General features: G+C 32.1%; 4 protein-coding genes and 1 long non-coding RNA gene across 5 annotated transcripts; 4 read left to right on the top strand and 1 right to left on the bottom strand.

Moving 5' to 3' along the window:
- Window positions 1-587: 587 nt before the first annotated feature.
- LOC131639688 (transcription factor MYB52-like) lies at window positions 588-2,816 on the top strand. The gene is made up of 3 exons (XM_058910161.1): window positions 588-1,023; window positions 1,690-2,064; window positions 2,142-2,816. Exons 1-3 carry the CDS (start codon window positions 909-911, stop codon window positions 2,312-2,314), a joined length of 663 nt encoding a protein of 220 aa, XP_058766144.1. The 5' UTR covers window positions 588-908; the 3' UTR covers window positions 2,315-2,816.
- A 15,164-nt stretch (window positions 2,817-17,980) lies between these two features.
- Window positions 17,981-19,624, top strand: LOC131639690 (3-ketoacyl-CoA synthase 2-like). The gene is made up of 2 exons (XM_058910163.1): window positions 17,981-18,653; window positions 18,733-19,624. Exons 1-2 carry the CDS (start codon window positions 18,012-18,014, stop codon window positions 19,492-19,494), a joined length of 1,404 nt encoding a protein of 467 aa, XP_058766146.1. The 5' UTR covers window positions 17,981-18,011; the 3' UTR covers window positions 19,495-19,624.
- LOC131639693 (uncharacterized) lies at window positions 18,262-26,081 on the bottom strand. The gene is made up of 4 exons (XR_009295020.1): window positions 25,875-26,081; window positions 25,723-25,787; window positions 19,722-20,118; window positions 18,262-18,398 (listed from the first exon to the last, which is right to left on the bottom strand). It is a non-coding gene; the product is annotated as an uncharacterized LOC131639693 (long non-coding RNA).
- LOC131639691 (3-ketoacyl-CoA synthase 2-like) lies at window positions 22,820-24,467 on the top strand. The gene is made up of 2 exons (XM_058910165.1): window positions 22,820-23,494; window positions 23,575-24,467. Exons 1-2 carry the CDS (start codon window positions 22,886-22,888, stop codon window positions 24,340-24,342), a joined length of 1,377 nt encoding a protein of 458 aa, XP_058766148.1. The 5' UTR covers window positions 22,820-22,885; the 3' UTR covers window positions 24,343-24,467.
- A 23,278-nt stretch (window positions 26,082-49,359) lies between the features above and the next one.
- Window positions 49,360-54,721, top strand: LOC131639699 (cytochrome P450 716A67-like). Its single transcript, XM_058910171.1, has 6 exons — window positions 49,360-49,433; window positions 49,517-49,771; window positions 52,205-52,419; window positions 53,236-53,480; window positions 53,566-53,947; window positions 54,086-54,721. The coding sequence occupies exons 1-6, from the start codon at window positions 49,361-49,363 to the stop codon at window positions 54,524-54,526; spliced, it is 1,611 nt and encodes a 536-aa protein (XP_058766154.1). The 5' UTR covers window position 49,360; the 3' UTR covers window positions 54,527-54,721.
- Window positions 54,722-60,948: the final 6,227 nt, after the last annotated feature.

Here is a 60,948-nt window from a genome sequence, read left to right as displayed (position 1 = left end):
CATTTTGTTTTCACATGCAAAATGACCCTGAAGTAAATACTATATGTCATGTGTTGAATTTTGTTTCAAAATATTGAAAATACGTGTGCACGTGAAATGAATTATTGTTTCTTAAAACATTGTTCATGTCAAATAATGTTTTATTTTAATATATTTATATATGCTAGCAAAGTATCTTACGTAATTCATAAATAGTTTAATGTAAAAATTGAATAGTAAACATATAAAATATGGAAAATATGCATGCTTGGTGGGTTATAAGTAGAAGTTGTAGGTTAGAAATTCGGAAAGACATTGAAAGCATAACCAAATTGGCTTCTCTAAGCAACCTTTTTTCTTTCACTCACATCTCATATATATATATATATATATATATATATATATATATATATATATATATATATATATATATATATATATATATATATATATATATATATATATATATATATATATATATATATATATATATATATATATAAACATTATATATTTATTTATATATATATATATATAAACATTATATATTTATTTATATTATATTATATTATAATATATTATATTATTATATCTAAATAAATATCTATATGTATATGTTTGTTAGCCAAAATGTTGGCATCAATCTTCCCACTTTCTAACGGAAAACTTCCCATCTTCCCCACCATATATTCTCTTCCCATGTCTCTTTCCACTTCTTGTCTTCAATATTGTTAGTTAATTTGTTCCCCTCACCACTTCTTATATATATACACCCCCTTTTCATCTTCCACTTTGCTTTGATATATATTCTTAATTTTCATATAGCTTTGAATATTGATCATATAGATCAAAGCAAGAGGGAGAAAAATTAGTTAGAATTATACTACTCTTGAATTAGGGTTTGAGTTTGAGAAGAGATAAGAGATAATATGTGTAGTAGAGGCCATTGGAGACCATCTGAGGATGAGAAGCTGAAGGAGTTGGTGGAAAGCTATGGACCTCATAATTGGAACGCCATAGCTGAAAATCTCAGAGGAAGATCAGGTAAAATTAACGATCATATATATAGTTAATTATTCTATTTGTTTCAATCAACTCAAAATAAAAAATTAATATTTCAACAACTATGGAATATGTATGTAGATGAAAAAGATAGCATATCAACCCACTTAACTCTTAGGTAAGATATTTGTAATAGTTTGGTAATATGTAATAATAACTTCATAGTAAAAAAATTCTATTGGAATTACACAGACACAATTAGGTGATGCTTTGAGGAAAAAATAAATTAATTGTGTAATATAATTATGTTTTTTTAAGAATAAATTACAGTGTAAAATAAGTTAATTATGTACCTTAGATGCAGTTTTGTATTGCTATAGAATTGAATATTTCACTATAATTTTCATTAATTTTTTTCTAGGGTTTGGTTCAAAGATCATGAAATATAATTTTTATTAGTACAACATCACCATAATTTTAAAATACTTTTTTTTTTCCACAAATTTTTGTTTGCGCTTATGGCTTCACTTACACAATTTAGTTTCTTTCTTTTATAGACGATTTTTATACACGATAAAGAAATTATGTAATTATCCAAGAGTATTAAAGGATATTCTAACCTATAATGATAGAAAATATCCAACCTAAAACATCATTTATGATATTTTAAGTTTATAAGCTAATTATTTTTGTCATGGGTTTTCTTAGGAAAAAGTTGTAGGTTGAGATGGTTCAATCAATTGGACCCAAGGATAAACAGAAATCCTTTCACTGAGGAAGAAGAAGAGCGTCTAATAACATCTCATCGGATTCATGGAAATCGATGGGCGGTAATTGCGAGACACTTCCCCGGCCGGACGGATAACGCTGTGAAGAATCATTGGCATGTGATGATGGCGAGGATTCGTCGCGAAAGGTACAAGATATATGCAAAAGGTCCTCTTGATCATCACATAATTTTCTCTCCAAATGATCATCAAACAAACTTTGAGACAAGAAATCACCCAAGTGTCTCATATAACCGTTTCCAATTTTCGAATTTTCGGTTTCAAGATCCAAGTTCTTGTTCCACAATGCTTCAAGGTACATCCATTTTCAAGTGTGATACTAATGGACATTGTTAATGAAAATGTTAATTTTGTTTGTTTGATATTGTATAGATAAAACTCAATCAATAGAGTTCTATGATTTTCTTCAAGTAGATTCCAATAAAAGTGAAGTTACTGATAATGCTAGAAGAGATGATGAGGAAGTGAATCAAGATGTTGTGGAGCTGCAGACCAAAGAAAAACATGTTCCATTCATTGATTTTTTGTCTACTTCAAGCTGCTAACGTAGTTGTAAAATTAAGTGATTCTCCCTCCAACCATTTGTATGAATTCAATTGAGCTTAATTAAGTAGAAAAATGTCTCAAACTATGAATATATGCACTAATCATACACATGTATTTAACGACGTATGTACACTTGTAACATGTAGAAAAATGAAAACTGCTTTATTGCAAAAATAGAAAAAATGTTGTATAGGATTATTATTTTTATTTGTTCTATAGCTAGGTTGCATGCATATATTATATTCTAGAGTGGAACAAAAAATCGATAGTAGGTGGGTGAACTTCATTGTAAAAGGTTTTTGACATGGTGGTGGAGGTTTCCAAATGAGTGTATCTACAGAATCAGCACTGTGTCCAAAGTTAGTGAAAATACATAGGAGGAACTTGCAAACTCTAGTTTGGTGAATCACACTTATTTAAAAACAGAAATGTTATTTATGTACGGACAATACTGTTCATGTATGGATAACATTATTCATGTACGGACGAATACTATTCATGTACGAGCGTTTATTTTTAATACTTAGACGTGCATTAACCAACTTCATTACTGTATTAATTAAGTTTTTATACTGTATTAGCCAAATTTGATAACTGCTAAAAATTATTTTTAATATCTAGATGTTGCATTAACCAAGTTTGGTGATTGCTAAAAATCATTTTTAATACCTGGATGTTGCATTAACCAACTTCATTAGTGCATTAAACAAGTTTTTATACTGCATTAATCAAATTTGGTGACTACTGTAAAGTACTGTTCATGAATAGTAACGTAAATAGTTCCATTCGTACATGAATAGTAGTCGTCTGTACATGAACAATATCGTCCGTACATATAGTATAAGTGTATGACTTGGTGTAAAAATAGTATTTCTGATTTAAAAAAGACGGATAGAATCACTCTCATGCAAAGAACCCTTGAAAGTTTTAATAGTTGAGATGAAGACAGTGTTTGACTTTAATATAGGACCCCTAGCAAAATAGTAAAAAGGATTTAAGATGTCACTCCTAAAATTATATCTAACATCCCCTATTTTTTTATACTTTAAAATATATCAAACAAAAATATTTCATACTATGATAAAAATTTCAGATACAATAACACTTTTGATAGATCATATGAATTTTTTGATACGTTACAAATTTTTTTCAAATTTTTCAAAATTTATTATTTTATATCAGAAATTTAATTATTTGAAATTTTCAAAATTTTTCAAAAAAATTTGAATTATCAAAAATTTTGAAATTTTTAGAAAATTCTGAAATTTTCAGTATTTTATTTAGTATTTTCAAAGAATATCTTATATGCTATTCAAATTTTCAATATCGCCCAAATTTTTTGAAAATTCCATTGAAAACGTGAATACATTTGGAGGTGTCAAATATAACTTCGGAGGTGTTGAAAATAAGTGTTGATGATAGAAAAATTAAGAAAACGCGTTCAAGGTCTTGATAGAAAGGTGGATATTGTAATGGACTCAATTATTTCAACTAACCAATCAACTTTTATCTATGGGTGGGTAGTGGTTCATGAGGTTGTAGATATCACAAAGAATAAAAAGATTGCCAATTATTTAAATTAAAATTTTGAAAAGGCACGACTTGGAAAAGACTTGATTTGTTACCTAGAAATTCAAAAAATATGAAAAAGCATCAATATATTTTCGTTGCATATTTTAATTACAGATAGGTGCTCCTATTCATATTATAAAGCAGAGTTGGTCTAAAGGGTAGACTATTTAAAAAGAATATTAGGTTTTAAAATATTGAACTAAAAAAATTAAAAATAAAATTTAGGTATAAATGTATTATATGATAAATTTATTTTAAATAATTCTTTATTTGAATTGGTAAAAGGGAGGACTTCATGTTTTTTTTTAATATAGGTTTGATTTGACTTCAACAAAAATTTATTTTTATTTTATTTTTAAAAATTGTCACTATAAAAAAAAAAGTGACTTCTAACATGAGGACCCTAGCATATGTCTTATGGACCACAATAAATAACAATTAAAAACCGTTAAGATTAATCAACCTCATTTATCTTATTATGTAATGTATACACTATATCACACTTTAGCATTTTAGGTATTGCTCCTTCCAAAAAAAAAAAAACTATATACTCTAAAGTTTTTATACAGAATTTGTGTTCATCCTTCACACTCAAAACTACATCTTTCTCATTCTTTTTTAATTCTGCAAATTGTTGTTTGATATATGTTCGGCGGTAACCTATAAAAACCGTGAGTTTACTATGTGTTGGTGTGAATGTGATCTTAATTATTTTTTCTTTTTTTCTAATCCTAATTTTAATTGGGTTGCCAAAATCTATGATAATAAACATGTTTCTTGCTAAGTTAAAATATTTGATTTAGAAAAATACTGAAGATAAAAAATAGCCCAAAAAAATTGTTACCATGAATAGAAAATCTAGTAAAACAATATCGCAATTAACTCCTATGAAGTAAAAACAAAAACACATTAAGGCAAGCACAAGAAATATTGACAATGGGGATAGGCAATGAACAAAAATACCACCCTACGAAAAAGATAATGATAACAATTAAAACAATGGTTAATAGTGATTTATTCCCTATAATATAAACGTGTTTTGATTTGTCCCCTTTAAAACAAAAATTTAAATTTCCCCTATAGTTTTTGGGTATTCTCCTAAGGGTGTGTTTGGTTCGAGGTAGATGTAGGGGAGGGGAGGAAATATTTCTAATTAAATGTGTTTGGTTCAAATTTTATGAGGGAAGGGGAGGGGAGGGGAGGGGAGCAAAATCCCTCCAAAACACACTTTTTGCGTCCCCCCAAATCCGGGGGATTTGGAGGGGATGGGAGGTAATCTGAACATTGATATTTTAAAATTTATTATAATTACTATAATATCCTCAATTTTATTTTAATATTTCAAAATTATTTATTTTCTTTTATATTACTGCTCTCTTCTGTAATTTTTTCCGATTGCTTCTATCAACTTATTATAATTATTCCCCACCTTCAAATTATTTAAAAAAATTTGTCCTTAATATAAATCATAATCATTGTAATTTTTTTATTTTTTTATAACTCTTTTATATTTATTTATATTTTTTTTCTAATTTTGTTATGTATCATATTTTTTTATTTATTTTATTAATAAAAATCATATCATATTTTCTTTTATATCAAACTTTAAATCTTTTATTTTAATTTTTTTATTTATTTTATTAAAACATTTAAACCATTTATATTTAATAATAAATTATTTTATGTATATAATGTGTTGAATAATTCGTTAAGATTTAAAAGTTGTTATAAACATATATTTAATTTGTTTTTGAATATTTTATTCGAATTAAGTGAAATTAAATTTTTAATATTATGTAGTAGATTATAACTTTTTAGTCACTCAATATTAGAATTTTTACTAACAAAAAAATATGTATACATTTTTCACATTTGAATATCATATTGTATCATTTATATAAGATAATAAGGATAAAAATGTAAATTATTAATAAAACTCCTCCCCTCCCCTCCTGAACCAAACATATTTTTAATTAAAATCCCTCCCTTCCCCTCCCCTCCCCTCGTTTGAACCAAACACCTATCTAATTAAAAAAATCCCCTCACCTCCCCTCCCCTTCCCTCCCCCTCCATTAAAATCCCTCCCTCCTCTCCCCCTCATTTTAACCAAACAGGGCGTATAAAAACCAGGGTAGTAAATAAAAAAAACTTTTACATGAGATAATTTTTGCCATTTGGAGAACAAAAGGCTTAGAATTTTAATATTTTTTAATTTTTCTTTTAAATGAGGGTAAATCAAAACGCATCTATATTACAGTGGATAAATGACTATTAACCCTTAAAATAAAAAGTAATTAAATGGATAAATTGGGATGTCATCACTGTAAGTTAGGAAACAAATAAAAGAGAGATTGAAGGGAAGAAAGATGAAAAAAAAACAAAGTATTGCATACATTATTATAAGATCAGGTGGAATTGTTTATCCAAGGGTGTTCAATGATGGTTCACTGTGAAACACTTAATAGGTGGTTCATGCTAGACTTCACCATAAAAAAATATTCATTAATAAATAATAATATAAAATAAAGCATAAAGAATCAGTAAAATACAAGAAAGAAAATCACAAAGTATAAGAAGTGTCAAAAGACAACTAAAGAGTAAAAAGATACAATATACGAGAAAAAAAAACAATTCAACCAATGCTATTAACCAAAGGTTCCTATAAATAAAGACACATGCTATTAAAAATTATTAAAAATTGAATGCCACAACCTACCTCAGAACCATGACAAACACTTGATCTGCTATAGATGTGGATAGATGAAAGATTTTTGAAGCCATTGAATGTGCAAGAGATCACCCCCTAATCTTCCAGAAACCATTTTCAAACAAAAATACTCTTTTCTCCCACCTATTTCACTGATTTTGAGAATCCCTTAAATTTGACATCATTGTGGCTTTCCAATTAAACTAGACTACATCATGTCAAATAAAAAACATAAACATTGTTTTATACTTTTAAATATGTTGTATTTAGTAAAAAAAATGTTGGATCTACCTTAGTAAAAAAAACAAAGGAATTATTCGACATGATTCAAGCAAAAAATAGTCTTCTCCTTCACCTCTTTTGCTAATTTTGTAAATCCCTTAAAAATGACATTATTTCGGACTTTTCAAATGGATTAGACTACAGCGTGCCGAATCATAAACATAGACATTATTTTATGCTTTTTGTAATAAACAAAAGAAGTTGTAATAAAAGCAAGGACGAGTACTTAACTCATATACACAAAGGAAAACATGTTCCAAGCGAACCTACAATCAAGCCAACCTAACCTCTTAACTTAGCTTAAGCAAGATAAAGGACTCATGAGCCAAACATTCCAATCAATACTTACTGGCCCTTGGGTCTTGCACTGAACCATTGCCACGACAAAGATTTAGATAAAGATACAATTTCTTGGGCTCCTTTATGACTTCTTTTGAATAGAACATCGTTCTTTACTAGCCAAATCGATTAAGTAGTAGCAAGTCATAACAAAGCATCATCTCCTTCTTGATCGTCCCTTTCGAAAGAACTTCAAGAGCTAACAAATTTTCCACCAACAATCCACATGGGGTTGTCCAACTCAAACCTAACCAGCCAAGGATTCCCTGCCAAACACTTACGCCAAATGGATACAAAAGAAAGAGGTGAAGATGTGCTTCCTCAGGCCCAAAGCAAAGAGGACACACAAGATTGTGTCACTACTAGAAAAAACACATCTAACGTCGGACGTGAAATGCGTTTGACCTCGACTACGGAAGCGAGGTAACAAAGGGCGTCATGAAAAATTTCCACTTAACACCTCAGTGATTAAAAAACTCAGGGGTATAGTTATATGCACATGAGTTCGAATCCCATCAGCTACACTTTTATTATTTTCAAAACTAGCGTATCTTTTATCTCAATTTATTCAAAAAAACTAAGGCATGTGATTGAAATTCTGGCGTAAGTCAGACTTCAGATGTCACATAGAATGTTAAGACATCTTGATCTAACATTTTGTTTGGCAAGGTATAAACATAACAATCAGAAAAATAATAAACAACACAAGAAATTGTTAACCCTGTTCGGTGAAATCACACCTACTCTGGGGGCATACCAAGCCAGGAAGAAGATCTACTATCAGTAGTACTATTTTATGTAAACAACCTCTAGTTTACAGATAAACAACCTCCAGTTTACCTAGTTCCTACCCAGTGCAACATTTATCTTAGAAACCCCATCTAAGACATGAGAACCCCAGCCCACTCCCAACCAACGCCAGTGGTGTTGTACAATTTCCAATCCCAGGAACTGTATCAACGACCTAATATCCTTCTCCTTATTCTATTGTTTCTATTCTTCAGATTCCTAACTTAAAGTTGCTTCAAAGCTTCCTTCAAGAACAATACTCCTTTTACCTACAGGCTTCGAGGATCACAATGGTAACCTTCCCACAGTCCGGGAGGTTTACCCAACCTAGCCCTAATGATTACATCGTCTCTATTCTCGGTTGGTCTATTTTTCTTAGGTTACAATGCTTCTATTTATAACCTATACCCAACTGGATTTGGGCTTCTAATTGCAGCATAATTGTTGTTATAAATCAGTAACAACTACTGCTAAAAAATAGGTCTTCAATCAAATCTTTCTAAATTGCATCCAATTATAGAAAGTCTTTTATTCTTCAATATTCTTCTTGATTCTTTCGACCTTTAAATTTATACCTTTCAAAGATTGCATAATATTCTCTGAATATTCTGCATTATTCAAAACAGACTGAATCTTCCAACTCAGCAGGCATGATGTCTTGCGCTTCTTCAAACGACATGGTGTTCCAGATGTTGAAGGCCTTCAACTCAACATGTTATGACATCTTGTAGGATATCTTCAGTACCTGTTCAATAGCAAATATGTCCTAACTTTTCTTTCAATATTATTTGTTTTACAAAAATCTGCCAATCATAAAATACAGAGCTAATAGTGATTATTATTATTTTTTTTAAGTTGTTACATTGTTAACCCAAAATATTACATTGTTTACCCGATATTACATTGTTTACACATAATATTAAAATAAAAATAAAAGTCAAATTCCCTAGAGTTCAAGATAAAAATCAAATTCCCTTGGGATAATCTAGATAAAAATCAAATTCCCTTAAGATTTAGACTTTTGATCTTCGAATTATCGAATTTTGGGGAAGATCTCCTGTTGGATCTTACATGCAATTGTTTTTGATGAAAAAAATTAATATAAAAAATCAAATTTTTTTCGGTTGGAATAAATATTTAAGTAAACAAACCTTGAATTCAGAAAATTTTCTGCTCTTAAAAACCATCATAGAGAACTTTTTCAAGCGTTCTTAGGTTTCAAGCGCTTCATATGTTTCATTTAGGTTAGATTTTCAATATTCAACATGCTTTTAAAATGGACGTCTCTTAGGTTTCACGCAGATCATTAATGGTGAATTCTTGAGTGTTGATAACCTTTAAATGGACGACAAAATTTTGTTTAAGGTTGTAGATTGAAAATAGTGAAAAAACAGTTACCTACCATCTCGATTTTTAAAACAAATGAGGGGTTTAGAATTTGTTTTTACAAAAATAGTTACATTGTTTACTCAGAATATTAGAAATACATTGTATGCAACAAATCTTCGCAGGATATCAAGATTGTTTACCTAGAATATTAAAAGTATAGCATGAGCAGGACCCATACAATATTTGATGCATTCAACGTATTTTTAATAGGGTTAAATATGTTTTTGGTCCTTCTAAATATAGTGGTTTTCAACTTTAGTCCTTCTAAATATTTTCTTCAAAGAATGGTCCTCCTAAAAATTTTAATTTTTGCTTTTGGTCCCTCATGGCAAAATCGTAGTTAAAATGGTCGCTAATTCCGTCGATAAATTAAAAACCGTCGCTAAAACCGTCACTAAAACTGTCACTAAATTGAAAAAACCGTCGCTAAATTGCAGGAGGGACCAAAAGTTAAAATTAAAATTTTTAGGAGGACCATTCTTTGAAGAAAATATTTTGAGGGACTAAAGTTGAAAACCGCTATATTTAGAGGGACCAAAAACTTATTTAACCCTTTTTAATATTATGGGTAAACAATATAACCATATTTGTAAAAAAAATTATTTTACTCTAACCTCTCGGTTTTAAAAAAAAAAACTAGAGGCTAGAGTATTTTTTTAAATGGTTTTATTATTTATCCAGAATATAAAAAATACATTGTATACAACAAATCTTCACAGAATATCAAAATTGTTTATCCAGGATATTAAAAATACATCATGAGTAGGTCTCATACAATATTTGTTGCATACAATGTATTTTTAATATTCTGGATAAACAGTGTAACTATTTTTATAAAAAAAATATTTTACACTAACCCCTTGATTTTACAAAAAAACTGAGGGGTTAGAGTATTTTTTATTTAAAAATGATTACATTGTTTACCCAAAATAGCAAAAATACATTGTATGCAACAAATCTTCACAGAATATCAAGATTGTTTACCCTAAATATTGAAAATACAGCATGTCCAGGTCCCATACAAGATGCTAGAGATTCGCACTTGAATGTCAGACATGCTTTCACCAAGATTGATTGTTGATGCTATCATTATCACTGCTTTCACTAACGTATATAATTTGCATGCTTTGAATGCATCCAACTTCTAATCAGGTGTTTGTTCCAAAAATTGGAATATGTTTTTTCAGCACTAGCAATCCATCAGTAAAGACTTTTAGGAATAAATCATAGTTCTTCAAAACCTTCAACAACAACAACAACAACAACAACAAAAAGATCAAGACCATTGTTTGAGATGGATTGCAAGCAGAAGAAAAAAAGAGAAAAGAAAAGTTTTGAAAAAAAAAAGAAATTGATGAAAAAGAAGAAAGAAAAAAATGAAGAGAAAAAGAGAATAAAGCACTTACCTGGAGGAGGATTTAGTGTGAAAAAAATGCAAAAGAAAGCTCAAAGAAACACTTGAGTAGAAGCTAAAATCCTCATAAGAATGATGTCCAATGATCTTGATTTGAACAATACAAACATCACAATAATGAAAATGACAACACTGACTCTGAGCCAAAAACCCATTATTTTTCCCTTTTGTTTGCTTATCCCACCTTGTCTCTAAGCCCTATTACAACCGAAAAAGTCCTCAAAAAGTGTGTGTGATGTGCATATGAGATGAAGATAAATGTTATTCAAACATATGAGTTGACTTGGTATGCTTTAATTATTGAGTGTAAACACTTTAACCCTGAAAGATATGGTGAGAGTGTGAAAAGTTGACAGGTGAAGAAGTACCTTAACGTGGAAGTGTGGCAGAATTTCAAAAGTCGGGGAAGAAGGAAACGTCAAAAAGAAAATGGAAAGAAAGTCGCAAAAGATCTCAACGGTATTGTGGTAAGATGATTTTGATTAATTCGGGGGTGACATATCTATTGTCTCGAGCATCACTTGAGGACAAGCAATGAGATATGTTTGGGGTTGTGATTAGTCACCAATTCTACTAGTTTTTGTCATCTATTTGGCATAAATTTGCAAAAATCATTAACATTTTATCTTGTCTCTTGATTGTTTTCAAGTTATTATTTCTTTTCGTATTTCAATTTGCATATTATAGTTGTGAAATGGTTAATCTCTTTTTGTCACATTTCATGCGTTTCTGTGGTAGTTCTATATGTTTTCAGGTCCAGCCAAAATCCCGAAGGATTTAGGCCAGAAAAATCAAAGTCTGGAGTTTCCTAGAACTGAATTTTGAGCATCACAGAGGCCTGGCACGGGTACTCGTGTCACCTGACACGGCCCGTGTTATGAGAAGATCAGAAGAGGAGCTTTGAAGGCTTGGCAAAGGGCTGGCACGGGTGCCCGTGTCAGCAAGCCTGAGACAGGAAAATTAATTTCCATATCCAGGGGGCCAACACGGCCAACCGTGTTGCCTGACACGGCCCGTGCTGGACAATCGCTGTTTTGTGCTGATTTTCTTGAAGAGCTTGATTTGTGATCTCGGAGGGCATTTTTGGTATTTGCTATAGCTGTTGTGTGATATGTGACTATTTAGGCTACTTTTGGAGAGGAGAAAAGATACTTTTGATCGTACGAAAGAAGTTCCAAGAGAGAATAGGGTTTTCAAGGGTTTTGGAGAACACAGGTTTTCAGGAGCAATCACAATTGAATATCAAAGTTATCCCCTTTCCTTATAATGTATAACACTCTTATTGTAATTTATTTGAATATTATAAGAGGCTAACCCCCTCCCCAATGCTAGGGGGTGTCCCTAAATTGCGATTGTTATGAACCTAATTTCATTTATTCAATGAATTCAGTGTTTATTTGAATCTATCTTATTGTGCAAAGTTCTTAACGCTTTTTCTATCGGATAAATAGATTTTGATTCCCAGTTAAGATTTAGGTCGGACAAACCACCTTATCTCTTTTTGAACAATAATGCTATGGTAGAAATTGCTTAAGAGTGAGGATTCACCACAGTAGCCGTAACAATCTTGTTAAAATTATATATTGCTTGATATCATCTTGAATAGCCTAGGAATTAGGATACAAGATGAATATCAAAGATTTTCTACTGAGGAATTAGGGAAAATTATTACTCTTGAGATTCGGTAATAGTTCACTATAACTAACGTTTTGTAAATAAGGATTAAAGGTTGATGCAAGACAATTCATACACCTTGCCCTAGCATGCTTTCTCATATCATTTAAAAGAAATATTGTACTCTTTTGCTTTACTTTCTCATTATTCCTTATTATTTACAAACAAACACCAAACCCCAATGTTATTTTGTTTAATTGAATCACTATAAGAATTTATATTTCCTACGCAGTCCTCGAGATCGATACTAGGATAAACCCCTATTATTACTAGACCGGTGAGAATAGTACACTTGCTAATTTTTCGACCAACGCACGCTACATATCACAACGGTTATGCTTATCAACAGTTGGAAACCCAGCAGCAGCAATTTCTTTGGAATATAAATAACATTTCATCATGGTTACAATAGATAACTGTTGTGGAAAGTACCCATAGTTTACTATATAATATGTAGATTATTTGTTTTTTGATACATATTACTAAAGAAATACAACCATTCAAATTGATGAAGAAGTATATAACCTTAAAATGAAACTATTCTTGAAAAACAACTTAAACAAATCATTGTTTTTTGAAGTGCATGCATGTCACAACATATATCTTGTTCTTAATATTTAGAATATGTTTCAATGGTATAAGTCCTTCATGGCATCGATTCCTTCGTTTCAAATTTAATTTGAATAACATCAATTTATTCTAGAGTCTACCTCATCACCGTCACTTATCATGATTATTATGAAGATGACTTATCATCATAACAATCATGATGATAAGTGATGACAATGAGGCAGACTTGAAAAATAAATTTATGTTATTCAAGTTAAACTATATGAGATTATATCGATGTAATGAAAGAATCTGGTCATTGAATCACATTCTATATGTTAAAGAGCGTGATATAAATTGTGAGAAGGGTGCAATTTGAAAAATATTGATTGATATAAGTTGTTTTTCAAATACAACTTAATTTTCAAATTATAAGTTTCTATGTCAATTGAAATAAATGTATTTTCAGTGAAGGGTTAGTGAAACAACAATCTACATACAATATAATAAACTCAACTTGATCTTCTGTCAATCTGCATAAGAATTTAAAGAACAAAACATTGCTAAGTCATTAGAAAACCTCTTTCTTGTGACTTAGCAGTGTTTCGTTCTTGTTCTGAGAATATTAATCAACAACAATAACATACATCAACATTTATCAGCAACACTACAATAACATTAAAAACATATATTTTATAATAAACAAAACATTGACAACATACAACATCATACAACAACACAAGATATAATAAAATATTTCAAGAATGCACCTTTTATTGAAAATAATTGTGGAACTGGAATCAGTGATGAAGTTCATCTAGTTTATGATGCTATGAAAAATAAATACAATGTGGATGAAGTTTACATAATAGCTTCATACCTCTTGTATTGTTTTTTCATAGAAACACAAACCATATGTACCATAGTAAAAGTATGTGTGTTGGTAAGGTGGTATTCTTCATTCACTTTTCCTATAAGTAAAAAAAAAAACACCATGGTATTAACAGCATTACATGGAACATTCACCCGATGAAAAAATGAGAAATCATTTTTAACAAGAAACGTAAACGAAATCGAAGTATAAGTTTAATGAACGAACCTGAAGGTAGCGATTGGTGAAGACGAATCTAAAGGTTGCAGTATGTGTGATGAGTAACATGGATATTAGGGTTTTCTTTAGAGAGAGAAAAGTGAAATGTGTTAGGGTTTTCTTTTGAGAGAAATGATTCTTATGTACTGAGCGAGAGATACTTTCGCTTATGTACTAAAAAATATTAATTTTTGTCACGGTTGACACGATGAACCGTGATGAAATGGTTGGACTTTACACTATGGTTTAATAAATTAACTGTGATGATATACAAGGACATTACCTTTTTGTGACGATAAAATGGGATGTTGAAGGAGCTGGGATTCAAACCCAGTAACTCCTGTTATATTTTGTTACGTATTTTAACATTAACCATAATGAAATATCTTTTAGTAAAAACCAGAGAAAAAAAGCGCTCAAAAACAAGATTCCACCACAGTTAACGAAAAGTAATTATAATATTCTTTGACGAAAGATGTTTTCTATAGTAGTGATAAGATCCTCTAATTATTTGAAAAACTTACACATAAACTCTATTTTTACTAACACTCGTTATCAATTATGGAATGGTATAAAACCAACATTTCATATTTACTTCAATTTGATTGCACATGTTTTATCTTAAACACTAAGAATTAACTTAACAAATTTGATTCCAAGTCATTTAAGTGTATCTTATTAGAATACTTCTCTACTATATAAAACATACAAATTGTATTATAAATAACATTTGTGGGCAACGCATTTGGTAGAGATATTTTTCAACATTAGCCAAATCAAAATCACATACAATTTTAGTAACTGAGCAATGTTTGTCTTTCTCGAAAATAGAATGCATGTGATGATCTAAAGAAGGATATGGCAGTCCATGGACATAGGTCTTGCAATGATAGGGTTCTGCGCCAGAGGTCATAAATTAACTCAAACACACCGCCTTGGTCGCTGTCAAAACCAACGATCTTGGATGCAACGGTGCCCTCGAAGGTTAATCCGACAAGATCATCAAAATCAGCCAAAGATAAAGATAGGGGTACGACATAACTCAAAAGCCATAATCTCGTCCTTACATATCAAATTTATGTAAAATATTTTAACTAGATGAGAATAAATATTTTCTGGTTGATTGCTCTAAATATGGTTAGATTTGACGAATTCAAAAAATGTAATCAATTATGCTATTTTAACAATCAATTATAAGGTTAAAAATCAACATTTTGTCATTTTTGGGCTTTATTAAGAGTATTGGGCCCAATTTTTAATCATTTTTTTCTTTGAAAGAATATTTGCATATACTAGTTAACATACTTGGCAAGAAAATTAGTAACGTATTGCTCAACCTCATCGGCATTGTGAAGAATATATAAATGTGTTTTCTTCCATTGAATTGAAATAGTCACCAACTTACTTTCCTTGTTGTTTTTCCTAAGTGGCGTGACGCTAGAAACCATATAGGTCAACATCCGAGAGATATTGAGTAACTCAACAATTTCTTCAACTATAAATCTTTCAAAATACAACCCTTTTGCTGACCTCGATTTTTCACATACAATATATTTATGTAATTAGGGATGTGCAAAATATCCGATTGTTATACATAAATTCATAACCAAATTTAAATCACTTTTAAATATCTGAATATAATTGAATGGTTATTAATCGGTTTAATTATTAATGGTTTGGTTATTCATTCATATAATCCAGATATAATTAAATGGTTATTAACCGGAGAAGTTATTTTGGATTCGGTTATAATTCAAATCCAAATATTTTAATTCTCAAAATAAATATTTTTTAAGTAGTTCTTGTTTAAGTACTTTTTAACTTAGGTGATTATAATTTTTATTGTGAACATAGATATAACTTAGACCATGTCAAATAAAGAGGGAGAAATTAAAAACAGGTTAAAAGAGGATGGTGTATCTAGTAAGGAAGATGGTGTTTGCCGCTACTTAATTCGATCGCCTCTTCATCATTGTTGCAATTTTTTTGAGTTTGTATCATGAAATGAGTATATGTTCGTGAAGCAAAGGGTTTAGAAGAAAGCACCATAGATTTTCAGTGACTATAGCGCTTTTTATTTTAAACAATATATTGTTGAATTTTGTGTCTCACGGTTGTCATCGGATTCTTTTTCTAATACAACTTTTAATAGTGTTTTTTAAAATGTATATGTGGTTCTTTTTATAAAAAAAAAATTGTAAACCTCTAAGAAATATTCATAAATTATTATTTTTATTTATATATCAATAAAAATTTTTCATAAAAAAATGGTTATTGATTCTTCCTTGTATTTTTAATAATGCTTTTAAAAGAAAAGTAATATTAAAAGAATGTTGTTAAAGATTAAATAGTGGCGTAATGCACTCATATTACTAGTGTGATCTTTTTATGGATTTCCTCTAGTGTGTTTCTTTTTTAAGATCCAACTTTTGTTGGTAATGTAATATTTTAATAGGAAGAAGTTAAGAAGATTTGGTTGAAATATTAAATGGGTTAGATGATGAGTTGAGTTGGAGTCTTTTTATATTTTGGAAATATACTCTTATAATAGAATAATTGGTTAGATGATGAGTTGTGGAGGGATCTTTAAATCTTTTGGGAGTGTATCTTAATAGAGTAATGGGTTAGCTGACGATTTTGCGAAGGAGTCATTAAATAATTTTGGGAATATCTGTACTAATATATGTACATTTTAACTAATATTTCACTTTAGGTATTGCAACTTTGCAAATGAGACGAGGCTAATTGTTTCTATTATTGATGATAGAGACATATTATTAATCACTTTTAATATTTCACTTTTAAAAACGGAATTAAAAATATTTTTTATTTTAATAATATTTCAATTTTAAGTTTTTTTTATTACTTTTATGGCATTTGAAATTTATAATTAATTTATATTTTATTAAAAATTCAAAAGTTTTGTCAATAAATTTTATAGTGTTTTAATCATGCGTAAAAAAATAACATTTTAAAAATTAAAGTTTGAGGCAACTTTGATAAAATAGGAAAGATCATTTATGTAGATAGAAATATTTTAGAGGATTAAAAACTACAGTATTTTAATTGAAACGAAAAATATTTAAAATTTTATAGGGAAAAATGTATTTAACAAAAAAAGAAAATGATTTTGATTGAAAGAGAATTGAAATTTTATTAATTAATTTTACGCATGATTATCAAATATCCTCTACGTGTAACTGCTGTAAAATTTTGTCTATTATGATCATCTTATTAATCTTTTTTCGATAGAAATCAAATATTCTCTACGCGCAACTGCTGTAATTAATTTCTCGAGTCGAGAAAACCATAATAGACGACAAACCTCTTTCTCACAGATAATTTAACATTAACCAAACATTTGGACTCCAGTGGTAAAGAACCTTCCGCTAAGGACGCAATCCGGAAATACCGGGTTTGATTCCTAGGTGGGAACAATGCTTGACCAGTGCCCATACCTCTCGGCACAAGCTCTGGATTACAAGGGCCCCTTTCCCCTAGGAACCAAAGTGTCAAAGCCAAAAAAAAAGAAAAAAGAATTTAACATTGTTGTGTATCGATGACAAAATTCAGATCCAGGAGAACCTCTAATTAAGCTGAAAGGGATCTCTTTCCACCTCATCCAAGTGTCTAAGTGCTCTTGGATTTTATTATTATTATTATTATTATTATTATTATTATTATTATTATTATTATTATTATTATTATTATTATTATCAATTATAAATACAAAATAATAATATAATAATATGAGTGTTATGTTTACAGTATTAATTAAATGGTTTAATTAAGTAAATAATCAATAAAACACCTATACAAATTGAAAGTAACAGTTTAAGTCTTATAAATAGGAAGCCTCTTACACTGAAACATAGCATCTCCAGCAGCATCATGAGTATGTCTTCAATATTATTCTTTTTATTAGCTCAATCTAAATCTTCTTTACTCTCTATCATTACAGCCTATCTAAATATTCAAATATTTTTCAAGTCTAATCACATTTTCTCACCCTTCCTATGGTGTTGCTTAATAGCATCAATATCAACCTTTTACTTAAAGAAATGCTCAAAAAAAGTATACCTAGTAGATTTTGCATGTCATAAACCTTTACCTTGCTGTCTTTGTAGTAAGGAACTGTTTATACATAACTTAAAAGCTTCTGGAGTTTTTAAAGATGAGAGCATAAGTTTCCAAAGAAAAATTGTCGATAGATCTGGATTTAGTGACAAGACTTATGTGCCAGAGGACTCACTGAAAATCCCACCTATTATTTGCACTCTTAATGCAGAAAAGAAAGAAACAGAATCAGTGATTTATGCTGCAATTGATGAGCTTTTGTTGAAGACAAAAATGAAGGTTGACGATATTGATATTCTTATAACAAATTGTTGTATTTTCAGTCCGACGCCTTCTCTTAGTGCCATGGTTGTTAACCATTACAAACTTAAGGATCAAGTTCTGTGCTATAATTTAAGTGGTATGGGTTGTAGTGCTGGACTCATAGCTATTGACCTTGCTAAACATCTCTTACAGGTAAGTGTCCAAATTTTTTTTAAGTCTATATTAGATACTGAAGCTTATTTATCTTGATTTAATATTTTTATATGCCTAGGTACATCAAAACTCATATGCATTAGTAGTGAGCACAGAAAATCTCAACAGTGGTGGGTACAAAGGAAACAACAAATCAATGCTTATTACGAACTGTCTATTTCGTTTAGGCGGTGCAGCGATCTTACTCTCAAACATTTCTTCTGATTCTCGCCGTTCAAAGTATCTTCTTAAACACACGGTTCGTACACACACAGGTTCACAAGACAGTTGCTACAATTCAGTCATTCAAAGAGAAGATGAAACAAACAAAATCAGAGGCATAGCACTTTCCAAAGACTTAATGAGTTCTGCTGGTTTAGCACTTAAGGAAAACATCACAACACTTGGAAAATATGTTTTGCCTTTATCAGAAAAATTAAAGTTTGCTACATCTTTTGTAGTTAAAAGGTACTTTAACAAGAATATGAAGGTTTATACACCTAATTTTAAGTTGTGTTTTGAGCACTTTTGTATTCATACCGGTGGAAAAGCTGTTCAAGATGAGATGCAAAAGGTACTTGGATTAAGTGATTGGCAAATTGAGCCTTCAAGGATGACACTTTATAGATTTGGTAATACGTCTAGTAGTTCTGTTTGGTATGCTTTGGCTTATTGTGAAGCTAAGGGAAGAATAAGAAAAGGTGACAGGATTTGGCAACTTGCATTTGGTTCTGGATTTAAGTGTAATACTGCTGTTTGGTGTGCATTGAGGAATGTTGATCCAATTGATGAGATTAATGCTTGGAGTGATGAGGTTCATGAGTTTCCTGTTGATGTTTGAAGTTGAAGTGGAGATTTTGTATAATGTAAGTTGGTGTTCCTTATTATATATCTTTCTGTCAAATCAAATTTGTCCAACTTTGTATGTTATATCACAATATAAATAATGAATATATATGTATGTGTGTTTATCCCCTTACCGATTAGATCTTAGCTATCCTATACTAATGTTTTTTTTAAATCGGCTAAATAAATATATAAAATTCTAAATTCGAGCATAAGACATACCCGGATCGGCAAATCTGTCTACAGCAGGCCCCAATGGAAATGCATAAACCATCCAAACTTTGACAGCAAAGGCACACAAACTAACAAAAAGCCAGGTTGAAAACCAAAACACGAGAGTGAAACAGCAAAACCAGAGCTTGATGGCAGAAACATAGCAGGCCACAGAAAAAACACCCCCGGCCCTACCTCTCCTGACCCAACAGAAGACCCTGCTGGCCGCTATTAAAAACAAAGCAGTCACAGAACCCAGCGGAAACATTTGAGGCTCTAGAACTGTACGAGAGAAAAATTGAAGAACAATCCGCCTAGGCCACTTGAGCCGCGACTGCATAAAAGCCAGCTAAGGTGGAAAATCTGCTACTTTCCTCCCCAACTGACAAAGTAAACCAGAACCCACCTGCAAATATGGTTAACTATTAGTCTATTATCTACTAAAATGCATTATCTTTAACCTGACACTAAAGCATTCAACTCAGAACAAATAAAAGGTTTCATAAAGACATAAATTGCCAACAAAATGGGGGTGAAGAAACCAAATGATAAAAAAATATTTTATTCATTAAACTCATCAATTCCATTGATAATAGACAAAAAAAATAGACAACAGAATCATTTGAATAGTATAAAATTCTATAGTGTAGACAAACAAGTATGTTATAGATTATCACTACGATTGATGAACAAGAACACCAATATTTTTGGGTGAAGAAAGCAAATCCCCTTCAGCAGTGATACCGACATATTCATCAGAGAAATATCTTTTTGATTGTTGTCTAGCTCTTGTTGATCTTATTCGAGATTCTTGTTCTTTTTAGTATAGAATTGTGTACTATGATGGTTTTTGACATCTTAGATTGAATGTCAAGGATTGTATGATCTTCATAGAATACCACATCTTTGCTTTGAACAATCTTCTTTTTTGCAGGATCCCACAGTCAGAACCCAAGATCACCTTTTGGTGAACCAAAGTAAGCCAAAGCATATGCACACTTTTGACTTAGCATCAAGCTTTAATCTTTCATCTTTTGGAATAAGTACTTTCTCATGTATAATTTCATGGATCTTTCAATAATCCTCAAATTGACCTATTGTACTACCCACCATTATCAGTTCTCAAACACTTCAGCTTTTTTCCATATGCTTGTTCAACAGAAGCAAAGAACAATTTGAAAACTTTAAGAATTCGATCTTCATCATCAATGGCTACACCCACAGCTATCTTGACTGGTCTTCGATGAAAGTTAAGAAGTACTTAGCGCCACCAAGGGACCTTTCAGATGTTGAGCACACATCTAAGTGAATAAAATCTAGAATTTGCTTTCTTCATCTTGCACTATCTGATTTTTGAAAAGACACTCTGTTTTTCTTGTCTGCTCGACAATCTTCACAAGGTTCAAGTGTTTGCTCTTTCACACAAGACATTATTTTTATTTTTTTTCAACCAATAGAACTAGTGTTGTATACTAGAATAAAATGAGTTCGTGAATATAGTGCACCAAGTAAGTTCCCACAAAAGAGAGGTGGATCAAAGAGACACACTTAAATACCAAGTATTTCCTTGGTCAGAATTTTCCTAGACATGCACAAACACATTAACACGCTTTATTTCCAGCAACAAGAATATTTCTTCTCATGTGGAAGATCAAATGTTGTTACAGCCATAGAGAATAAGAATACTAAGAACTTTTTCTCGTGAATATAACACCTTAGCATCCCAGCTCTGATACCAATGTTGGGAAATATTTGTTATTAGAAAGACAAGGAAAACATTTTTTATCTTATTCCATCACGTTCAAAATATCCAATGTTACAATTAACAGACAAAAAGTCAGAAAATAGACAACTCGTAACAACTAAAACTCATTACTGTAAAACTACAGGTTTTACATTACATAACAACTGACATGAAAATGCTCTATCGACTTAAAAGATCCCACGCTGAATCGGTATAGTTTAAATCACATTTGAAATTAGACATTGACTTTAAAGTCATTTAAAATCACTTTAAAAAGTCTATATATTAGTATTCATATTATGCATGTCATTTTTTCCATACGTTCCTTTCATTAAAGATAATCATAACCGAATCACAGTATAATATATAATGTAGACATTTTTCTTGACTAAAATTTGAACATTGAAACTAGGGTTGTTCATGGTAAAGTCCACTAAGAAAATCGAACCGAACAGAACCAAACCATGGTATAAGTTCACTCGAACTAAACCGAACTGTTTCAATTTACTCAGAACCAAACCAAACCAAACCAAAATTATTGATTTGGTATACTGTTTCAAAATTCCAAACCGTACCTAACTGTTAGAGGACTATTTTTTCCAAATCGAACCATTTGTTAAAGAACCGAACCGTTGAACAATTTTTCAATTTTTTTATAAAATTTAATTGTTTTTAGTATTTTTCATTTTCAATTTCGGTTCGTTTTGGCTTGGTTTACTTGTCATCTCGTTCGGTTCTAAAACTGTTTGTGTACAATATGGTTCAACTCACTAACCAAACATAACAATTTGGTTATTTTAACTTCAGTATCAGCTCGGTTCGATTCACAGTTTTTTTATTGAACAGTCCTAATTGATACATTATGTTATGTGAAACAAGTTTTTTTTTAGATCCAACTCTGTCGGTAATGAGATATTTTAATTGATGGAGCATATGTTTAATGGGTTAAATTTTATTTTGGTTGAAATATTAAATGGGTTAGATGATGAGTTGCGGAGGGTTCTTTTGATCATTTGGGAGTATGCACTTATAATAGAATGGTGGATTAGAGGATGATTTGAGGAGGGTTCTTTTGATCTTTTGGGAGTATGCACTTATAATGAATAATAACAAGACTATTTTTAATAAAATAATAGAATAATTCAGTTCAGGTAACTACCTTTGCAACTGAGACAAGGTTGCTTATATTTAAAGAAATGATAATAACACACTTTCTAGTACAAATACTATCTCATACTTTCTTTTACTGATTAAAGTTCATGCAAATCCAACTAAATTATGTGGAGTCCAGCTAGATATTTGTTTTTGCATATGTGACTTATTATGAAAGAGATGAATTAATTTTTATTTTCAATGTATCCTCTTGTTCATTTTTACAACTCTATAAATAGGAAAACTTTTAGACAAGAACCATGGCATATCCAACATCATGAGTATGTTTTCAATGTCATTCTTCTTCTTAGCTCCTTTCCTCTCCATCATTAGAGCCTTTCTAAATATTCAAATATTTTTCTCACCTTTTCAATGGTGTTTGTTAATGGCATCAATAGCAACCTTTTACCTAAAGAAATGCTCCAAAAAGATATATCTAGTAGATTTTGTATGCTATAAACCTTCCCCTAAAACCATGTGTAGTAAGGATTTTTTTATAGAAAAATCAAAATGTGGAGGACATTTTAAAGATGAGAGCATAGATTTTCAAAAGAAAATTACAGATAGGTCTGGATTTGGTGACAAGACTTATGTGCCAGAATCCTTAATGGTAGTTCCACCAAGAATTTGCACTATGGAAGCAATGAAAGAGACTGAATCAGTGATTTTTGGTGCTGTTGATGAGCTTCTGTTGAAGACAAAAATGAAGGTTGAAGATATAGACATACTCATAACAAATTGTTCTATTTTCAATCCTTCACCTTCTTTAAGTGCTATGGTTGTTAACCATTACAAACTTAAGGATCGAGTTTTGTGCTATAATTTAAGTGGTATGGGTTGTAGTGCTGGACTCATAGCCATCGACCTTGCCAAACAACTCCTGCAGGTTAGATAATAGTTTTCTTGATAATTGTTTTCTATTTTATCATCATTCTTTTGTTTTGGCTAATAGTTTTATATGCATAGGTACATCAAAATTCATATGCTTTAGTAGTGAGCACAGAAAATATCAACAGTGGATGGTATTTAGGAAACAACAGATCAATGCTTGTTTCAAATTGTCTATTTCGTGTAGGTGGTGCAGCAATCTTACTCTCAAACATTTCCTCTGATTCTCACCGTTCAAAGTATTGTCTTAAACACACTGTTTGTACACACATTGGTTCACAAGACAGTTGCTATAATTCAATCCTTCTAAGAGAAGATGAAACAAACAAAATCACAGGAATATCACTTTCAAAAGACTTAATGAGTTCAGCAGGTTTTGCACTTAAAGAAAACATCACAACACTTGGAAAACATGTTTTACCTTTATTAGAACAATTAAAGTTTGCTTCATCTTTTGTTGTTAAAAAGTTCTTTAACAAGAATATGAAGATTTATACACCTGATTTTAAATTGTGTTTTGAGCACTTTTGTATTCATACTGGTGGAAAAGCTGTTCAAGATGAGATGCAAAAGGTGCTTGGATTAAGTGATTGGCAAATTGAACCTTCAAGGATGACACTTTATAGATATGGCAATACTTCAAGTAGTTCTGTTTGGTATGTTTTGGCTTATTGTGAAGCTAAGGGAAGAATAAGAGAAGGCGATAGGATTTGGCAACTTGCATTTGGTTCTGGATTTAAGTGTAATACTGTTGTTTGGTATGCATTAAGGAACGTTGATCCAATTGAGGAGATTAATCCTTGGAGTGATGAGGTTCATGAGTTTCCTATTGATGTTTCAATTTGAAGTGGGGATTTTTATAATGAAAGTTGGTGTTCTGTATTACATATATAATTCTATCAAATCTAATTTGTCCAACTTTGTAAGTTACATTACAATATAAATAATGCATCATTGTTCTTTTCTCTTCATATCATACCTTCTCTTTTAATTACTCTTTTTTTCTAACTGTTTTCATTTATAAAGTATAAACATTCTTGGCCACTTTTACTCTTCGACTTGCAAAAGAATCTGAGTAATTAAAACATGTCCTTATGTGCAACTAAATATGTATGTGTTCCCCTTACCAATGAGTTCTTAACTATCCTATACTAATGAGATTCTAAATGCGAGCACAAGACATACCCAGATTAGCAAATCTCCCTACAGCAGGCCCCAAGGGTAATGCACAAACCACCCAAGCTTTGACAGAAAAAGCACACAAAAAACAACAAAAAGCCAGGATGAAAAAACAAAACACAAACAGCAAACAGAAGCTTGATGATGGCAACAAAGCAGGCCACACAAAAAACAGTGGCTACGGCCCTGCCCCTATACCCAACAGCATGCCCCGCCTCCAATGAAACACGAATACACTAAAATCTGTCAAATTGCATTAAAATATACAATAACAAACAACCAAGCCTTATCCCACTAAGTGGGGATGGCTACATGGATCAACTTCCGTCATAATGTTCTATCCGTGACCATATTTCTATCCAAATCATTAATCTCGAGATCTTTCTTAATAGCTTCTCTTATAGTTTTTCAAGGTCTTCCTCTACCTCTAGTTGTTTGACCTCTCTCCATCTTATCTACTCTCCTAATCAAATAATCTACAAGTCTTCTTGCTACATGTGCAAACCACTTAAGTCTATTTTTCACTATCTTTTCTACTATAGCCTATAGGTACTATCCTAACACTCTCTCTAATATTGTCATTTTTAATCTTAGTATGTTAGTCTTACCACACATCCAACGCAACATCCTCATCTCTGCTACTCGTGTCTTAACCGTTCAACATTTTGTCCCGTACAACATCATCGTAGGTCAAGGTCTTACCAGCGCCAGATACATTTTCCCTTTAGCTTGTGCATTAAAATATTTTTATGTCAGCCTATGACCACATAGACATTGTAAAATAAAAGTTTTCAGTTTTCATACAAGTAGAGAAATAAAATTATTGAATTTGTATTTCTCCAATATAATCACTAAGATCAACAAAGTTACAAAGATAACAAACAAGGCAAATCTCATGGCCAGAAATGCTAATATTCTAACCAATATTAATAAAGCTATTCACAGTCAAGAATTTTGGTAAAATATGAGATATAGTTAAAGAGTGAAGCGAGAAAGGAAGCACGTGAGAGTAAAAGCTAAAGTAGAAACAGAAGGAATGAATCTTACCGAATTGATTCTCCTTTGATTTGTTGCAATCAGAGCATAACTTGCAAGCATCATATGGGAAGTACCTGCAATTGACAATGTAGAGATAAATTGTGTGAGATGTATGAGTAAGGGTGAAAAAGGAGGAGGAGAATTTGGGAATTAGGGTTTACAGTGTGGACGAGTCTGAAGAAGGTTCTTGGCGGAATTGATGGTGAATACGAAAGAACATGCGGTAGAGAAGAGCGGAGAATGGTGAGGGTTACGTTACGTAGGAGAAAAGGAATGAGGTGTTCACAGCAGATTGAGGGAGAGAAACGAAGGGGTGTTACTTTACATGTGTTTGCTGCTTCTTATTATAAATTCGAAATGTGATGATGTAAAATATGAATTTTATTGTTATTTATTTAAGAGTAGTCTGCATGTCTCGTTGATAAGCCAAGCCATGTAGTCATGTATATATCTACACATTGTAGTTGCAAGACACGATACAAAAATCAAGCCATTGGTAAATACAATAGTGATGCAATCATTTTAATAAAAGGAATGAAATAATGTTATGCATGTCAAAATGAGTGTATGGTATCTCTATACGGGCTGACTCAAAAAAGATGGGCCTCAAAATTTGGGTTTATGAGCTTGGTAAATTATATAGTAAATATTATATATTAAATATTAAAGCAATAGGAGTAGCAACGACAATTTGTTGAGATTGATACTGTCTTTTTCTTCCTGTTGAGACAACGCTCACAGTTTCTTCTTTCTTTTTGATAAAGTTACTACTAAATTTCTTCATTCCACCACCAGAGGATGATGAAGTAGTTTCTTTGGATAAACGGCCCTCTCGGATGCCTTCTTGAAGTCGCATCCTCATGTTTACCATCTCAGTAAAATCATTGGACACACTTGCCACCATTCAATCATAGTAAAATGAACTCAAAGTCTTGAGAAAGACCTTAGTCATTTCATTTGTTTCCATCGGAGGGATGATTTGTGCAACTAGTTCACGTCATCTTTGCACGTACTCTTTGAATGATTCTTTTTCTTTCTGAGACATAGCATAGAGTGGATCTATGTCTGATGCCATATCAATGTTGTATTTGTATTATCTCATAAATGCTTCACCCAAGTCATGGAAGGTACGGATGTGCGTACTATCCATACCTATGTACCATTTCAAAGCAACCCCTGACATGTAATCTTGAAAGTAATGAATCATTAAGCGTTGATCTTCAGTATGCATAGACATCACTAAGCAGGTAATCCAAGTAATCCTCCTTTGGTAACCATGTTCTTCTCAATCTCACCCTTCCTTAAATTGATGAATTTGGCAATGTCTTTAGACTTGGGATCTTCTTCTAAACAAGTAAAGGGAATCCTTCCATTAATGGGTAACCCTATGATACTTGCATACTCTTCCAAGGTTGGTAAAAGTTGATAATCAGGGAAGGTGAAATAATGGTATAAAGGATCATAGAATTGGACCAATGTAAAGAGAATTTCTTCCTTCATCCTAGTCCTTAAGAGAGAGATAACATCATTCCATAACATTCTTAACTCTTCTATCTTTGGACTCTTGAAAGTGTACCTCTTGGTTTTTCTTCTTTCAGGTTCCATTCTCATAATGTTTACAAAAATAGTTTCTTTTAATTCCTTGAAAGAATTTTGGTTTTAAATGCATAATGCATGGATGGATGCAATGCAAACATAGTAAAAATACGGGGTTTGTAGGTTTAACGTCACGAGCATGGAGCCAGAGGTCTACCCATCCCAAAGGTATGTACTATGGTTATTTTTGTACCAGAATAACAAGGTTAAAGTTCCCATACTCAAGCGATTCAACTTAGGTATTATAAATGTTGCAATTTACTTGCTTGTTTGATAATATTCCAAGAGAACCTCATCTAAGTGTAGTATTGTGTAACAACCATTCTGGAATTAAATCCAAATACGGTTTCCACTCTACTTCCTAATGGCCAAGTTTGGTTAAAGGTGTTTCTAGATCCCTAGCTTCCCTGACTCTCAGGTTGAACATAACGATGTCTTTCCAATTAACTTGGTCAACAAAGATTACTTTCAAAGAGGCCTCCACTAAGTGATGGATCTCAAATTGACTTTCTTAGGATTACTCCATCGAGATCAAAATCCCTTTACCACCTCCTATCATAAGTGCATTCAAATCCAGGTTTAGGATTTATCTCACCAAGGGAGAATCAAACCATTTCCCAATACAACCCACAAAAGTAACAAGTATTCACATTGGCAGCTTATAATAACAGTTATAACAATAATAATAATATATAGGCAAAATACCCTTTTTTATCCCTTATGTTAACCTCAGAGTTCATTTTGCTCCCTTAACTTCAAAAAGTGTCATATTGGTCCCTTAACTCTTCAAAATGTGTCATTTTAGTCCTTTTGGTCACATTATTGACTGATTTAGTGACCGATTTTTGAGTTTTTCCGTCGCTAATGTGACAAAAAGGACTAAAATGACACCTTTTGAAGAGTTAAGGGACCAATATGACACTTTTTGAAGTTAAGGGACCAAAATGAACCCTGAGGTTAACATAAGGGACCAAAAAGAGTATTTTGCCTATTATATAACAAAAATAGGGTCAAGCCTCTTAGAGATAATGCACTATTCCCAGCAGAGTCGCCACTTTTCTGTAGTGGTGAAAATTTTAGACTAAATCTATTGATTGACTTAGCTCAGACATTTTAGTAGATTCTCCACCGCGCTTTATTGTTTCCAAAGGAAATGGGAAAAAGAGCGAAATAAAACCCAAAGAAGTTTTTAAAATCAAAACTAATAAAATAAACAGAGATCTTAGGTTCGTGAGTCGGTTATGGAAGGGGAAGGTATTAGCACCCCTTACATTTTATAGTACTCTACAAGGAACTCTTTGAAAATACAGTTTATTGTATTTTTTAAAAATAATATCATTGTTGTTATTATTATTGTAAAATATTTATGTGTTTTTGTTTAAATAGAGTGAGGTGGTGAGAAAAGAAATTTTTTAAAAGTTATCTCGGCAAGACATCACATCTTGTGTCTAAATACCCTTTTAACAATAGGGAATTCAGAGCATTTGTAGTTGCTCTTAAAAGGAAAATAAAAATCCAAGTGGCAAAATCTTTTTGGGTGTTGAGATTTACCAATACTTAACGATTTTTTAATTTTTTTTAAGCTTTAACAATATTTAACAAGTTTAAAATATGTCAAGCTTTAACAATACAAGGCAAGAATGATTTAAAAAAGTGGTGGTTGAGCTTTAACAATACAAAACCAAGTGTCATACCCCAAAATTTGTCCATCATATTTCAATATATCTTGACTCATATGATCTTCAGTTAATCAAGCATATGCAAGAATTGGGCACACTTACTTATCTCCAAAGCAATCAACCCACAACTAGGGTTTTGTTTCTCTCGAGATCAAATCAAGTTCTAAGACTTCAAATGGATCCCATGGCCTCTCATATGCTTCAAAGGGTCCTCATGCCATTTTTCAAGTTCTGATTCCAAGGATTGCTCAGTCAATTGTCCAAATGATCAATAATCGACTAGTTAACCTAAAAGTCAAACTATGGTCAAACCACAGTCAAAGCTCCTGATTTTTTATCAACATCAACATTTTGAAGTAACATTCATCATTTGATCAAAAGTTCATCACGATTCATCAAGGAAAGTTCAGAAATCAACAAAACCTAAAGTTTCTAAATTAGGGTTTTTTGACCTAAAGTCAATTGAACTTTGACCAGCCATAACTTTCACATGGAACATCAGAAATTTTCCATCCGAAGCTCATTTTGAAGAAAATTGAATTCTCTACAACTTTGTCTCTCACATGCCAAGGCTAAAAATGCTTCACTTGAAAGATATGGCCAAAAAGATTATAGGTCCTCCAAAAAGTCAACAAAAACACCTTTTGGGTCAAAGCTCATAACTTGAACATGGAATACTCAATTGATGTGAAACAAAAAGGGTCATTTAGAGGACACTCTAAGCTTTCTAAAGAGATCAAGAACACCTTTATTGGGTTAAAATTAAGAGAGATACACATGGTTGGAGTTGAGCAATTTTCAAGAAATGCATGAAACACCAATTGGCCAATTTTGGATTTCTAAGCTAATGGGCCTAGGTTTCATGACCCAAATAAGGACCTATAAAATCATTCTCATATTTTTGGAATTTTTATTTATATTCATTTGAAGTTTATTCATTTAAATAGCAAATAAATCAAGTAAAATACCAAGAATAATGAATTAAATCATGAGGCTTTATTTTGGATCATATAAAAGCCCAAGAAACACTTTGGGACCAAGGGATTTCGTTGGTACAAGGCTTGGATGTTTATTTTATTTATTTCTTGATTTTATTCAATTTAAATTAAGAAAAAATATAATAAATATCTAATTGGTGCATAATTTAATTTTTTTTCAATCAAATATCATCCTTGGGGCTCAAGTAAATAAAATATCTTGATTTAAAGGATATTGAATCAATTATAGTAAAGTTTCATGTTGATTTTTCAATAAAACCTTTCTCAAATTTTCTCTCACCAATCTCAGGACCTAAGACCATAATTCCAACCCTAATTCCTTCCTCTATATATTCTCAACTCAATGAAATAATTAGGGGACGAAAAAAAGCAGCCTAAGAACTAGGGTTCATAATACACAAAATAGCAAAGAAAGAGGGGAATTCGTGCACACCATCCCAACAAGTTTAAGGCCGTTCACTCATCCTATTCGGCTTCTAAGGTATCATAAGGTAAGGAGGGACCATTATTGAGGTCCTCTAACGTGCAAAACGTGTGCATCATGTTCATATCATTCCATGCACCTTTGATTTCTGTTCATCGTATTTTTGTGCTTTTCCTTTGAATTTAATGTTTTGTATAAGCTTCTAGTGTTGTTTGAGACAGATTAGAGCCCTTGGAATGAAGTCTTAACGCCAGAATCATAAATCACCATTGTTAGGGCTTCGAAGTGTTCTCACTCATATCCCACGCTACGAGGATTTTCAGGCCACGAGACCACCTTCATTGAACTTGCAAGGTCCTTTTTATAGGATCTGGGTTCTTCTTACGTTTTTTTTAGTTGCGTTTTGCAGGTTGGAAGATTCCATAATTCGCTACGGAACATCCATGAAGAAATCGTAGCAAAAGCGAAGCAGAATCGCAGCAAACAAATCTGGAAAAACGAAGAAGAAGATGAATAGGAGGGCTGACCGTTTGACCGCACGCTGTCACTCCCTCATTGGCCAGTCAAACTTCTAGTTCCTCTCTCCGCCAGTGATTGGTTGTAGCGAAATCCATGGGGCCCGTCTGACTTTTCTTTTTTGACTATTCCATTATTGTCATTGTTTTTTATATTTATTATTATTAAGTTAATATATTTACAGAAAGCATTTGCAGAACAATTGGCAAGAGAGAGAGGCTGGATTCCTTGAAGACCTGGGTTCGAATCCGACCTAGGCTATTTATTTTTAACAAATGTTTACCTGCAGATCCCATACACGCGCCTGCTTATCTATACGATGTTCCCTCACATCTCGTCGACTGGATCCAGCGACCAGCAAATCTGACGCATACAAACATGCAGGACCACCATGGACCCTCAAACACGCACCTCACTGAACCAAAAGCTAAGATTTCTAATTTTTTTTATTTAATTCATTGCATATTACTTATATTTTTTTTATCATTTGTTTTTAATACTTATAAATTATTATTAATTATTTTCTTTTCTAAAAATTATGTAAATAAATAAAAATCATATAATCATCATATTTAATCGAACGTTCGATTTTTTACAAATTAATTTTTAATTGTTATCTAAACACCAAAAATTAATCGTTTTTGCACATAATTTCAACCAACTATTTAATTAGGATTTAAGTAATTAATCAAGGTTCTGATAAATAGTTCTTTCCCGCACTAACCTTATTTTTCTGTTCTCGTTTCTTTTCAGATTTATCGAGACGTCGACTTTGGCTCAAGTTATTTGTGTAAATATTTTTATAAATATATTTGGGAATGTAATAGTTAATTAGTCTTTTTGATTTTCCGTATTTACTTTCCGCATACCCCCTACAGGTGTTTATTGTAAATCCCCCATCCCTAAAACTGTAATAGCTTAGGATTTTACTTTCCGCACTTTAATTCCTGCACAATATTTATTGCGTGGTTAGTAAATTAGGAAGTGACAAGACTAATTAACTGAACGATAGCTCACCTAAATCAAGATAACATAACGGAATCCAAACCACGTGATTACTACACACACCTACCTTTAGGGTAACTCCTCTCACTGTTGCCTTTCGATCAGAATAGTCAAGTCCCTTCGAGCGTAAGGACTCCTTGGCCTGTTGCCTTCGATAAAATCATCATAGTCCCTCGATATAAAGATCATAGTCCCTTCGAGTTGCCTACGATAAATATGATCTCGTCCCTCGATGTTGCCTCGATAAATGATGATCGTCCCTTCGAATGCTAAGGAGTCTTTACATGTTGCCTAAATGACTATTATATCCTTCCCTTAGACTACCTGCCCTCTTTATGGTAGGGACAGTCTTATGGCGAATGATACTCTCGATGACCCTTTCAAATCCAATGAAAGACTTCCTGCCCTCTCATGGTATGGATAGACCCTTTCGCCCGAAAGACTTAAAGAACATGAAAGACAAACTTAGGGTAGGTAGTTCTCAATTGCTTGCTCACACATTCAAACTTTCAAATTACTTTTCACACCTCTTTTTTAAATCAATCCAAAAGGCTACGCTTATTTACAAGCTAAAGTCCTTAACACATCTTTTTTCTATTCACACATTCAAACTTGAAAATTACTTTTCACACCTCTTTTTTAAATCAATCCAAAAGGCTACGCTTATTTACAAGCTAAAGTCCTTAACACATCTTTTTTCTATTCACACTATCAACACGGTTTTCAAACTTCGGCGAATCAAAAACGAAAAAAACTGTTTTTTAACATTTTTGAAAAACAACAAAGTGAAGTGAAAAAAATGCTTCGGATAGCAAGAGTCGCCACCGACTTTTATTTTATCCAATTAAGGAAAGGTTTATAAAAGAAACAGGAAAAGACCTTTGAGAGATTTTGGGTTCGGGGGGTAGGTTATACCAAGGGAAGGTGTTAGCACCCTTTGTATCCATGGTTATCCATGGACTCTTAATTGCTTAGCTCACTTTTTTGAATCGTTTGATTTGTTTGAAATGCTTGTATGTGGTTTTAAAACATTTTGTAAAAAGAATTTTAACTTTGTAGTGATCACTGTCGCGGATACATACGAAGTTGTTATCTTTGAAAGATGTTTTAATGGTTTGAAAAGGATTTTTAACTTTGTAATAATCCTTGTTTGGATATATACAAAGTATAGTCTTTTGAAAGTTTGTTTTGGGAAAACACTGATGTGTGAAACATTTGTTGTTTGTTTTGTTTGAGCAAGCAATTAGGAGGACTACCCTAAGTTCGCAAGATCCTTTCCTTATTCTTTTAGAAAAATTTTCTTTACTGGATATCAACAGGAAATTGAATTTGTGATCAGGTAATTTGAAAAGAGTGCCAAAGGGATTACCCTAAGAGGTGCAAGTGTGATTGTGTTCTGTTTTCAGATATTTTTGTCTTTGAGATTAGTGATCTAGCGCTTTAGTTTTATTCTTGTCATACACGCAGTTTTATATGTATAGGAATTAAAATGCGGAATGTAAAGTGCGAAAAGTAAATCTACGCTATTACATCGATTGTGCGAGAAATGTTGTAATACGGTGAACTGACTTTTTTATCGAAATGTCGCGGTTAAGCAAGAGTCGCCACCGACTTTTATTTTATCCAAACAAGTTAGAAAGGCTAAAAGAAACAGAAAAAAACCTTTTAGAGAAAACAGGGTTCGGGGGGTAATTTATGCAAAGGGAAGGTGTAAGGCACCCTTTGCATCCATGGTTTTCCATGGGCGCTTAATTGCTTAGCTCACTTTGTTTGAATTGTTTGAAAAGTTAGAAGTGTCGTGTGTGAATAGTAAAAAGATTTCGTTAAGGACTTTAGCTTGTAAATAAGCGTAGCCTTGTTTTGAAATTGTTTTGGAAAGAGGTGTGAAAAGTAATTTGATTTTGAATTGATTGTGAGCAAGCAACTAAGAACTACATACCCTAAGTTTGTCTTTCTTGTTCTTTAAGTCTTTCGTTTGAAAGGGTCTATCCATGCCATGAGAGGGCAGGAAGTCTTTCAATTGGATGTGCGGGTCATCGAAGGGTCATCGAGAACAATCGTTCGCCACAAGACTGTCCCTACCATAGAGAGGGCAGGTAGTCTCGGGGAAGGACATAATAGTCATTAGGCAACAGTAAGGATACCTTAGCATTCGAAGGGACTATCACCATTTAATCGAGGGACGAAATCATATTTATCGTAGGCAACTCGAAGAGACTATGATCTTTTACCGGAGGGACGTGGTGATTTTTGAATCGAGGACAACAAGCTAAGGCATCCCTACGCTCGAAGGGACTTGACTATTTGATCGAAATTGAAGGCAACATGCAACAAGAGGGGTACCCTAAAGGTGAGTGTGTGCACCAATCACGTGATTGTATTCAGATAATATTTATCTTATAATTATAGTTATTCTAAATTTGTTAAAGGCTTGCACTCCCTAAGATTACTAACCACGCAGTTAATATTGACAGAAAATAAAGGCAGAAATTAAAGCCTAGGCTATTACAATAAACACCTGCGGGGATGGGGGGAATTAAAAGGCAAAGAATAAGAAAAGACAATAATTAATTAGAAAATCTTGAATGTTCTGATCTTCCTCGAACCCTGGATCAATCCTCGAACCCTTGATTGACTCTGATCATCTGAGAATTAAACAGAAAAATAATGGGGGTGAGTGTATGGGGAATTCTTGGCATTGAAAACAAACCTCAATTTAACCTCTAGGAAAAAATTAAAATAAGAGGTAAAATGATTTAAATAATAAAAAAGGAAGGATCAGAACTTAGCTTTTCAATTGCCCTGGCGCGTAGTCGGAAGATTTTTGATTAATCCTGAAAATCAGCCTTAAACCAAAGATTTATTCAAGAAAACTGATTGTGACCTACAAGGTTTGTAAGGCTAAAAAAAATGCATTGGTGTATAACACCTACCATTGACAGTGATTAGTAATCATGCTAAAAAATAGTGAGCTAAAATAAGATTAGGGTTTAAGGCATTCAATTAAACCAAAAAATAATATTAGCCTAAAAAACAATTATTTTAATGTTATAAGAAAAGTCGGATTTTCGATTAAAAAAGTGGTGATTATAATTTCACTATGTAAAAAATAATTTATTAAGATAAGTTAAAAATATAAATGATAATAACCATAATAGAAAAAGAAAAATAAAGAAATTAAAATAGAAATATTCATGTAATTAAAATAAAAGGTAATTGAGAAACTTAGCTCTGATCCAGTGTGGTTGGTTGATGAGGATCCATGGTGGACCAGCGCTTTTGAGACCATCAGATTTGGTTTTACGCTGATCTGACGGTGGGGATCGCAAGGTGCAGCGTGGGGTGTCTTGATGCGTTGCGTTGGATTTTGAAGTAACAAACATGTTGACAATTTTAAAAAAATTGCTGTTGGAGCCATGTATCGATCCCAGCTCTCCCAATTGAAATCTCTATATCACCTACCAACTGAGCCACGTTAGTTAATTGTTAAATGGTCAAATGGTAATAAATAAATAAAGAGGCAAAAATAAAAATTAGTGGGGGAAAGTCAATAGTGGGGCCCTGAGACGCTGACTGACGAATGGGAAGGAGGGAGAAAAGCCAGAGTTGTTGACTGGCCAATAGAAGACGCGCACGTGACGAACGGGGCCCAGGGTCACTGTTCATCGTCTTCAACGTTCCATGCCCAGATTTTGCTACGGAATAGCCATGTTTTTGCCCTGCTGTTTTGCTTCGTCTTCCTCGTAGCAATTTTCAGAAAATAAACCTGCACAAAAATCAATCTCCAAACAAGATCTAATGACCCAGATTAACTAAAAAGGGTCCTGCAAATTCTTTGGTGATGTCTATTTGGTCTGAAATTCGCTGCAACTATGAGAACGACAGCATACATGTTCCATGCCCTAACAATGGTGTAACATGGTTCTTGCGTCAAAGCTTGCTATCAACGATCCAAGTCCCTTCTAAATGTTGCCAGGAACTCATGCACATGATAAAAACACGTTAAAACGCAAGGGAAATTGGGATAGGAATTTTACAAAAATACGATGAATATGTCAAACAATAAAGCGCATGTTCCAAGCAGCATGAACGTAAATTATGACTGTGTTATCATGCTTTATTACTTGGAGGATGAATTGGGATGATTGTCTTGTCCTGCAACTTTGTTGAACGAATTCTTCTCGCATGCCCTAGTTTGAGAAGTTCTTTGAAAGTTTTCAAGTGTTCTTGGGGCTGCGCTCTCATTCAATTTCGTTCCCCTACTTGTTGCAGTGTTTAAGAATATATATGAGAGGAGATTAGGGTTGAATCTTGTGGAATAATCAAGCAAATTAGTGACATGGAAATTGAAAGAGATTTTCATATGAAATCTTTCTATTTTTGAACCTTATGCTATTCCATGCATATTTCTTCTTTAATCATGACCATTGGATGAGATTGGATTTGATTGAATAATTGGAATATAAAAATTATCTCATTTAAGTGTGATTTTATATGATTTAATTTGAATTTAAATAAATAAAATCAAATATAAATGATATAAAATCATGAAATAAAATTTATATGACTAATGGGCTTATCTTGAAGTGAAAATCACGTGGGAGGTGCAATATCATAGGCCCATTACTTAAAAGCATGCATTTTGCCAATTTATGTTTTCACATTTTTCTAGAAATTCGACCAACTTGTGCAACGCGTATCTCCCTCATTTTTGATCATATGACGGTGTTCTCATATTTTTTAGAAAGCTCAAGGAGTCATTTAAACACCCCTATTGGTTTCATCTTCATTGAAGTTTCCATGTTCATGTACACTTCTTTGCAAAAAGATGACTTTTTTGCGATCTTCTAGAAGGACTTGTAATGTTTTGGCTCATATCTTCCAAATGAAGCATTTTTGGACTTAGCATGTGAGAGACAAAGTTGTAGAGAATTCAATTTCCTTCAAATCGAGCTTTGGATGGGAAATTTATGACGTTCCATGTGAAAGTTATGGCTGGTCAAAGTTCAGTTGACTTTTCCTATGAAACCCTAATTTAGAAAGTTTGGGTTTTGCTGATTTCAGATCTTTCCTTGATGAACCATGATCAATTCTTGATCAAATGGTGAATGATACTTCAAAATAAGGATGTTGACAAAAAAATCGGGAGTTTTGACTGTACTTTGACCACAATTTGACTTTTAGGTCATCCAGTCGATTATTGATCGTTTGAGCAATTGAGTGATCAATCTTTTGAATCGAGACCTGAAATTTGTCATGGAGGTAGTTTGAAACATCATAACCCATGTGAGGTGCCTTGGAGTCTTTTGATCCATTGATTTTTTTCTCAGAACAACAAAACCCTAATTCTTTGAACTTTGTTTAGGAGGGATGTCTTTGAGCTTTGTGCCTTGACTTGAGTTTGAACAAGAGAAATAGTATGGGCAAATTATGGGGTATGACAAATGTAAACTACGCTATTTACATGAATTTTGCAACCTATACACTTATCTAAGAATTTAAATTGCAATAAGATAAAGGTGCGTGCTTTTTTTGGATTTTTGAAGTAGAACAGGTAGAAACACAAGTAATTAAGGTTAGTAAAAAGAAAATTACTTAGTTAACCTTAAATCTAAGTTGATTTTAACCTAAGTAATTAACTAAGTCTAGAAATGATTCTAAACCTAATTAATCATTTAACCTAATTTTTTTTGTACTTTGATGTTTTTGATTAAAATTAAAACCTAATTAATCTAATTAAAAGGTCCAAAATTAGAAATAAAATCTAAACCTAAAAAATAAGTCTAAATTATGTCCCTGTTGCTTGTTAATTAATTTTAGAATAAAATTAATTTGTTTGTGATTTTTTTGGAATTGTTTTTGAGGTTATTAAGTTAATTAACACATAATTATGCAAATAATTATACAAATAAATTAAACATAAAGAAAAAAAATCTAATTATGTCCAAAATTAGTCTATAATATATAAACTAAATTTCATAAAAGAAATTATTTTTTCTGATTTTTTTGATAGGTTGAATATAATTAATAAGCAAATATATAAATAAATACTAATTAATTAAACAAAATATATTAATTATAAAAAAATGAAATATTTTTTTGTCAAAAATTAATATAGTATTTTATCAACCTAAAAATATTTTTAATATAATTTTCTGATTTTTAAAACTATTTTAAAATAATTTTGCAAAGTAAATCAAATAAAAATAGAAAATAGAAATATATAATCTGGTGTGGTGCTCACTGAGGGAGCATGGTGTGGTTGCATGATCTGGTGCGTTTGATGTATTTTCAGTGGAGATCAATGGCTGGGATTTTAGGTCACATGGTAGCGTGCATGTGCTGCTTGCGTGGGATCTGTCAGCCTGGGTGAGTCAACGTGGGACCCACGTGTTTTGCTGCTACCAATGAAAAAGAGAGAGGTGCTTTGAAATGATTGACTGGCGAACCAAGTGATGCCACGCGAGCGGAGAGAGAGCGAAGGTTTGACCAGCCAACCAACGACGGACACGCAAGCCATCTCCTGTTCACCATCTTCTTCATTTTTCTTCCTGGGTTTTAGCTACGAAATTGTTACCATTTAGCTACGGTTTTCTCATTCATTTTTCGTAGCTAAAAAACTGACTTTTTTAACCTGCAAAAATACAAGATTAACGAGAAAAGAAACAACCCAGATCCATGTAAAATTATCTCCTGAACATGAATATGAGGTTATTTTTTATTATTGATGCTTGTAGGTATGGATACGTATCATGGAAGCTTTGAAGCTCAACAATGGCGTTTGATGGTTTAAAGCCTGAACCTCACATGTTTCACGTTGGTTATCTTCTAAATGATGTCAGGAACAAGTTAGAAACATTATATTTCATTAAAACATAATCACAATAAAAATATGAGAAATTGAAATATGTATGAATATGTTAAGTGTGAAACACGAGTTCTATGAACATCCAGCCATGAGTAATGATCCAAACCTACTATATTATGTCTCAGAAGGTGATTTGGATGATTAGCTTGGATTGATAATATCTGGAAACAAGAAAACGAAAATTACAATACTTTGATATTTTTTGAGTTTTTTGCAAGTGTATGAGCTATTCTTTGGTTGTGATTTTCGTCCTCCTTTGTTGCTGAAGGATGCATGCTATTTATAGGGAAAGATTGAATGCTGAGTTTGCCTTTGGATTAAGTGTAGAATATTTTTCCATTTTATATTCCCACCATGGAAAGAACTTTGAATTTTGTGGCCATCTTTGATCATTGCTTTCAACCACTCTTGCCCATAAGTCTTCTGCACCCTCTCCACATAGATAACCATCCTTGAATGGCAACCACTCTAGGACCAAAGACTTTGGCAATATTGAATCATTTCTTCTTAATTTAATTTTAAATGAATAAAATTAAATCAAAAATGAAATAAAAACATCAGGGATCAAGAATGGGCCGTGGATGGTCTTAAGCATCTTAGAAACATGTTTGGATCACAAAAGATTAGGCCCATTTGGAAAAAAAAACAAGTTTGGTCAATGTTGGTTTCATGTATTTTCCCAAAAAATGGCCAACTTCAACAAGGCATAACTCCCTCAATTTTGATCATATGAATGTGTTCTTGTACTTTTTGGAATCCTCAAGATGTCCTATACAAGCCACTTTGGAAGCTTTTTTGCATTTGGAGAAGTTATCTTGATGTTATGGGCTTTGACAAAAAACTGCTTTTTGTTGACTTTGAAAATGACCTGTAATGTCTTGGCTCATATTTCTCAAATGGTGAATCTAATGATCATGGGACCAATTTTATTTGAAAGATAATTGAATTTCCTTCACAATGAGCTTTATTTGGAATTTTTCTGATGTTCCATGAGAGAGTTACGGCCGGTCAAAGTTCAGTTGACTTTTTAGGTAAAAATCCTAATTTTGGAACTTGGAGTTTTGTCGATTTCTGAACTTTTCTTGATGAATTATGATCAACCATTGATCAAATGATGAATCTTTTGAAAAAATATGGATGTTGACAAAAAATTGCATTTTTGACTGTCTGTTGACTTTTAGGTCAAACTGGTCGTCTGTTGACCGTTTGAGCAGTTGACTGTGCGTCCGAGCGAAACGAAGTTTGAAAATTTGTCTGGTGGTACTTTGAGACATATGGAAATTTATGAAATCCATTTGAGGTCTCAAAGCTCATTCTCCTGAAAAAAACCCTAGTTAGGGACTGTTTGTGTAGGAGACAGTTAGGCGTACCTGATTTTTGTGCAGTTTTGAGTCTCTGCTGATCATGTGAGTATCAGGAGACTTCTAGAACAAAAATCTTGGAAATTTGAAGTGCACATATTGAGGTGTGGCAGTTGAATTGACTATTGATACAGATGCGGAGAATTGCGCTGATAACGAGATTTGACTGATAACTGGTTGTCCGGGTACTAGCGTGACAGTTAAAGTAAAAACTTAACAGTTAAAGTTAATTTTTTTCTTTTTGTTTTTGTTGTGTTAATGGTGAAAAATTATTTACATGATTTGTTAGAAAAACAAAAACATAATAAATAAAAATATATACTGTACGCGCACAAATATTGAAAATAAAACGATAAATGATTTAATGCACAGAAAAATAAATATTTAACTATCAATAAAACATAAACAATATTTCAATATTTAAATAACAGTACAACAAATAGTATGATATTTAATACGGACAATACAAATATTAAATAACGGCAAAAACAATGAACAGTACATTATAACACATACCACAAACGATACATTATTTGAAAACGACAAATACGACAAACTTTAAGTATGACGATTAAAGACCCACGCTATAAACAACAGTAGATAGATGGCCGGGAGTGAAAACAACCCAGGTCTGCATTCTTTAGGATAATGAAGACAAAAAAAAGACATGATCACCACAAAAATAGTGATGACCACGAGAAGAAACGTTTCCACCCACTTTGCCATTGTTTGCCGACGAAGAAGAGAAAATGATTTTATGGAAGATAATATGATAGAAATTTGGGAGATGAGTGAAAATTTGATGTGAGAAATTATGGGAAAAATGAGGAGTATCTATAGAGTGAAAAGAGAGAGATAGAGACGTTGGGGAATGGAGTGGCACCATAAAAGGGAAAATTTGAATGGTAGTAGGATTTGAAAAAAATATGGTAGGTTTTGAAAAGAAAGAGGTATAGAATAAAGTTAGGATTTGATTTGAACGAAGGAGATTTGAAAAGAAAAGAAGAGATTTTGAAAAATAATATAGTATAAAATAAAAATTAGTGGGAAATAAAACCAATAATAATTTAATTGTTACCAGTATAATCTGAAACCCCGGACTCTGCGCCTGTAAATTTTAATTCTGTACCAACTGCGTCAGCATTATTTATCTGAAAATAAATCTCAAATAAACAGTGTATAAAGTGATAAACAGTATTTGGCGTTTATGTAAGAATAAATTCAACAGCGAACCAAAATACTGTATAAAAAATTCTAAAAATTGAGTATTCATAAAATCAGGATATTTATGAAATAAAAATCCAAGATTGTATAAAACTTCAAATTTTTAGACAGAAGTCTGTTGACTTCTCTTTGAAAAAAAGACGCGGGCAAATTTTGGGGTATAACACACACACTACACTTCAAACATTTTGTAAACAAAGTGAGCTAAGAAATTAAGAGCCCATGGATAACCATGGATACAAAGGGTGCTTACACCTTCCCTTTGTATAACCTACCCCCCGAACTCAAAATCATTCAAAGGTCTTTCCTGTTCTTTTTGCCTTTCCAATTGGATAAAATAAAAGTCAGTGGCGATTCTTGCTATCCGCAACATTTCTAAAAAGTCGGTTCTCCCACCGTATTACACCAAGGTTGATTTAAAAGAGGTTAAGCTTTAACAATACAAAACCAGTTTTAAAACAGAGGAGGTGCAAAGCTTTAACAATAATAAGCACAAAGTAAAAGAGGTGGAAAAGAGAGTGAGTACCTTCACTACCTTGACAATTTTAGTCAATATCATTCTCTTTCCTTCGGATTTTAGTAACAACGAGAAATTATACATCTCAAGCAAGCATTTCAAGGTCAGTATCTCAAGTGGTGTGTGAGACATGTAATGTGTATCAAGGATACAAACAAAGTGAGTATAAACAAAGATATCAATGTAAATAAATGCAAGGATAAAAGGTTATGAATAAAAGGATAGACATACCTCAAGATCATTTCATGTATGTACGAATATGATGTGATGATGAATAAATATCTCATGCATGTGGGGTTAGTAGACAATGTATATATATAAAAAGATAATAACACAACCAAAGTATAAATGTACATAGATGTAAGTAAACAAGTATATGTACAAGTGTATAATAAGGAGATATCATAGCAATAAGTTAATATTAACATGATATCGCTTTTAAGACCAAAAGATCAAAGGATAATGGATTAGGGTTTAAGTATGTACATTAATCTAATCATTTTTATTCTCAAAGTTTAAACAAAACCCTAGGTGAATCAACTAAGGGATCATGCAAATATCTTCAAGGTAAGCTTATCCTAACCCTAATTGGTTCACAAAAATATATGCAAGTTAATTGGTGAAGAGTATTAAAATGTTTGATTTAATGGCCTTTAAAAGGCATAAAAACATTAGTTTTGATTTAATTAAAAAGGATTAAATAAATAATATTTTTTAGATTTTTAAAATATATTTCAAAATTATCCAAGGTAAACAAGAAGTGTGCAAAAAATAAGTGAAAATGATTTAATTTGCTATTCAAATAATTAATCAAAGTTGATAAAATAAAATCATGAATCTAGTGATAAAAATTAAGTTTTGTACTTGGTAGGTCTTAAACCCACGCCCTCTTGGTCATAGCTTAAAACCTTAGCCACTAGGCCAAGTGCTATTGTCAATCATAAGGCCCAAACAAATAATTATATTGTAAGATTAACTTGAGAAATCACAAAGGAGATAAAATATCCAAAGTGGCAAAAGGGGGGGATCAAACCCGCGCCCTTGGCATGGTGAGAGACCTAGAGGCAAACGTGCTACCACTGGGGTGGTCATACATCCAACAATTAAAACGCATACCATTAAATATATAATAAACTAAGTTCATAAAATCAAAAGATGAACTTCATCTTCTTCCTCAAGAACACGATTTCTAGAAAATGCATCTCCCTCAAAACTCAATCACTTTCAAAATTATAAACATGAAACTTGTGTGTTTTTTCCTCACGAATTCAACCATGTATCATTCGTAGATTTATTTAAACTGGAACTCAACAATTTTCTATAAAACTACATGTACCCTAATTTTTCAAAATCAAATTAAATGGTGTATGTTAATCATAAATAACAACTAATATGGGGGATAATGATCCTTACATGATTCTAAACACAATGGTATCGAGTTTTATTTAAAATGATACATAAATTATAGAGTTCAAGTTTTAAAAAGTTACCTATGCAAGTAGAGATCGAAATGTGTTTTAATGAACTTCTAGAAGTGAATGAATGATTTCGACAACTTCATTGGACCTTGGTGATGCTGTTTGAATGCTCACTTCACCTGGAAATGGCCTGAATGCCCCTACACGAATCCTCTTACAAGTAGTGAAAAGTGAAAATGGAGGATGATGATCAAGGTGTTACAGACCTAATGTTAAGGCTTGGACAACTTCTATGAGGTGTATGGAGGGTGTTTGGATATTTGTTTGACACAGAAGTTTCTTATACCTCGAAACTCACAAGTTTGTACTGTTAGAACAAGATTTGGTTCTACAATAATACCTCTGAGTTTTGATGATAACAAGGAGTATGTTTGTATGCAATTTCAGTACTCTAATGTTTGTTATTTTAAGTATTTAACAAACAGGTTCTGAATATGATAAAAGGCGTTGCCAAAATATTAGAAGAGACCAAGTTCCACTACTGCACTACACAAGTTCTGATGAACAATAGTAAAACCACTTTAGAAGGCTCTGAAGTTGTGACTCTGATACGCAATCAAAGAAACCAAGTTTTGAAGATCTGAAGACAGAAGTTCTGAGGAACAACCCAGATGCTAGAGAATTATGTTTCTCAAGATAAAGGGTACTGAAGACCAAGTGCTGAAGATTCTAAAGAAGAAGTTCTGGAGACTCTAAAGACTTGAAGTTCTGATGACCCAAGGATTATTTTTCTTCTTCTAACTCATGCTCATTAGAAGCCTCTGAAGTCCAAGAAGATAAGAAGATAATGTTAACGTAGTACATGGTTCATGGTACAAACGAATGTTTTTCTCCACTACCATGAAAAGAAAGATGCATTGTACTATCTTATCCCCCATGATGTTCAAGCTGCCAACTTTCTGGAATTTCCAGAAATACCCTCCAACAGATATATTATTTTATTGGCTATAAATAAGCTTGAAGACCAAAAGAAAAAACTGCTAATTCACGTTCTTACAAGACTGTTCATAAGCATTCCTTATTCTTTTAGTCTATTATTCTTGAAATACTATTTACTATCATCTTGTGTAGAAGAAAATATATTGTAAACAAACCTTTTTTCAAACAGTTGTTTGATTGTGCATTAAGGGACCAGTTGGTCAGAATCCTTGAGAAATCTAAGATTAGTGTGCCTTAGAGATTGTACGTGAGTCACTTGCAGTTAGCTTGTTCATTGTAATAATTTATGAGATTATTGGATTAAGACCTTGTTTGATAAGGCAAAATCACCTTGGCGGGTAGACTAGATTAGCTTGATAATTTTCAAGTGAACTAGTATAAACATACATTGTTCTTTCCTTCTTGCATCTTTAACTTCATTATCAGAGTGAAGAAAAAAATTTATTAAAGGGGATTTTCAAAGAAAATCTTTTGTTTTTAAAACCCAATTCAACCCCTCCCCCTTTTCTTGTGTTTTTCACACCTTCGCGTTCAAATTTGAATTTTGGAGCTTTCAAGTGAGGAAGTGAAGTTGGGATTTTCTGTATGTTTGGTTTCAGAACCAGATGTTTCTATTTATAGGCTCTGTTTGTGGTTTGTGGGGGGGGGGGGGGGGGGGGGGGAATTAAATCATTTGGAGTCCCCATGCTCAAGTTGACTTAGTTTACTTTATGGTGAAGTAATTTCAAAGTTATGGGCTCCATGGTACTTCCCAAAGAATTAGGTCAAAAATCCTAATTGTGTACTAGATGAATTTGAAAGTTGTTGATCTTGAATTGAATCATAGTTGGGCTTGAATATTGATTATGGGAATCACTTGAGCATATGAAAATGATTATCTTATAATATAAGAGGGAGTGGGAATTCAGCCAAACTAAACTCAAACAGAAGTTTGATTGACTTAGAAAATTTGATTTCTGCATGTTACACGAAACAAAGATTAGTGCAGGGGAAGAAGAGTTGGTAATATCACTGTGGGCCGATAAGGAGATCCATTGGTCGGCGAAGAAGGCTTCTGGAAAATCAGGAGGGATTTTAACAATGTGGAAGGCTGATATGGGAGAAGTATTTTCTAGTTTCGAAGGCGACAAATTTCTAGGGGTGATGATGAACTGGGAAGGTTCCTTAATTACATAGTAAACATATATTCATATTGCTGCAAAACCATAAAAAAGAAGATGTGGTCATATCTTTTAAAGATTAAAGCAAATTTTAATCTGGGAGATTGGTGTGTGGCGGGCGACTGCAACGCAATTAAACGAAGTAATGAGAAGAAAGGTTTAAGGAATAAAATAAATTATACATAATTAACAGAATTCAGTGGTTTTATTGGTGAAATGGATTTGGTGTATCTCCCTAGTTGTGGGAAACAAGTTTACTTGGTTCAATGTTTCTGGTAATTCAATGAGCAGAATCGATATTTTTCTTATCTCAGAAGGGCTGGTTGAAAAATGGAATACCAAAGGGAAAGTGGTTAGAAAAAAGGAGTTCTCGGATCATTGTACCATTATGATCAAAGCAAGTAAGCTTAACTGGGGCCCTAAATCATTCATGTTTTTTCGGCTGGTTGGACCATCCATATTTTCTCAACTTTATTGAATGAATATGGTTTTCGATGGTAATAAACGACAAGAAGATGTTCATATTCAAGGAAAAATTAAAGATCTTGAAAGACAAGCTCAAACTTTGGAATGTCGAGGTTTTCGGGATGGTGGACTTGGGATTAGAGGTTGCTATTGATAAATTAAATATATTGGATGCCTTAGCAGCACAGGATGGCATAAATTGGAGTGCAAATCTGTTTGTGCAGACGTTAGAGGCTCAAAATCAACTTTAGCATAACGCAAAGCGAAAAAAACTCCATTAAAGCAAAAATCCATATATCATTGGTTGCGAGATGGGGACTGGAGTTCCAAATTTTTTATTCGTTCATGAAGTTTCGATTCAGGGGTAATGTTATTTATGCAATCAACTCAGCCGGAGTGTTAGTAGAGGAACCCAATGACATAAAAGAGCTAGTTGCTGATCATTTTCAGGAGATATTCAGAGAACCTTTTTGCTCCAGGCAATTCTGGAAAGTGTGGTTTTCAATACCTTATCTCATCAAGAGTGCAATGAGATGGAACAACCTTTTTCTATGCAAGAGCTAAAAGATGTTATATGGTCTACTGATGGGGGAAAAAGTCCTGGCCCAGACGGTTTCGGTTTAGAATTCTATAAAGTTTGCTGGAGCTTTATTAAAGATGATCTTTATGCTTGTGTCAACGAGTTCTTCAATAAGAAGTTCTTACCTATAAACTTTTCCTCATCATTCTTATCTTTGATCCCAAAGACGACAAATCCACAAGGTTTCAATGATATTCGACAAATTAGCTTAATTGGTAGTGTTTATAAAATCATATCCAAATTGTTGGCTGGCACGTTAAAAAAGGTCATTGGTAAGCTCATTTCGCATAATTAAAGAACTTTCATCCAAAATAGGAATATGCTTTGAGGAGTCTTGATTGTAAAGGAGTTGGTAGATTTTTCTAAAAGATACAAAAGAGATATGTTTTTGCTCAAGGTTGATCTGGAAAAGCATTCGATTCCATTTCTTGGGAGTATTTATTCTACATTTTGAAGCGTATAAATTTTGGAGCAAAATGGATCGGTTGGATCTGAGCTTGCATCAGTAATAATTCAGTGTCAGTTCTGATTAATGAGAGTCCTTCAAGGGATTTTAAAGCAGAAAGAGGCTTACGACAGGTAGACCCTTTATCACCACTTTTTTATTATCGCATCTAAAAGGCTGGTCGGCCTTATGAGAAATGCTCGATCCTTATCTAACTTCTTTATGTTCTCTGTTGAAAAAAACTTGAGTTTCAATCTGGTTCAATATGTAGACAACACAATAATCATAGGCAAGGCTTGTTGGGAAAATTTGTGGTCCATCAAAGTGATTTTACGAGGGTTCAAACTGGTTTTAGGTTTTGCGCGTCAATTTCCACAAAAGCAAGATTGTGGGGTTTAATGTTGAACATGATTTTCTGCAGGCAGCTTCCGACTTCCTCTCTTGTGCTCTATGTCAATTTCCTTTCTCTTATTTGGGCATCCCGATAGGTGCCAATCCGCGTAGGTGTTCTACTTAGAAACCTATTATGTTGAAGCTTTGTGGCAGGCTGTCGGCTTGGAAAGGAAAATCGGTGTCAATAGGTGGGAGAGTTACTCTTATAAATTCTGTTTTGAATGCGTTACCTCTTTTTTTCTTCTCGTTCTATAGAGCACCAAATGGGGTCACTAGGGAGATAATTCGAATTTAGTGACCTTTTTTTGGGGCGGCTTAGAGAATAACAAACTGATCAGCTTGGTATCCCGGGACACCATGTGTAAACCCAAGCTTGAAGGAGGTCTCAGTATTAAAAACTGTGAGCTCTTGAATTTTGCATTACTCGGGAAATGGTCTTGGCGTATACTTACAGAAGAGAATGCAATTTGGTATGAATTGTTACAATCCAGGTATGGAGATCTAAAGGCGTCTTTATTGCAATAATCTCATAACATTAACCGTAAGAAACATTATTTATGGTGGCGAGATATCATATTTTCTTCTAGCTCAATCACGATCGAGAGAGGATGGTTTGTTAATAATGTCTCATCTAAATTAGGAAGGGGGTCCCAAATTGATTTTTGGTCCAATTGTTGGTATGAAAATGTTCCTTTCAAGACACTTTTCCAAGGCTTGTTCAATGCTTTGAATTCAACTTGTTACAAGATTTTAAATGCATGGCATTGACAGCAAGACAAATGGAGGTGGAATATTGATTTGCCTGTTAGTTCTAATGATAATATTGTAGGTACTGAGTTAAATGATCTATTAGACTTTATTATTGATTATTCTCCAATTCCAGAGGCTACAGACCAATTTATTTGGTGGCGAAACGTGCACAATTTTTTCGTAAAAAATGTTTATAATTTTCTTGCAGGGACATGTGCAAATGGTGGTTCTGTTAGGGAGAACAAGGCAAAGGATTTTAAAGTGTTATGGAACTCAAATTAACCTAGCAAGATTTTGGTATTCGCTTGGAGATTGATTCTCAACAGATTGTAAACAAAAGGCGAGTTAGCTAAGCGTGGGGGTGCTTTCGGGTTAACACGATCTAGTGTGTCCGTCGTGTTTGGGATTTAAGGAATTTCACCCTCACCTCTTTCTCTGCTGTCCCATTTCACTCACTGCGTGAAGATCAATGTTTAGGTGGTTTGGTTTGGCTTCGATTCATAGTGCGGAATCTCTGGAGAATCACTTGCTTAGTTTCAAGTCGAGAATGAAAAGGAAGAAAATTAGGAGATTCAAGCTCCTTTTTTGGATGTCAACAATGTGGTCTATTTGGCTCATGAAGAACGACATCTTATTCAAAGGAGGATGTAAAAGCGCGGAAAGTATTTTGCTTTCAAAAAATTTGTCTTGGGATTGGTTTGAAGCTAGGCAAATAGGTCCTTTGAGCATTGATAGGAACATATGGTTGGTTAGCCTGTTATCCGCTTTTCTGTAGGCTTTTTTTTCCAACTGATTGTTGTATATTTCGAACCGATTTTCTTGATTGTGTTTGGATTCAACACCCCTAATATTGCATTTTAATACAATCTTATTTGCTTATAAAATAAAGTTACCGACGACCACGACTAGACCTAAGGCTAGGTCTCATTGCTCTTGTCTTTTATAAGATCATGCTCAGTAAATCATGTAAAATAATGTCCCATCATTATATGATTATTTTCATAATTTAAATAATACAAAGAAAATTGCTTTTAAATATATATATATATATATATATATATATATATATATATATATATATATATATATATATATATATATATATATATATATATATATATATATATTAAAAAATAATATTGAGTTGCATAAAAACTATTACATAAAGACTCTTAGTCATTTTTATAATATAGTGACAGGGAATATAAAAATAAGAAAGCATCTTTCATATTCCTTTGTTCACCGAAAAATGACAAAGCTAGAGGGAAAAGAAAAAAGGATACATAAAGCACAAAAAGATAACCTAAAATGTCTTTTAATACGTAAACACGTTCATTTCCTTTTGTTACATTATCTATCTTTTTTGCATCACCAACTACTAACATAAAAATGGAATGGATTTCAGGCATTTTTTTCATCATATTGATACTTTGTTTGGCAAGTGCTTGGAGGGTGTTGAATTGGTTGTGGCTGAGGCCAAAGCAGCTAGAGAAACTGTTAAGAGAACAAGGTCTTCATGGTAATTCATATAGGATTTTGGTTGGGGATGTTAAGGATCTTTTTAGGATGGAAAAGGAAGCTAAATCTAAATCCATGAATCTCTCCGATGATATTGTTCCACGTGTTAGTCCCTACTTCCAACAGAGTGTTAAAATTCATGGTATGTTTGTTTTTTTTTTCTGAACATTTGAACATATATTTCTCATTCGCTCTCCTAATTTTAAATGTTCATAATTTTCTCTTTGGTTGTATATATCTTTCTTAGCATTCTTTGAGTTATTAGTTTTACCTTATATTTTTAAAATTTTATCAAAATCAAGAAAGTAGAAAAGTATTTCACATCAGTTAGTTTTGTGAAGGAAGAGAGAGTTTAAGGCTATATATATGATTAAATTTTTTTAAGTCTCACATCGCTAAGTTTAATTTTTAAGATGTAGATAAATATTTGTTTTTTAGGGTGTGGATGTACTGAGGGGCTGAGATAGTTAATGATATATGATGTGTTGTAATAATTTTTACATAGTGTTATTCTCTGGTTGTCTATTGACAACGACCGTGGCTGGTTTTTGGAGTTCCCACCTTAATCTTTTGTGTTGTTGTTTTGTTCCTTTTTTCTCTATGTTTTGTTATTTTCCCAACAACAGGTATTAGAGCCTGATTCAATCTGAGGATAAGTGTTCTTAGTATGCTCTGTGGCAGCAACTTTGCCTGATCTTCCACATTAAAAAAAAAAAGGGCAGTGTTGTGAAAAAGTTGTTTAGTTATAGTAAAAAATTTCACTATGTAATTTGGGCTAGAGAAAATTGATGGAAGAATTGTTTTTTACTTGTAGAAAGTTTAAGTCAAAGATGTGTTGATACAACCAAGATTACACAAGGTGCAAGATTATGTTGGTGGTTGAAGAGTTTCTTGTCAACAAGGAAGTTGCACCATAAGTTTTCGACCTAGTTTTTGACATGTGAAATTCTTGGAGTGTTTTAGCTTTGAGTGAAATTTATTCTTCATAATAAAGTATAGGATGGTCGGTGATGACAATGCTCTTGAAGTGATTGATCTTCAAGTGAAATATATTCTTCATAAGAGAGTATGATAGTTTTTAAGACTATGATTGTTAGTGAAGACAATGTGAAAATTCTTGGAGTGATGTAGCTTCAAGTGACTATACTCTTTATGATGGAGTATGATTGTCAGTTAAGACAATGTATTTTGATGTATTATTTTCAATCAAGGTGGAAATTGTTGAGATTGATTGAAAATATACATGTTGATACTCTTTATGGTGGAGTATGATTGTCAGTGAAGACAATGAAAGTTAATGTATTATTTTCAATCAAGGTGAAGATTGTTGGGGTTGATTGAAAATACGTATGTTGAAGAAGTCCCACATTGCTTAGTTTTGTGAAGGAATAAGGAGTCCAAAGCTATATATAGGATTAAAGTTTTTCTAAGTCGCACATTGTTTAGTTTAATGATGGAAGAAAGGATTTAAGCCTATATATAGGATTTAAGTTCTCCGTTACAAGATGCATTAGTCAAAAGCACTTTAAGTTTGTATTTGACTTTCTTTGTTCTCCCATGCTCTTGTATTAGAGTGTTGGGAGATGTAGTTAAATATTTGTTTTGGAGTGTGCGAGTGTACTAAGGGCATTAGATAGTAGAGAGTATATTATGTGTTGTAACAATTGTGTTATTCTTTAGTTGTCTATTGAGAACGACCATGATTTTCTTCAGTTTTAGAGTTTTCACATTAATCTCTTTGTTATTGTTTTGTTCCTCTTTTTTCTTTATGTTTTGTTATTTTCCCAAAAATTTTTCGTAAAGAAATCAAAGCAAGATCTTTTTAAAGACAAGGTTTTTAATTTGTAAGTTTGTATTATTAATTTGTAATATTACATTATTTTATTTCGCTTTTGATTGTATCTTAATAGATATAATTTTAGTTGTTCAATTATTCAAACGATTGTTTTAGCTATATCTTAATTTTTTTTATTGGTTATATACTTAGAAGGTATTTAGAATGTAGATAGAAGTAGTTGAGTTAGTTACTTAGTCATAAGAAAGTTGTAGGTTGCAAATGAATTTTTAAATTAAAAAAGAATCTTGATGGGACGGTTAATAAGTACAAAAACACATTTGGTGATTAAAGGCTTCCATCAACAATTTGGATTGGAATAAAATGAGATTTTTTTCTCATGTGGTCAAGCTTACAACAATAAGGGCCATTCCTACAAATTGTTGACTATTAACAGTGCCTTTCTTAATGACATTCTACAAGAGGAGGTTTAAATGGTGCAACTATAAACTAAATGTTAAAAATTTAACCTTAATTCAATACTTTCCTAAAAAACTATGGTTAAATTTTTCTTCAAACTAATGTTGACTAAGGGTAGTTTTTTCGGATCGATTCTATAGTTTGAAGGAAGTTAGTAGCGGTGGAGTTAGTTATAACTCCACCAACATCTAACTCCGCTATTAATCGCAAACTATATTTCATAATTGATTGAGTTTTGAATTAATATAATGAAAATGATTAATAAGTTCATCCTAGCATAACCATCTAACACCCACTTATAGAATTGCTAATTGTATGCAGGTAAGAATTCTTTTATTTGGTTCGGAACAAAGCCAATGGTGACTCTCACACAACCTGAACAAATAAAAGATGTATTAAACAAGATCTACGAATTCCCAAAGCGAAATAATAAAATTTTCAAGTCACTTGTTAGTGGCCTTGCTAGCCATAAAGGGGAAAAGTGGAGCAAGCATAGAAGGCTTATCAACCCTGCTTTCCAATTAGAAAAGTTAAAGGTTAGTTTCTATTAAACATATATATAGTTATTGATTAGTTTTTATTTTTTTTTATTATTTATTGAAAGAGTAGTTATTAACTTGTTACTATCGAGTTGGTTGACCTATATGAATTTATGTGTTTATTAATTAATACAAATGTAAAAACTGATTATAAAGTTTAACTAAAAATGACTACTTGAAATATACCAATGTATTTTTAATGATAGTGGAATCAACAAATCCTCAACTATATTAAATTTTTTAAATATGTTATTTAAATATTTAAAATCTCTTAATGGAATGTCATATTCACGTCAATCAGGTGGAGCTCGTCTTTTAACTTAGGGTAATACTGGCCATGGGACCAAAGGGTTTGGCTTGGGTGACTTTGAGGCGGGAAAGTCACCGTGACTTTAGTGCAATTTTCTTGGCGGGAAAGGTGAATGAATACTTAAAATATATTATTTGTTGAGAGAGAAAAATTGATTTGGAGAGAGATAGAGACAAAGTTATCAAAGTCACATACTCCCAAAGTCACCCAAACCCAACCCGGGACCAAAGAAGCTTACGCTTGTCTCTTCATAGTAGGTTCCTCCGGTTTCAGGCTATAATCTTTTAAACCTAAATAATTTCATTTTAAGTAATAAACATTATCATGAGTGATAAGTTAACTCAACATGTGAATAAATGCTAGAAACAAGTCTGTGTTATTTTATCTTTCAAACTGCAGTTCTTCATACTACATTGTTTTGCTTTCAAACTATGTGCTCTTACATATGGATATTTATGCACTACATTTCTCTAAATTGCATTATTTTTATGTTTACACTGCAGATTATGACACCATCTTTCTTGACAAGTTGCAATGATTTGATTAGCAAATGGGAGAAAATGTTGTCTTCAGATGAATCTTGTGAAATAGACGTATGGCCTTTTCTTCAAAACTTGGCTAGTGATGCTATTTCTCGAACATCATTTGGAAGTAGTTACGAAGAAGGAAAAAGAATATTTAAACTTCAAAGAGAACTAGCTGAACTTATAATGGAGGATATGGTGAAATCTTTCATCCCTTTATGGAGGTATAATGAAATCTTTTCATATCATACAATTATTTACTTGTTCTTTTTATTTTTCTTAGCTATATTTCAACATTTTTGTTTGTAGGTTCGTACCTACTACTGTCCACAGAAAGATGGATGAAATTGAGAGAGATATAAAATCTTCTCTTAAAGATATCATTAACAAGAGGGAGAAAGAACTTGGTGAATCTACTACAAATGATTTATTAAGTATTCTTCTTGAGTCAAATCACAAGGAAATCGAAGAAAATACAAACAACAAGAATGTAGGAATGACTCTTGATGATGTAGTGGGGGAATGCAAATTGTTCTATTTTGCTGGACAAGAAACTACTTCAGTTTTGCTTGTTTGGACAATGATATTGTTGAGTAGGTACCCTTATTGGCAAGATTGTGCAAGGGAGGAGGTGTTACAAATCTTTGGAAAGAAAAAACCAGACTATGATGGCCTAAATAATTTGAAGATTGTAAGTACTTATTATTATTATTATTATTATTATTATTATTATTATTATTATTATTATTATTATTATTAGTATCGGCGTCTTCTTTAATGCCCTTTTAATCTCTTATTATTTTTGTTAACTTAAATATTTTTGTGATAGGTCACTATGATTTTGTATGAAGTTCTTAGGTTATATCCTCCTGTAGTTGGCCTTGCTAGGCAAATTGAGAAAGATGTCAAACTTGGAAACCTTATATTACCTGCTGGAATAGAAGTTTTCTTACCAATTCTTTTGCTTCACCATGACTGCGAACTCTGGGGGGATGATGCTAAGATGTTCAATCCTGAAAGGTTTTCTGAAGGTGTTTTAAAAGCAACAAATGGAAGATATTCATATTTTCCATTTGGAGGGGGTCCTAGAATTTGCATTGGACAAAACTTTTCGATGATGGAAGCAAAGATGGCAATCACAATGATTTTACAATATTTCTCATTTGAACTTTCACCAATATATGCTCATGCTCCATCCACTATAATTACTCTTCAACCACAATATGGTGCTCAAATTATTATACGCAAATTTAGAGACATAAAAAATTGAATCAGAGTCCAGTGATGAAGTGTGAAGTCTATTATCTAGTTATAATGTCCACAAATGTCATATTGTAATTTAAATTAAGAATCTAATGGTCTACCTTGTTTTAAAATACTTTTCACATTTACTTGTTGCCCGAGTAATATTTGTATCCTCAGATTTTGTATCCTCGACTTTTACATCCTTAGATATATTCTTTCTTTTTCTTTTCATTTTGAGGAATGCTATTTATTTTAGGATCATTATATTATAATATAATATTTTGAGTTAGAATGAATGAACCTATCTTATTTATTTTCACTCAAGAGCATATTCAAATAACAAATAAGATCATAATCATAATTATATTTATACAAGGGCTTGTTATCTTTTTAAAATATTAAAACTATTTTTTCTCAATGAGTATTTATTTTGAGGCCTGAACAAAAGGCCAGGACCAGAAGTCCATGATCATACAAAAACGAAGAAGATACAAATATCAATTATTAGAGGTATCTAACAAGTGCCCCTCAAATTTGACTTTTCCGGCCTAATGCTCTCTAGGTTCAGATTGACAAAAGGGTTATTTAAGAATGATAATCTAGGAAGGAAGGATAATTTTTCCTTAGTGAATTACCCTCTCCAAGATATCCTTTAGGTTTGTAATGAATTTCACATATTCATTCACCTTCTTCAATTTCTTCTACAAAGATTATTAACTTTTTTGCAACAAAGAAAGATGTTTCTCTTTACCCTCGAAGGACTTTTTAATTGCCGCCAAATCATCCCTGGAAGCTCTTGTCTCCTTACTCAAATCATCCCTAGACTAACGAGCCTCTTTTAGCTTTTCCTCCAGAGTCAGAACATTGGGTCGAACCATCTCTTCTCTAGTCCTAAACTCCTTATACTATGTAACCATCACACTGTTTAGGGTCAGAGATTTGGTATGATGAGGGAGAAATTGGGAGAAGATTTGTTGACAGTGTGAAGGCCCTTATCTATGCAATATTTATTGAACAAGTGACTCTAAACATGAGAGGATGGAGGGGTGAATTGTGAAGTGTAGAAATAATGATAAATTTTAAAAAATCTTTTACTTTGATAAACAATTAAGGTTAATGCAGAGATAAAACTATGGAAAATAAAAACAAGGAATTATAGAGGAAAAAATTCAACCAAAACAAAATATATATGGATAGAGATATTGCACTAGGATTTATAAAGGTTCGACCTAACCACTTGACCTCTTTCTCTCCCAATAACTTTCTTTTTGAGTTTTCCACTAAAATAATGTTTTGAGCTTTTAAGGATATGATATGAACCTTATTACAACAAATGAGAGATTTTATACAGTTGATCTCCTAACCAAACCGAGCTTTTGAATTCCAAGATCACGAACAAAAAAGAGATTTTACCGGCTAATCTCAATAACCAAATAGAGACTTTATCATGGCAATCTCAATAACCAAACAAATATTTTACCAGGACAATCTCAAAAACTAAAGATATCAAACAAAAGAATCTCACTCTTAATGAAGAACACTTTAGCACGAACATCAATACAACTAAAAAATCTTTGAAGTTTTGTTCACTCATAAAAAGGAGATAATAAGAGAGAAAATAAGAAAAGGATAGTAGAAATGTGAATTTTGGTGTGATCTGAAACGAGGAAAAACTATTCTTTTATAGTAGAAAATATATCTCAAAAAGTAAAATGATCCATGAGACTTTTAATGCTCATAATCAATTATGTGCTAGGTATAATCAATTACTTAAGCCAAATATGAAACATTTTCAAATTTGTCATCGTCAATTAAAATCTCTCTTAAATGATTAGGAGTCATTATAAATGAGATAATTGACAACAGTAGTGTTCTAATCAATTATCTAGTGCAAATAACACTCATAAAGGTTTATTCTAGCTAGTAACCAACTAGTTACTTGCATAAAGATTTTTCTGGTGATTTTATAAAAGCCAAGAGGCTTTAATTTTTTTATTGTGGGTGAGTTGCCTTAGTCTCATAGGATATACTCTTACACTTTTACAATACATTGATCACTTAGACACATGATCAGACGAGCTTTCACACTTCATCTCTTTTACAACCTTGAAGCTTCAAGAGACCTTGCTAATGGTAACCTCAATATTATCCAGATCAAGAATCAACTTATTGAACATATCTAGTTGTTAGTCAAGACTTTGTCTTCACTCCTCTTGAATGAATACAAATTTTACTTCATGTAGATGTAATTGGCCAACAATTTGTTCAAGTACAAACCTTTGAGTTCCGTTCACACACCAGCTGCAATTTTTTCCTTTAAAACCTGCCGAAGAACCTTATCACAAAGACTCAATAAGATGGCGTTGTGGAATTTCTCTATCACTGTCGTCTTCTCCTTCGGAGTTAGGGAAACATCCATCTTTTCTGATCCTTTCAAGGCTTCTAACAAACCCCGTTGAACAAGAAGGGCTTGCATCTTCAAGCGCCATAGAATAAAATCATTCGCTCTGATGAATTTCTCAATCTCATACTTTATTGATGACATCTCCTCCTCCATATCCACCGCACTAGTTTGTTGTAATGAGCATCTTTAATAAAAAATTAAAACTATGAGAAAGATTGAGTTTCTTGAACAAACACGAGAATCCCTTTAGTTTTACGAAAGAGGGAGAAATGGGAAGAAGAAGAAAATCAAGATAGGTTATAACTATTTTATTATTCACTTTCTCAATTAGGGTTAAAAGATTATAAGTGAATAACAACAACCAGTGCTCTCGGAACAACCTGAGAGAACCGGTCTATTTATAGACTACTAAGCTAACTTAAGTAACAAGCTAATTTTAGCAAATGGGGTAACAGACTGGCCAAATTTGACATGCTAACTGTTGGGTTATTTGAAAATATACATCTTGAATAAGTCTCATATTGCTTATTTTTGTGAATGAAGAGGGAATCTAAGACTATATATAGGATACAAGTTCTTTGAAGTCCCACATCGCTGTTTTGTGAAGGAAGAGGGAGTCCAATGCTATATATAAGATTCAAGTTCTTCGTTACAAGAGGCACCAGTCAAAAACACTTTAAGCTTATATTTGATTTTCTTTATTTTCTTATACTCTTGTATTAGAGTGTTGTAAGATGTTGTTAAATATTTATTTTGGAGGGTGTGGTTGTACTAGAGGCTTGAGTTAGTTGAGGGTATATTATGTGTTGTAACAATTTTCACACAATGTTATACTCTGGTTGTCTATTGACAACGGCCGTGGTTTTTTTCTCCGGTTTTGGAGTTTTCACGTTATGTTCTTGTGTTGATATTGTGCTAATATTTTTTCCCTATGTTTTGTTTGTTTTTTCCGAACACTAATAACATATCATATTTCGACAAATGCATGATTGAACGGGCTTCGACTACAATATACAAGACTCCGACTTCTTTTGAACCAACCCTTGTCTACACTAGAGTTCGATCTAATTCCCACATATTGAATGGAAGATCATATAAAGAATGGAAGGTCATCTAGAAGCAACCTTCAATTGTAGAGAATTTGGTTGTGGGCTTAAATGGAATGTTCAAAGGTTTTGCTCCAAGAAAGGTTGTATCCTCCAATATCCTTGATTATGAATTTATCATCCAGACATTTCTTCACAAAAGCTATCTCTTAGGCATATACCAATTATGTAGAAAATTACCCAAAGAGAATTTCTCATTGATTCTCGTTTTTTCTTTCTTGGACAAAATAAATTACCATGCATGGGCTTGCTTTTGGCATGTCACATTAATCTCAAAGAACAAATAAAAATTCATGGATGTATCACTTCTAAAACCCTCAATCTTGGACGCTTTGCATCATACTAGTTTTGTTGTGAAATGATGGTGCTTTTCTAGAAATATCCATCCCTATAAAAACCAATCACCAAATATATTCTATATATCAATTTCGTAGTTGTTGCATGGAAGAATCTCCAAATTCAATCTTCGTAGAGCGACCTTTTTGTCTTTCTGATTTTCGGGAAGACTAGTACAAGTTTTGATAAGATAATATCTATTAATTACTTTACGTAATCGAAGGTATACTAGGATAAATTGGAGAATTAACTATGTATTCTAATTTTCACTTGTAATATTCAATGCTCTAAGGAGCCATAAAATCAACCAAAAGTCAACATTTTGACCACCATCTCAGTTTTCCTTAAACTCCCAATCATCCATTAGTAGTAGTCCTCAAATCAGAACAAAATAACAAACCAAGCAACTGAATTGATATCTATCTATCACTAAACAAGTACTAGTATATAGTTAAAGCTAATTCTATTCATAGTTAAGATTGTAGATCTAAGAAATAAAAAGACACTGATGTTTGGGGTTTGAAGACATATATATAAGAAAATACAATGCTCTACAAAAATACCATTATGCCCCTCTCTTCATTTGGCTCATCCACGTGGATGCTCTCTTCATCCACCTTACTACTTTCTTTCCTATCTTCCCATCTTCCTTTATATATCTTGCAAGATTTCAAATATATTTTTTAACATTCTTTCACATCAACTGTGTAATAGTAGACTGACCAAACTAACATACTTTTAACCCCCTTCCTTCAATATTTTTCTCTCATAATAAACACCCTTAGTCCCTTTCTTCTTTTTCTTCCTTATGTTTTCAATTTGTACTATTAGAACTTCTTGTGCTTTTTTGTTTCAATCAATTTTGGCTTTATTAAAAAAATATCTATGACACACACAACACTTCAACATTTGGTTTAAAATGGATTTTATTAATTAAAATTTATTTCAAAATCAAAAGTAGTCCATGTAGTTGTCTAACTACTATTAATAGCTGCCCTATATTTCTTGGAAGTTGTCTCTTACTTGTCTATCAATTTTCAATCCCTGCAAAATTTAAAATGACATGTCAATGTCATTCTGCAACAATCACTTCCACCAATCTCTTCACAAAATCGATCATACGTATTATATGTATTAAATTCAGATTGGAAGATCACAAAACCAATCTATTATATGCATTATATATTTAATATTGAATGAAATTTATTTATTAATTTTCTTCTTAAAATATAAGTTACTCAAATTATTTGAAATGATTTTAGTTTAAATTCTTTAATTGTTAATTGTGTATTATATATTTAATACTGTTTAATAATGATTCATAAATTAAAATTAAATGTGGTATTCTCACTTTTTTAAATTCATGTTTCTGAAATTTTAATCTTTTTTTATCAAAATGTGTTTTGTTTTATATATTTTATTATGTGTTTAATTTTCATTATGATAATGTTAATATTAATGGGAAGTAGTCCTAAAGAGATGTTGGCTTGCTCGCTATTGGGTTTGAGGAAACTTGCTTCTTTGAAGGTTTTTAATGAATAATTTAAGTTAATGTTTAGTTTGTTTTGCTGATTGTGTTATGGACAGAGGATAGTTTGTTTTGGGTCATTAGAAACCATCAACATTAAAATGTATCCTACACAAAAAGAAGAATACAATTTCACTTTATTTACTTCAAGACTTGAAAATATTGTTTTGGTTTTTATTATTATCTGAGAGTTCCAAGAGTAAAAGTAGATGAAACGGGACATTACAATGACATGCCCCAAATCAGTGCTTGTGTATATGAATAAATGAGTGACTTTTAAAATCTTAATAGTAAGCAAATTAAAAATAACTAGTGTGTATACCCGTGCGAGGCACAGGTTTAAACTTAGTATGATTGATTCTGATCAGTATGATTATAACGAAATTCAAAATAACTATATAATGATTAAGGATATACTCACATGCTTGGATTGTCTCTGTGCGAGGCACATGATAAATGCATTCTACGAAATTTTATAAATAATAAAAATATTTTCTCTCATTTCAAACGATTTAATAATTCATTTATTTTCCGAAAATATTGGCTTTTGAGATAGAATTTTCCAAATATTAAAAATAATTTTTATTTATTGACTAAGTTTTAAAATTAAGATTTTTTTTTTACAAAAATACATAAGATTCATATAGAATGAATTTACATTAACAAAAATATCATATGAATATAAAATTCATATATTATACATTTACATTTATTCATCTTTCTTATAAATATTTAATACATAATAAAATAAATTAAATATATTAACGGAAACATGAAGTTAGTGATCACAATATTGAATATTAACGGGAACATGAAGTTACTAATCACAATATTGAATATTATCGCGAATCTGAAGTTATTGATTAAAATATTGAATATTAACGGAAATATGAAGTTACTAATCACGATATTGAATATTAACGGGAACCATAACTTACTAATTAAAATATTGAATATTAACGGAAACCAGAACTTACTGATTAAAATATTGAATATTAACGGGAACATGAAGTTACTGATCACAATATTGAATATTAACAGAAACTTGAAGTTACTGATTAAAATATTTAATA

The sequence above is a fragment of the Vicia villosa genome, unplaced genomic scaffold (assembly GCF_029867415.1).
Source record: "Vicia villosa cultivar HV-30 ecotype Madison, WI unplaced genomic scaffold, Vvil1.0 ctg.002741F_1_1, whole genome shotgun sequence".
NCBI classification, from domain to species: Eukaryota; Viridiplantae; Streptophyta; class Magnoliopsida; order Fabales; family Fabaceae; genus Vicia; species Vicia villosa.
Note: the sequence above shows the minus strand (reverse complement) of the source record. Positions and strands in the feature narration are given on the sequence as shown.

Bases quoted from the DNA above. Each gene is read 5' to 3' on its own strand.
- LOC131639688 (XM_058910161.1), top strand. From the start codon at position 909: ATGTGTAGTAGAGGCCATTGGAGACCATCTGAGGATGAGAAGCTGAAG. The intron at 1,024-1,689 runs GTAAAATTAACG...GGGTTTTCTTAG, and splicing joins AAATCTCAGAGGAAGATCAG to GAAAAAGTTGTAGGTTGAGA. The intron at 2,065-2,141 runs GTACATCCATTT...GATATTGTATAG, and splicing joins TTGTTCCACAATGCTTCAAG to ATAAAACTCAATCAATAGAG.
- LOC131639699 (XM_058910171.1), top strand. From the start codon at position 49,361: ATGACAAAGCTAGAGGGAAAAGAAAAAAGGATACATAAAGCACAAAAA. The intron at 49,434-49,516 runs GTAAACACGTTC...AATGGATTTCAG, and splicing joins CCTAAAATGTCTTTTAATAC to GCATTTTTTTCATCATATTG. The intron at 52,420-53,235 runs GTTAGTTTCTAT...TTTACACTGCAG, and splicing joins TCCAATTAGAAAAGTTAAAG to ATTATGACACCATCTTTCTT.
- LOC131639691 (XM_058910165.1), top strand. From the start codon at position 22,886: ATGAGTATGTTTTCAATGTCATTCTTCTTCTTAGCTCCTTTCCTCTCC. The intron at 23,495-23,574 runs GTTAGATAATAG...TTATATGCATAG, and splicing joins TTGCCAAACAACTCCTGCAG to GTACATCAAAATTCATATGC.
- LOC131639690 (XM_058910163.1), top strand. From the start codon at position 18,012: ATGAGTATGTCTTCAATATTATTCTTTTTATTAGCTCAATCTAAATCT. The intron at 18,654-18,732 runs GTAAGTGTCCAA...TTATATGCCTAG, and splicing joins TTGCTAAACATCTCTTACAG to GTACATCAAAACTCATATGC.